General features: G+C 40.5%; 1 protein-coding gene across 1 annotated transcript; it reads right to left on the bottom strand.

Moving 5' to 3' along the window:
• Positions 1-29,993: 29,993 nt before the first annotated feature.
• Positions 29,994-61,469, bottom strand: LOC127621709 (peroxiredoxin-6-like). Its single transcript, XM_052095429.1, has 3 exons — positions 60,673-61,469; positions 60,538-60,569; positions 29,994-30,093 (listed from the first exon to the last, which is right to left on the bottom strand). Exons 1-3 carry the CDS (start codon positions 61,417-61,419, stop codon positions 29,994-29,996), a joined length of 879 nt encoding a protein of 292 aa, XP_051951389.1. The 5' UTR covers positions 61,420-61,469.
• Positions 61,470-72,089: the final 10,620 nt, after the last annotated feature.

The raw sequence follows: 72,089 nt of genomic DNA, 5'->3' as shown, positions 1-72,089 counted from the left end.
ATACTAACGCCCGGATCACCCGTTGGTATCTGGCCCTCCAGCCTTTTAAGTTCAAGGTGGTCCACAGACCGGGGGTGCAGATGGCTGCCGCTGACTTCCTCTCCAGAAATGGGGGGAGTGGTAGGCAGGCTGGATGATGCCCCGGCCTGAGTCGGGCGGTGGGGGTATGTGGCTGCAGGGGCGTGGTCAAGCGCTCGTCCGGGAGAGAAAAGCGGTAAGGGCACTCATACCTGAGCTAAATTATGTCTAACACCTGTCTCTAATTGCAGTAGCGTGAGGAGAGCAGATAAAAGCCAGCAGCCACAGAGCATCGAGAGGCTGACAACACGGCAGAGAATATGTGTGTGTGTGAAGAAAATTAAATTAATTGACAGAAAAATAAAGCTTACCCCTTAAGCTGACGTCCGTTTCCGTCCCTTCCTTGGTCCGCTTTACAAATACATTCTAAATTGCCCCAAAAAGGGGTTATATAGACCCAAAAGTCTGCTTCAGATATATATAGATAATTAAACACAACAAATTATAATTAATTAGGAATATACATCATATGCAGACAGGCTGTATTAATTTTCAGAACACCTTAATGGAATTAACCCGTACTGCAACCAATCAGTTCGTCCACCGAACCACTTTGCTCGATACTCTTGATCAATTCTCCAGAAGGTTTATTCTTAGTATAAGCTTACTGATCAAAAGCACGTTAACTTACTTTGATAATATCAGCTCGTAGCTTAAAATCGCACATTAAAGAGGCTTTGTTTTATGACCAACAAACACAGACAATCAAGCGTATAATTGGGTTTAATACAAGGAACTAGGATATATCACTACACTTAACAAACATAGAACACATTTAACAACAAACATTTAACATAGAACAAACAAAGTAAAACAGGAAGGAAAATAAAGAGATTACAGGGATAGCAAACTTGTTACAACAGTTAAACCTTAAGCGCCAGCAAGGGAATTACACACTTTAACGTATTTGAATTTAGATGGAATAATACTTGCAAAATGGACCTTTGTGTCGCTGAACAAGACTGCGTGTGTGCGTGAATGTCCTCGTTGCGTCCGTGAGCTGGAGGATTTCTGTTGGTGCTCCCCGAGCGTGGATTGCTCACGGGAAGTTCAAAGCATCTTAGGAGTAACGGTTGAAACTGAGAGAGAGTCCTTTCACCCGGAGGATATCGGACTGCTCCAAAAACGTAGAGTGTTGAGCTTTGTCCGAAGACAAGAAAAAGACTGAGATAAACGCCAAATAAAACAAAAGACATGTCTGATGAGAGTAACACAAAAAGGGAAGAAAAAAGCAAGAGAGCTTGAAGAGAAGTTGAAAGGACAAGAGGACACGAGGCAAGAGAGAGCGATTCAACACCAGATCCTGACTTTTAAGGTAGGGAGGTCACGCCTCCTTTGGGAGGAATGACCCAATGAGGCTCCTCTGTTTTGGCGCGAGATGGTTCCCTTTGTCTTGTCAAGGCTCGTCATTTGCCTAATTTACAACAGGGTCCGGATGTGGTTTGAATCACTCAAAAGATGGTAAAACATAGCAGAATACATTTTAATGTAACCATATATATATATTCAGCAAGGGCGAGTCGAACGGTTTAATTTGATACCAAGAAACTTGTATTTGGTACACTTAAAAGTGAATATATACTCTTAGACTCTTTATATAAGCCCTCAGAGTTTAACTACACAACTAAAAAATCTTAACTAGTTTGATATAACAGCAGAAATACCCAAGCATACGGGGATAAAACATATTTCCTTAGAAATAAGCCATTTCTGGGTTTTAAATGGTAGGAAAGTGTCTATGTATAGATTTCATCATCTGGCATCCCTTTCTCATCTAAGGAGGGGGGGGGGGGGGTGGCGATATCATGAGGATCTCTGGAGAGGCTCTTTGGGTTGTAAAAACGTCAAGAAAGCATTCTAACTCCCAGACTCTCTGGCACTACCCGGTGATTTAGATGGGGAGGATCAGAGTGTGGGTTTTAGGACCCTTAGTAAAAATGTGTGCATTGCATTCAGAATTAATGAGTTCATGATTTTCCGTTCATACTCTACACCTGTCTGTCACTCACTCGACATTGTGTTGATGTAGTGACACTAGGGGTTCCTGTATGAAACGTATACGCAGGCGCTGAACTGTGTCATGAGGTACAGAGGAGTGGACATGGGCAAGCTGCTTCGTGACTCACAGCGAGTGCTCGACCACGTCGTGACCATCCAGCGAGTTAGGTAAGGCATCTCCCTGGTCCTGTTAAGGGTGGAAGGAGGCACTTACCCGAGGAGGCTACAGGTGGTGGGCTTTCGTGATTTTGTACTAAGCAATTTCCTGCCGAGCACCTGACAGAATAGTGCTGGGAAAGGGCTCTTCCCTCTCCAGGAGGGAGAGTACTATGGAGACCACATCCTACCAGAGGGAGGTTAACACTTGAAGAACACCTCACATGGACTTACTGACCGGGAAGTTCACATATGGAACAAAACCCCTGGGGAGGACCCTATCTATGGAGAGGATACATAGCCACAGTGGCTGAGGCAGAGCGGAGCTCGCCAAGGGGAAGATACAGGGTTCACCGAGGGGGAAACCGAACAGACAGAGTTCGCCTTCTGGTGACAGAACCCTCTTGACAGAGGTGAGCACTACCAGGAGGGCCATCTTCAGTGACAGAGTGCTGAGCTCGGCCTGCTCCAGGGGCTCAAACGGGGCTCTCTGTAAAGACGATAGGACCACAGAAAGATCCCATAAGGAAATTAGGTGCGATTTAGGAAGATTCAACCTCCTCACGCCCTTGAGGAACCTGATGATTAGTCATGCTACCACGAGGGTCTCCCATCCAGTGTATTGTGATATGCTGCTATAACAGCCATGTACACCTTCACGGTGGAGGGAGACAGTTGTCTCTCCAGTCCCTCATGTAGGAATGGCAACACAGACCTGATCATGCACATCTTCCCCAAGGGAAGAACACAAGTTCGTGAAAAGACGCCACTTCAGAGCATACAGCTGCCTTGTGGAGGGGGCCCTGGCTTGAGTGATTATGTCTATCACCGCTGACGAAAGGCCTACTAGGTCTCCCGCATCCCATCTGGGATCCAGATGTGGAGGTTCCAGAAATCTGGCTGTGGGTGGCAGAGGGTGCCCTGCCCCTGAGTGAGAAGGTCCCGCCTCAGGATAATACGCCAGGGAGGAGATACTACCAGGAGCATCAGGTCTGAGAACCACGCCTGGTTGGGCCAGTATGGGTCAGTTCCTCCAAGTGGCTGAACCCTGCAGGCATAAGTGCACTGCCACAGCGCGCTCTACCTGGGGAAGCTTCACATATCCCTAGGCCACTCCGCCGTTGAGGGTAGCCAGGGTGGACGAGCCCACGAAGCATGTACGGGCGGAGAAAGGAGCCTTCCAAGAATCGTGACCTCCTCGTGCACTTCTGGGAAGAAGGCATGAGGATGACAGTGTGTCACGCTCTGTCCCCAGAAACAAATTGTCCATCCGCGAACGCTCAGGGCAGGGCGGAAGGTTCCACTCAAGCCTGATGTTCGCAGCTGCATGGGCAAGCACGTCTGCTAACTCAACGTCTGCTTCAATCCACCCTGATGTGGAACGCCTGCCCGCTCATGAACTCAACCAGGCAGAACGAGTGTGCTGGGGGATGGTAGGACCACGGCGACTTACCTGGAGGAAAAACTCCCACATCCAAATCACCCATGGCGCTCACCCTTTCTGCAGCTGTGGTGACTCACTGCTTCATGAAGAAAGAAGAGAGCAGCGACCGCAACGTTCTTTTGGGCATGTTCCATCCAACATGATCCATCTCCTTTTATACCAGTATGTCCGGGGCGGAGAGCGGCATGCAAATTCCACTCGCCAATTTACCTTGGCCTTTTCTGAATAAATCAAAGGTGATAGGGTTTGCCTAAACTTATAAAAATAACAATACAGGAAACAGATGTACATTGTAGGAAAGAGGGAACTTTCTTCTTTATGCATTTGATGCAGCTGGCAGAAAAAAACTTCCTATCTGGTTTTGTTTCGGTTTGTGTAGGGATCCAGACACTCGTGCTCCATGTTCTGTCTGTTACTGATGTGGGTGCATCACGCTTATGTCATCTTGGCGGTATGCACTCGTGTCAGTAGTTTATGTCTGTCTCTTGCGAACACGGGTGCACCTCACATTGCACTGCTCGCCCGGGTCACGTTGTGCTGAGGTTCGGTCACTTCAGTCTGAGATTTGGGTTTGTGTGTGGCCAAACTCTTGCACAGGTGTCCTGTCTTTTTTATGTCACCTATCGGTTGGCATGAGCATATACTGTCTTATTGTCTTGGCGTTGTGCGCTCATGCCATTTGAGTGTTTTGTTGTCTTGTGAGAGCTATTGGTTTTGTTTTGTTTCTGTTTTGCCGCATGTCTCTCTGTCGTGCGTCATACACCACCTCCTTGTTTGCCCATTATTAGTTTATTAGTCACTCCTGCCCTGTCTTGTTAACTTGTTGATTTCTCTCCCTATTTTAGTCTCATCGTGTGTTAGTCTTCTGTGCCTGTGTATTCAGTCGGTCTTGTCTATTGGTCGGTCCCTGTTGATTGGTTGGTGTATATGTTTATTCCCTATCCTTACCTGGTCCAGTCAGTCCTGCAACCAGTTTCCCCTGCCCAGCCTGGATGGGAACACCCAACTTTTTGTTGGAAGCCTCTGCCTCCCGAAACACCAGAGGCGGTGGGAAAGGAGAGGATTCATGGGGGTACCGGGAGGGGCGAAGTGAATGATACACGCGCCCCGTCCCGAGGGGAGCTACACCCACAGGTCTAGGCACAAGACCGTCAGGGCTTTCTCTTTCTAGAAATTACTTCCCTGAGGTCTTGCTTTGGGAGCTGTCGAGGGCAACGAACCTGTCCCCAGTCTCCGCGAGGGGGAGCACGACTCGCCACGCTCTGCTTCAGAGCCACCCTTCTAGAAGGACCGGGGCGGGACTGGGTGGCTGACAGCCCCGCCCCCTGAGTGCGGTTAGGAAAAAACTGCGCAAATGCTTCCTCGTGGCTCTTTGCCTCCCGATGCTTGGAGATAACTATATTCATCGCGTCTCCGAATAGGCCAGAAGGCGAAACCGGGGCATCAAGGAGGAAAGCTTTATCTTTGTCCTTGATGCCCGATAGGTTGAGCCATAGTTGCCTCTCCGTGCTGACCAAAGCAGACATAGACCAGCCAATGGCACGGGCTGTCTGTTTGGACACACGGAGAGAAAGGTCCATGGCTCGACAAAGTTCAGCGAGCACTTCTTCGCTGAGCATGGAACTTGCACTCAGGTCCTTCAGCAGATCAGCCTGGTATGCCTGCAACACCGCCATAGTGTACAGAGCAGCACCAGCCTGACCCGCTGCCTGATAAGCTGTCCCCACTAGCATGGAGGTGTTCCTGCACGGCTTCTTGGGGAGAGAGGGTTTTTTCAGTGATGATGCCGAACCCGGCAAGAGATATCCCGCAAGTGTCTCCTCAATCGAATACCCCTGTGTCTCAGTATCCATGATAGTCGAGTATATCTACATCGAGGGCACGTGGATACGGGAAGTATAAGGCTTCCTCCATGAGCGAGAGAGCACGTCATGGAGGTCATAAAAGAAGGGAAGAGACTCATGAGGCATTCCCTTTCCCTGGCCACTAGACTGAAATCTATCCTCCAATTTGGAGCATTTGGGGGTCTCTTGTTGGCGTGGCCAGTCTAACTGAAGCCTGGCCACCGCACGAGTAACCACGTTGAGTAATTCCTCCGCTGATTTACTATCACGGCCGGAATGCTTGGAGGTGGGTAACTGGAAATCTGCCGACTCAAGAGATTCAAGGTCCCCCATGAACCGAAGAAGTTCCGGAGCGCACTTTAAGGGGGCTTTCACACTTGGTTCGAATGCCTGTTCCGAACCCGAAGACAATTTTTGCGAAGGCAAGCAGAAATCATCTCTCTGCTTGCAGTGCGTGTGCGTCAATCCCGCTTTTCGTCAAGGTAAGTGTATACACACACACGCACACACGCACGCACGCACAAAAGTAAACCCTTTCCGCACTATTCATCAATAGTGGTTCACTTCCGCGGTTTGGTTCGATTGCGTTCATATCAGCAGCGAACCGTACTGGAGTTCACATGAACCGTACCCCAGACCACCTTTTTAAGCGGACTCGAGTACGGTTTGCGGGTGCACACCCGAGTTCGGAAGACAGCGTTCACATCATCCAAACGAACCAAACTCTGACGTCATTCGAACCGGGGTGCGCACCAAAAGTGCTAGTGTGAAAGCCCCCTAAGATCGCGGGAAGGACCAGCTGGGTCTGGGGAGAGAGCGCGCGAAAGGGACGAACCCGTCTCTCGCTCCTCAGCCAGATCCATGCGAGAGCCCCACAAACGAAGTGTGGGCACTGACTCCCAGAAGTAAGCGAGGCGAGCGCAAAGCATTTTGCCCGAAAGCAGATCGCAATGCTCGCACCGGCCCCGGCCCCAACGCGAGAGCAGCATGCTCTTCCCCCAGACAAACAAAACAAAGCTGATGCATGTCCCTCTCGGATACAGAGCAGAGGAAGGGAATCGTTTGTCTTGACTTTCTGTCATATATATATACATACATATTTTTTTTTCTTTTTTTGCATCTATTTATAGCCTGGCCACAGGTGCATCTAATGATCTCACCAGCCGAGGCTATAAATTCCAGTCAATGTTCACTGACGTGTTACACACATATTCACAGCTGGTCACAATGTAGGATGGTTCCCAAAGCACTATTCTCAGCGCAGCATCCTAGTGAAGCTTTTTTTAAAGGGAACATGAGATTAGATCCATATCATGACAACATGAATACATCACATGTGACCGCTTGACCGGAACGATGGTTTAAAATTAAAACATACTTAAAACAAAACCAATCGTTTCACTTTAGAAGTCATTCATTTAAACAGTGGAGTCGTATAGATGACATTTATGCAGACTGTCCATTATTTTTGGAGCTTCAAAGGTTGTATTCCCACCCACTTGCATTTTAAGGACCTACTGAGCTAAGATATTTTTATGTTTTTCTTCAAATGTGTTCTGATGAAGAAAGAAAGTCATACAGCCCTGGGATGGCAGGAGTATGAGTAAATGATGAGAGAATTTGAATTAATGGGAGAAGTATCCCTTTAAAAACAACACATATTCTTGCATGAACATACTTGTCATTATGAATGAGCTTTTCGCACCTTATTTTAGAATTAACATGGCACCAAAATATCGGTAATTTGGACATCACCAGCCACTACATTTTCCAATGTACTATAAATGTGTGACTATGGCATCATGGTCTACCTGCGCTGTGCTGAATCTACTCTTGACTGAAAACCTGTTGAGATCTGTAAACACTATTAGTCTCATTAAAGCAGTTTACCAATGCTTTCTGTGGGCACATGTGACTGCTTCTGATTGCATACTCATTTACTTTAAGTCAGTCATGCAATCTAATTATTCTAATGCTTTCTGGAAATCATTAGTCAGTTATGAATGCAGTTCAGTAGAGCATTACAGCTTTGATAAATGAATATAACTGTCCTGCTTGGCTGTGCTCTCAGCTTAGCAGCATACTCATCTGCTCCATTTGACTGTGTACAAGCCAGTCATGTTGAGTTGACTTAACTTTACACATTTAGACTGGAGTATCACTCCCATTTATTTTAATTGACTTGCTCCACTCGCACCACAAAGGCAAAAAAACTGACAGTGTTAGATCTTTTCTAAATGACTTTTCATTCTATAACTCTCAGTACACTTGAAATTGCGTTACTAAGCTAACACTATGGGGGAGTGTCCTTTTATACAACCTAGTTGAAAGCTTTCTTCAATAACTGCAATTCTAAAATCGGCTATGGTGTTTAAGCCCCGCCCTTTTAGGCATGAAGCTATCCGGGATAAAAGTGGGCGCACAAACACCATTCCTCAGGATTTTCTTCCTTCAAGACTAAAGTGATTCATCTCTCATCAATAAGCCTTCTACTACTTTGCCAGCGACATACACGAGTCAGCAGGTGGTATCTTCACGGCAAAGTGAATACTCTCTGTCCCCTCATGTTCTCGAAATGATAAAATTTTTCATTGTCCTTTTCTCAATTTCAGAGGCAAATGAGGCTCTCAAGAGAGACCCCTAGTGTCACTACATCGACACAACATCGAGTGAGTGACAGAAGGGGAACTTCGGTTCCCTAAGATAAGGGGAACAAGACATTGCGTAAGCTAGCCACTCTACAGACTCTGAGTTCTTGAATGGTGGATGGAGGAATGGTGTTTGCGCACCCACTTTTATACCGGACAGCTTTGCGCCTAAAAGGGCGGGGCTTAAACACCATAGCCAATTTTAGTATCAGTGATATTGTCTAGAGGTACACTCCCTCATAGTGTCAGCTTAGTGATGCAATGTCTCGTTCACCTCATCTAAGGGAACTGATGTTACATATGTAATCGAGATGTTTTATATAAAAAAATAAGGAACAAACTATTGTATTTTTCTTATTTTCCATAACAGCTAAGAGATACGAGTAATGGAATGTTTTGTAAAAACAATCTTTCATTGGGTAAGGAGAGTGTAACACAAAATTGAACTCCAATCTTAATATCCCAGAGGGCTTAATATCTTCAAAGACTCAACCTGTTCGCATTTGGAGTGATCATAGTATCTGTCCACTTAACAGATCTGTCCACTTGTCAAATTATAAATGTTATTTAACACTACATATTTGTTTGCTGCTTTGTAAGGGGCAACTTTTTCTAATTCTGTCAATCACAACACAAGTGTATGTAAATGCTGATTTACTCACTCCTGTGACAATTCTACCAATATCTCTTCACCACTCTGACCATCCTTATTTCAGTTAATTTTGGTATGTTTTTAGCTAATCAAAAGCTCATTTGCATTTGAAAATAATGAGAGGCAATTTTCCTGGAAATTTGCAGCAAGTTTGCACATAGTGTAAATTTTTTGTAAGGGTCAGCATAAAATGGATACCCACAAATTTCAAACATTCACAAGTCAGATATTTGTCAGCAGAGACAAATAGTTGAACTGACTTTAAAACAGTGGAGTTCTTCAGTTTCTAAGCCTGGAATAACCACATTTGCTATTAATGTTAGAGGTGGGCTTCCAGATCTGTCACTTTGCCAGAGACAATTCATGACACGAAAACTCCTATCGCCTATGGGCACTTGAATTTGCTCCAAGTATCTGTAATTAAGCATAATTTATTTCATAAGTCGCTTAGAAATAAAAATATTTGCTACTTGACATGTTACAACACATAAGCTGTATAAAACCCAGGGCAACTTAACTCTTGAAAGAATGAATTTAAGGACATGAGTATATGTGTTCTTCAAGCATGGCTCTATTGTCTGAAGGCTTCTCTGATAGAAATATTTTTTGAGTCCAGACTCAAATTATGCTAGTGTTGACCCCTAGACGTGAGTCATGTGGAAGCTACTTCAGTGTTTCAAGGTGCCTCATTTATTCTCCAATCATCAGCCCATTATATATGACTTGCAGCCTGGCCCACCTGCCTTGTTTACTCTGGCATGCCAATAAAATAGATAACACCCATTTCACTCAGGACCACATTTGTCAAATGAATTCATTTATTGACATATAGAAAATTTGAAACAATGTTGGTGTTGGGGGTATGGTTCAGTTCTGACACATTCAAGCCGATTCATGCAACCCTGCATGGACAGTGCAGGGAGAGCATCAGATTAAATAATTGAAATAATAGTACCATGCTTTGGCACATAATATCGCCATAGCATGGTAGCATGTTAAGTTACAGGGACAGTTCCTCTAGAGCAACGTGATGCTCCAGGGCACAATGGTGGTAGCTCAAGGATAAGTCTTACAAGCTTTGAGCCTGCAACTTTTGACAACTACCCCAGATTTGTAAAAACTTGGGCACATCCTTACCAACAGCTTCAAAAACATCTTCAATGTGCACTGTTTATTTATGAATGCTGTACTGTTTCCTGTTTAATCCACTCTTCACTCTATTTCACAGGCTTTTTGGAGACATAAACACTTACATCTTGAAGATCTGTTTAGCTGGGTAAACTATGTAGGCGGTGGGCCGGACCTCGAAATTATGAATTTAATACTTACCTCACAGCTGTGTAAGTCTTTTTTTGCTGAGGTCATGTAATAAAATCGTATAAGTACTACAGACATTGTTTCCAACTTTGTTGTTTGCACATTTGACGCAAAATGTCCTTACAAACTCTTACTTTTTTAAACCGGCAAATAAGCAGGAGTACTAATCATAACGTTAGAAAACCTCCCGTTTCCTTGACAACCAATGTAAATAATGAACACAGATGACCAGGAAGCTGCGTTCTTGAAATTACAATTTTGCTGTAAATCATTAAAAATGTAAATTTAGTTCTGTAGTTCAGTAATACTGAGGTAAAAATGAGGTGTTTTATCCATTTAGCCTCAAATGTAAAAAGCCCTGTAACCTCCCTTTCCCAGACAAGTTGGGCAAAGATTGTTCAGTGTACAAATTTATGGGTGAACCTGCAAACCACAGAGAGTACAGTAGCTGAAAAAGCCGTATTGGCATTTAACTTAAATTCCGAAGACGTCCAAGATGTGCCGGCTAATGTTGGATTTCACAGAGAATGCTACATGCTCTTCACCAACAAAGAACACATATGAAGAGCACGTAAGAAGATAGAAAATGCAGCTAACAACAGTGAAGGTTTGTATCAAATGTATAATTTTTATATAAAACGTTTCATTTACATACGTTTAACCCCTTACTAGTCAGCCCCAATTTTGGCAAGTGATGCATTCATGACATCCCCAAAATAAAAAGGTTGCTGCTCAGAAGTCATTCTGAATATACACATAACCAACATATATTTAGAAAGCCAACCCTTGAGAGTTTACATTTCAAGACTCAAAATTAACCAGACTGTTATTAATATTGAGATATATAAGCTCAAACATAGAAACAAAAACAACAAATATTAAGAATATATTTATAAAATGTATAAAAATATTATGTGAATTTAGGATTGCAACTTATAACCACAACTAAAACATGGGGATTTTTTAAAGACAATCATCCCGCACATCCTATTCAATATTCTATAATAAAATCAACTAATCGAATATTCGAAAATCGTGACTCATCCCTAATTAATATAGTATTTCAGTGCAAGTGGATGACATGACAAGTAGCAAAAGGCAGTGCAATATGTGTGTAAGTGGGGTCAAATGTTCATAGCAAATTTAAAAATCAAAAAAATAAACCAATGTAGCAGCATCCTAGTGTAAACTACCAGTGTATTTGTGCAAGAGTCAATCAGCTGCCCTTAGGTTATTGGAGGGTGGGGGTGGAAGGAAGAGGCTCTCTGTGATTCCCCTATAGAAAGTTAAGAGGATGGATTTGTGGGAGATGAGCCTTCCTCAACTGTGGGAGGAAGTGCAGAGGTTTTTGGACTTTCTTGGCCAGGTTCTGTTGGTGGTGTCGATAGATCAAGATGGGTCATCTGTGATGTGGATACTAAGCAACTCCGTGATCTTGACCTGCTCCATTCATGGTGCTGTTGATGTGATGATTGTCAACGATCACCTCTGTAGTCATTTGGGTGTGGAGAGATATGATGTTTCCTGTCCGTGTCTGTGTGTTAGATAAACAACTGAATTATATTCAGATAAATAAACACAGAAAGCACACATTACTAGATAATTTTAAATCACATAAGCTACCATGCACAGAATTGTGTCATTGTATAAACTGTGACAATCAACCATAAATGGCTTATATACTCCATGACTACCACTATAAAGTTGATTTGAAATCATTTCTTTGTTTTGCTTTGCACTCTTTTTAGCTGATAATTAGTCTAGCTTACTTGTAGCCTAGGTAGCTTGCTATAAACCAATCCAACCTTGCAAATTATTTCCTACTGTCTTCCCGTTTAAATATTTACCCGTAATTATCCCGTATTTGAATACTCTTTGCTTAGTTCATTGTGTATGTACCGAATGATTTGGATTAGCCTAAGCAACATACCGTTAGACCTAGCTTTACTGCTCCACTACCAACATTCTTTCGTGGCTACTGTTCTTATCAACGACAACGCATATATTCACGACGAAGTATAGATTGCAGTCTTAAATACAACTTATATGAAAAGCATTAAGATATAGGGGTGTATAATCATTGTAAAACAAATCTTACCTTGACGTTGTCTTGCCGAGACACACCGGTCTCTCCAGGTTGGGTTGTAGACTCATTTGGCTTCAGACTGACGCGAGTCACGCGACGCCGGTTCAACGAATAACGTGATTGGCCAAATCAATTCAACATGGTAACAACACAAGCGTTGATTGGATCTCACTCCGGCCAACGTTTGTGATCAGCTAGCGAAATTAAATCTATTTTTATACTTTAATGTGCAACAATTGGCGTTGGAAACGATCAGTAATCTTTTTGTGAATTATTCATACAGACAAAAAAAAAAAAATGAGCCAGACAGCTGCTGGGTAACTATCAAATCAAAAACTAAACGAGATAGACGGACTCGGCCCACCGCCTAATGTCCCTCAACTGTCAGTCATATTTGTGTAGCCTCAAAGACAGCTGTTTACCATATTATATATATATATTTTTTACTCTTTTGTACCACAATATTACGACAACTGTAAAATTCAGGGCTCAAAACCAGAAAATATTATTTGATCTTTGAATGTTAAATGTGACGTAAGGACTACTCTGTTACTGCATAACAAGGAAAAGCCTGTGCGATAAAAGATCAATGTTCTATAAATCTGTAGTTGTGTTTGTAGATATGTGTGTAACATGTGCAACAAGCTGTCCCAGTAGCACTGTGCTACACTTCAGCTTGGGGTCTTACATCTAATACTCATTTTGGCATCAGCAGTTGCATAATCCTTTTCTTTACACTGTCTCTATTGTGTGGATAGGTAAAGTCATTTGTAACGATTATGTTCTTATAGGCAGTAATATACTTTTTGATGTCCTATGCTGCCAACTGAAGTAACTGTTACTTTAATACACAATATCCACTTTCTTGACTAGTCACTTTGGTAGGAAAATATAAGAAAATGTATATAAAATTATGAGATGGGCATGTAGCACAAAACACAGGTACAGTAGCAAATAAAATACACTAGTGTTCTGAGTGGTTGATGGTGTCTTTCTTTCCAACTCTATCTAACCCATAACCACCAAAACCTCTTCTGAACATTTCTGTGATGTTATGAACATCGTGGAAATTATAATGGTGTTATCTAAGCCATAAATGCATACTTTCACATTATTAAACAATAATTATAAATAACCTCACAGCAGGGAAGTGGCACATGTGATGAGTAGGTGTTTAATTCTTATATTTGAAAAATGTGTTGTTACCAATTACTGTTAAATAATGTAATCTGACCAATACTACCTGTAATGGCAAATATTAATTTTGTTCTTCTGGTATTCTTATCAGATTTTGTTTTACTGTAGGGTCATGGTTTGGTTGGCTAGCTTTGGCAGTTATCCCCTGCTCTGGTAGTTGTAATTACAACATTATACTTGGTTTTACATTGACAGCCATGCAAAAGTAGCAGTGTAGTGTATAACATTTAAAAATATTTTAATAAATGTTTCTTAAAAGCATGAAATGGACTACTATTTTTCCATGTCTGCTGCTTTTAGGCCAGGAAATTAGCATGTGAGGGTTTTGGGACTGTGCACGTTCTTGTGGTACCAAGAACATTTCAGCTCTGTAGGTCCTTTATAAAGCAAGTAAATGGTGGCCAGAACTTTGAAGGTCCAAAAAGCATATAAAGGCAGAATGATAGTAATGGATTTAACCACTGGAGTCTTATGGACTGTCTTTATATGCTTTTTTGCCACTATTCTCTTGCATTGTACAGACCTACAGAGCTGATATATATATATATTTATATATATATATTAGTATATAGAGTAAAAGGACAAGCTTTAGTAGCTATTTTAAGCTGCATTATGAGCTCAGCTGAGAAAACTTAAGATCAGTTCAAATATGTCTCTTTCATTATACAATTTTATATCATTCTGTGGTTCAAAGTTTCAAGTAGCTGCAAAACTTCAGAGGTGAAGACAATTATTTACTCTAATTTCACAATTTTATCTGACACATTCACACACTGTGTCAGTGGCTGGGTTTAAACATTAATTCCTTTAAAAAAGAGAAGGACAGTGAAGGCTAATCCACTTCTGGGAATAAATGATAATGCTGTATACATTGCCAAGGTCCTCTCTGTGCTTGTCTCACCAGGAATGATGAATGGAGGAACACAGCTAAAGCCTCATCAATGATAAACTAACCTGAGCATGTAGAGATGTAGCCAGATATCCAGAACACAAGGACAAGGCCTCTGCGTCACATGATCTCAGGCTGAAATATGTTTACAATGCATAGCAGGTACTGTACTGTAGATGGTTACTCACTGAGAACTGAGAATGGCCACATGTAGGTATTGCATTCTCTGTAAAGCGCCCAAGAGACAAAGAGTCAAAATAGCATCAGGAATAGCCAGGTGATATTTTCAAGATAATGTATGTATGTATGTACACCTACATTATACTGTATGTATACATTACCTTAAAGGTGCAGAGAGTAATTTCTGCACCACTAGCATCACCATGCGGCATAAAAATAGTAATAAAATTTTTTAAAAAACAGGTCTCACAGACACTCTCCCTGTCTTCCATAGGTCACAACAATTGGTAAAGAATGTGGCTAACATTTCAGTGGTCATGGGTTTGATTCCCAAACTGATTTAATGTTTATCTTGTATGCACTGTAAGTCACTTTGAATATGAGTGTCTGTCAAATGTATTAATGTAAATCTATTCAAAATTGTAATCTCAAAAGTTAGAGACATTCAGTTCAACAAGCTTTTTGAAACATTATAAAAGAAGAAAAAAACACTGATCTGAAGTTTTGATGTTTCTTTATTTTTTTCTATTTGTGCCATAATTTAATATGCTTGATTGTATCTGTTGTTATGGAACAAACAGATTCACCTTAAAAATGAAAATGTGGAAATTACGTTATTTTAAAGTATTACACATTGAGTTAAATGTGTTTCGTCAGTGATTGTTTTGCATTTGTTCAGATCACCTTTATAAGAGTAGTTCACCCAAAAATGACAAATATTTTCTCATTTACTCATCCCAGACCTGTATGACTTTCTTTATTCTGCACAAACAAGGATTTTTGGAAGAATATCTCAGATATGTAGGTCCATACAAAGCGAATGAATGGTGGATAGGTCCAAAAAGCACATAAAGGCAGTGTAAACTTAATCCATATGACTCCGGTGATTAAATCCATGTCTTCAGAAGCTATTTGAAAGGTGTGGCTGAGAAAGAGATTATTGTTTAAGTCCTTTTTTTTCTATAAATCTCCACTATCATTTTCAAATTCTTCTTCTTTTGTTTTTGGTGATTTGCATTGTTTGTGCATAATGCCACTTATTGGGTAGGGAGGACAATTTATAATAAAAATGTTCTTAAATATTTATCTGTTTCTCATCCACACCCAGAGCCGTAACTGCAATATACTTTGAGGGGGACAGGTCCCCTCAAATCATCAGATATGACCAGACCATTGCCCTGGGATATTTAATGACCACAGAGAGTCAGGATCTCAGTTTAACATCTCATCCGAAGGACAGTACCTTTTTTACAGTATAGTGTCTCTGTCACTATAATGGGGCAGGCAATAGGACCCACACAGACCACAGGGTGAGCACCCCCTGCTGGCCTCCCTAACATCTCTTCCAGCAGCAAACTTAGTTTTCCCCAAGAGGTCTCCCGTACAGGTACTGACCAGGCTCAACCCTGCTTAGCTTCAGTGGGCAACTGGCCTTGAGCTACAGTGTGATATGGCTGCTGCAGTATTCTAACAGAACTCGTTAATGTAATTAGAGTTAGCCAAACGAATCGATGAAGGTGGGACTCAAGTTTAAGACGCTAAGATGGAACCTTGTGGATTATCCCAGTGCCATGCATCAGCAAACAGTTCAGGTAAAGAGTGTTTGTGTCATATAAGATGTGAGTATCTAACTAAACATGCAATATTTGACCACTATTTTATGATTTAAATGTTGTACAGACCGACATTAATTTCCAAGGGTCCAAACTAGTCACCATCTGGCAAAATTGACATGTAGAGTAAGTGATTTGTATGTCATTCATAACTGTGAATGTGAAAACATTAACAGAGCAGTTTTCAGCATGCGGCTCAAGATAAAGCATGAATGTGTGTATATTGTAAAGGAACTAAATGAATGTGGTAATCTGGCAGGTATTTGAAGGAGCTTTCTAAAAAAATACTCTTGAACTTCTTGAAAAAAATAAATAGTAGAGATTGTTTCACCCTCAGATTAGAACTAGAACATTAGACCTGTAACTTATGGCTTCCATTGAGTTTTTAGGTTGTGGCAGAGACAGTGTCATATATTTATAATGCAAATATTATTAGGTAATTATTAACAATCAATTTAAGATTTTCTAAATAATGTCTTTGTCTTTAATTAATTCTGAATCTCCTAAGAGTCTACTTTTAAAAGAGAGCATATTGCTAGCAATGCAGACACAGTGTTTTAAAAAAAAAAATAAATAATAAAAAAAAAAACATCTCTGGTTACATGTGTAACCCTTGTTCCCTGAAAAAAGCGGAACGAGATGCTGCGCTGCTAAGTGCTACGGGGAACAACCCGTAGCGCTTAGCAGCGCAGCATCATAGTGAAGCTTTTTGTAAAGGGAACATATTTTAAAACCAACATTTGTCACATTTTGGTCACATTTAAAAAAACGTAAATGCATTTAAAGCCTTTATTCAGAACATTTTAATTGTATTGCCTTACCTATTTGAAAGGACCATTATATTTCTGACATCAACACCCACAAACTTTGGTCAACATTTATGTGCTTTTTGGACCTTCAACGTTCTGGCCACCATTCACTTGCATTGTATGGACCTATAGAGCTGAGAAATTCTTCTAAAATTTTAATTTGTGTTCAGCAGAAGAAAGAAAGTCATACACATCTGGGATAGCTTTAATTTTTGGGTGAAATATCCCTTTAAGCTCTGCTGCTGAAATTGTTCTGTGTTTACTGAAATGTGAACCACTGCACACAATGTCTAAAGCTTTATGTGACCAGTACCTGAAGAGAAGTTTAATGTATGACATTTTGTGACTCAAAATGTTGCCCATGCCAGTGCAGTCCATCTAAAGGCATACAAAAAAGACTACATGTCAAAATTGCCTAGTACTCTTTGGCCTTACAAAGCTTTTTAGCCCCCTTTTTAAAATGGAAGATGACATTTTACCATTTTTGATTGCCAAAATAACATCCAAGAAAATGCCATTAAGTCTTTCTTATCTCCAAGGTCAGTCTTGTGCTGCTTAGTTAACGGTATGATTCTCTAAAATATCTTTCTAAAACAGCAATAATTACAGTACCAGAGCCCTAATGGCTTACGTTACTGCTGCTCTAAAATAAAATGCTCAGGTTGATTAAGAGGCATCTGAATTTGTTCCAAGCTAATGAATTGAGTCAGATGTGATCCATTTAGCTCCCCTCAGTAACATCCTTAGCCTTGATTACTGCATTGATTAGCATCTTGGAGACAGATCCTGTCTTTGAGAACTCACTGAACTGTAACTCAATGATTGGGCAGTTTTTGAACCATAGGCCATAGATGCTTTGGTCACTGAAACAATGCTTTAAAACAACCAAATAACTAACCAACCAATGCCAAAATAAATACACAATACCCTATTTATAGAAAGTGAGTTGTATTGATTAAATTATGATGTAACACATTAGGTGAAAATTATCTCATCATTTACTCACCCTAATGTCATCCCATATGACTTTCTTTCTTCACCTCAACTCTGAGATTTTTTACCTCAGCTCTGAAGGCCCATACAATGCAAGTGAATTGTGACCAGGCCTGTGTGGCACTAAAAGCGAGGGACATTTTCTCCCGAACAATTTTCAAGGTTAATGCTCAATCAAGTTTTAAATAAAGAAAACCAACCTCCTAAACCTTAAACCTGAACCTAACGAGTGGTGTCATAAAAGCAAATTAGACATGAAAAACGCAATTGCTGAAGCAACCACGTAATTTTGTGGTGCTTATGACACTTTTAGATCACATGTCAACTTACATGCTCTTCACGACTCCTTCACCTTTGAATCGCAAGTGCAACGCAGTAACGCAACTGTGCAATTTGATTTGACTTGAACAAGCATGTAAGTGAAGTTGGTTATGTTATGCAAATGTTAGAAAGTATCCTCTTATGAAATCATGCGCTGTAGTAAACGTTTTTAGATGTTTTATATAGTATTGCGTGAGGGTGTTCATGAACTGCTAATCTGCCATTACCAATGTGTGTGAAAGTCAATAAAATTCATTGTTGTAGCACCTCTAACTCCTGTGATATGTAATAGAAGCCATGTAAAAATTATTTGGCCAAAAATTTAGGTATAGTAACATGGTTTTTGAAACAATTAAACAATTATTACCCTAACTTTGTTTTTGATTTTAATAAATGAGGCCCATTTTATGCAAGAATTTTTATTTAATTAGATTTTTTTAGGTTGATTAAATAATACTGTATGAAAAGACAACAGTAAAGGCAAGAAAGCCATTCGTAGATTGACTCCCCGAAAAGTGTACCACTATTAAAACATTGTCTTGTTTGTTTCAACATCCCAACAAGCCAATGCAGCAACAATGGCTATACCAACAGCATGACTTTTTGGTTAGGGTTTGTTTGGTAACCCTGTTTATATTTGTGATCTCTCCTTTCCAGACAATGGCAAACACTGAGAAGTGGGTATGTTGCATCTTAGCAAATCAGAGGCGTAATGAATGGGACGTAAAGACATCTCGCATTATAAATGGATGCGATAATGAGTGTGTAAATTTGCGCTTAATGGCCTGCACAATAAGAAAACCAATTTCATCTTCAGTCATGCTTAAATGAATTGCAGATACTCTTGGCATTAATCCATAAACATATGTTTAGTCTATTTTTTATAATAACAACTCAAACAGTGTAATCACCCCTCTGAAAGGGTTTAAGGGAAGTTTGTGTACAGGCGTTTTCTTATTTGATGTTTAGATCCAATTAAAGTTTCTCACTGAGCCAGTGGAAGAGGAAGCAACTCTGATTAGAAAGGTGCTCCACTGTAAAATCTCTATTAAGGTTTAAATGTTCTCATCCTATTTCCAGACATGAATCTGAGTCATGCTAGTACTGTACCATCTGCACCTAGCACTGTAATCAAGAGCCTATGAATTTAGATGAGCCTTAAAAAGTTTTTAAATTAGGCTCAGGTGTTTGATAAAGAGATATTTATTGAACTTGTTTAAGAAAAGCCAGATGATGATTAAATGGAATAAAGATGCTTCAATTCTTTGTTATATAATATTTATTTATTTTATAAGAAGATAATTACTGCAGAGAAGATTTGTAAAGATTTGATCTCTAAATGTGTACATACTTCAATTGTTTTACATTTACATCCTGCCAATAATATTGTATGTTTCTGTCTATCCAAACATACAAAATTGAATGTGTACACGACATACAAATATCTATGAATACTAATGAGATCACTCTGACTAAGTACATCATGTATTGCAGACTGTAAGGCATACACAACCACAACAATATCATGTGAAACACCTGTGACAGATAATATGACCACAATCCCACAGCAAGTAGCTCTACATTTCTATCATTATAAGATTAATTATGCCTGTGGCATTTAAGCGTGTCTGACTCTTCACACAGTGGGGATGACTGAAGATTGCTATTTCATCAGTATGCAATTACACAGGCACAGACAGGAGAGAGAGCAACAGAAAAGACATTGACTGATGCCACAATTCTCTTAATTTGCTTTCTTTTTCAGTAAAAAAAAAAAAAACTTGAATATAATCCCTTTTTTGTTTCAGAAAAGGACTGTTGCAGATGAAATGACAAAACTATGTGGTTCCTGTAGCACTTGGCACAACTAACTTCAGCTCTGCTCAGTGTGATAATCAAATCTGAAAGTATGAAAATACTGTCCTACTGTATAGTATGCCATAAATAAATGTAGTAAATTTAGTAAGGTATCCGAATCCACATTATTCATAATTATTTATTCAGAATCATTGTGATGTGATGTTGTTCTTATATAATGAACGTACTGCTGGCCCCCTAATTAAAACTGTTGCCTGTATCAGCCACCATTGGCAGACAGTTGATAGGCAGTGCTGCTCCATCAATGAGCAAACATTTAAATCACATCTACATTTATTAATCATGACTAATTTCCTTGCAAACTTAATGCCCATTAGCACATTTAATTCCACCAGTTATAATTTTGATTGAAATTTGAAGGGTTTAAAAAGAGTTGTTGGTGTATTTTACACAGAGTTGTCATAAAAAATCAAAGCGCAGACTGTTTTGATTTCATGTGAACATTTTTACCCAGTTTTTGGAAATAGTCACATGACCAGAGCCAATTACACTGTGTACATCTTAAAGCTAATTTATCAAAGCTATATAAAAGGAAGCATGTGAATCCTGTCATAATACAAATATAACTACCATATTTTGTACATATAATGTTTAAGGTGTCTATTATTAATTATTAAAATTGCTCTGGCTCATATATTGTAAATCATGCTCACAGGACGTGTAAAATGTAAGTGGTCACATTATTGTGACCAGTGAAAAAGTACAGAGCCTAATTTTTAAATAGGTAACTCATTGAGACCAATTACAAATGGCAGATTTTGAAGTATTGTTGCAATAAATGAAAAATAATTAAATCTAAAAAGATTTATGTATCTATTCTTGGTTTATAATATCTTGGTATATAATATGTAACTTTACTGCTTGCAATTTTCTATTGGGTCCTATTGAGCAACTGATCAAAATTTGAATGTGTAATCATGACCAACAATAAATCTCATACTTTATTTATATGTATATACAGTACATACAGAACTGTGCAAAAGTCACACAAGATGTTTCACAAAAACCTTTGTCTTAAGATGTTTATTTATATCTTCATATTTAGTATGTATGTAGGAAATATACATTTTAGACTCCCAAACATTCCTTTTGCAAACAGAATAGAACAGAATAGAAGAATAGGGAGCCTTGCAACTGATGACATGATCCCCACAGAAGGGCAACACATTGAACTCTTCATCGTGTTCCTCAAACATGCATTATCCTGTTGAAAGAGGCCACTGCCATCAGGGAATACCACTGTGTACCTGGTCTGCAACAATGTTTATGTAGGTGGCATGTGTCAATTTGACGTTCAAATGAATGGCTAGACCCAGGATTTCCCAGCTGAACAATGCCCAGAGCATCACCCTTCTTCTAAAAGAAAATGGGACTTATCGGACCAGGCCACTTTTTTTAACTGCTCCAAGGTCCTGTTCTGATACTCGCGTGCACATTGTAGGAGCTTTCAACGGTGGACAGGGGTGATCATGGACACTCTAGTCTGCAGCTACACAGCCCAAAATGCAGTGTGTTGTGACACATTCCTCCTGTAACTATAATTACAGTTTAATGTGACTTGTGCCACAGTAGACCTTATGTCGGTTTGGAGAGTTAGGATAGCCTTTGTTGCCCTTGTGCATCCATGAGCCTTGCACACCCAACACCCTGTCACCGGTTTGTGGTTTGTCTCTCCTTGGACCACTGTCAGTAGGAACTCACCACTGCTGACCGGGAGCACTCCACAAGCCTTGCCATTTCAGAGATGCTCTGAACCAGTCGTTTGGCCATAAAAATGTTACCCTTGTCGAAGTCGATCAGGTATTTACTTCTGCCCATTTCTCCTGCATGCAACAAGTCAATGTGGCCTTGTTAGGAGATGATCAATGTAATTCACCTCACCTGTGTATGTGTTTATAATATTTTGGCTCATCAGTGTATCAGAAAAGGCATTCAGTTTGTTTCTTTGGCCTATCGAATGAGTAAAAAATATGTGCCTACTTTAAATCCAGAATTTGGAATTAAATGGGTTAATAGGGTTCACATTTTGCTATTAGAGCAGTTAAAATTTAATTTACATCAGAGCAGTTAGTAATTGGGTCATTCCTGGGATTCGGTAATATTTCAGTCCCCTAGATTTTTGAAAGTGGTGGTTCACCAAAATTAAATGTTAAAAGCTTTTCACAATACTTTGGTATCTCCTTTATAATGAATACAAATAATTATTGCATTTAAATAATTTTTATCATTAAAAAAAATATTATTTCTGTCTTACAGCAAGCATTTTGTCATGTCCCTGAGGTTCATCGCTGAATTTGTACTTTGAAAATAATTAATAAAATGTGCACAGTGTCTATAATTTTTGGCAATAATGCAAGTATTTATGTGTGTTCTTTGCTTTTGAAAAGAAAAATAATAAAAAAATGCAAAATATTTGATAAAAAACAACTTATAAAGTTACGTCCCTCAGTCTGAACTCAACCCTGTCACGCCAACCATTCTCCGCCCATAATAATTTAGACTCCACCCATATGTGACATCATTCACAGGAAGTTGTATCATTCAGCTCTCTTCAACAGCATGGTGCAGAAGAAGGTGCGTGATATCACACTTTTTATTCATTTTTTGAGGTGTATTATAGTCAGGGAAGGTACTGTCAGGCTTAACAACTCAACGCCATCCATCCATCCATCCATCGTCAACCACTTATCCTGTGTACAGGGTCGCAGCCAACTCAACGCCATCACATACAATTAAGATGGAAAACGATGACTTTTCAAAATTTTATTTTAATCCATAAAAATCTAAAATATACTTATTTCATTGGCTGCCATGTGGCCCACTCTTCTACACCACATTAAGAGCAGTGGCCATTTTGAGCAAAAAAACTCAACCCCATCACACTCAACCCCGTCACATATGTCATTGTTTTTCGGGGTTGTAAACTTTGTGACAGGGTTGAGTTATTCACTTAATTTAATCAATGATTTCAATTTAAAAGTTTAATTTCAGTAAATATATTATTACCAACTCATATTTTAACTCATATTTTTGTTATAGATAAAATATTTGATGTAAAATTTCCACTTAAACTTCAACAGGCATCCTAGTCAGAAATGGCACCCACATCAACAGCAGAGAGGCAAAGACAGTTTCGTGCACGCAGAGATGCTGACCCTGAAAAAAGGGCACAGTACCTTGAGAGAGAGAAGCAGAGATGGAGAAGGAATGTTGAGGCAGGAAAGAAAAAAACAATTAGTGACCTAAGTGAGAGAGCACAGCGTCAGAGGCATAAAAAATGTAGAGCAGCATACAAAAGAAGCAAGGAAAGAAGAGAAGCATTAAGAAACATAAGCACTCCACCACAAAGTCCTGAACATATGCCAGAGCTGCCACGACAGCCACTGTCAAGGTGAAGTGCAACAGGCAGAAGAATCATAAGTTGAGAGTAGAAAATTAGTTTAGAGCATGTGTAATTGTCTAATGCACAGTTCCCCAAACTGTGGTTTTTAAACCCATGGGGTATCAAGTCAAGTGGTTTTTATTGTCGTTTCAACCATATACAGTTAGTACAGTACACAGCAAAACGAGACAACGTTCCTCCAGGACCATGGTGCTACATAAAAACAACAAAGGACCAACATAGGACCACATGAGACTACACAACGAAATAAAATACCTATATAAACTACCTATATATACCTATATAAAGTGCACGTGCAAACATGTGCAAAAAGTACAGGACAGTACAACAAATTACTGAAAATGAACAGGACAATAGACACAGTGCAGCGCCGACCAGTACTCAGTAGTGCAAAAAGATGACAGTTTCTAAAATGTAAACATAACATACTATGAGATAATGTTCTATGCACATAGCAGTTATTGAGGTAGCAGACAGTTATAAAGTGACAGTTATTAAAGTGCAACTCAGGACACGTGTGTGTGTCAAACCAGTCTCTGAGTATTGAGAAGTCTGATGGCTTGGGGAAGAAGCTGTTACACAGTCTCGCCGTGAGGGCCCGAATGCTTCGGTACCTCTTGCCAGACGGGAGGAGGGTAAAGAGTTTGTGTGAGGGGTGTGTGGGGTCGTCCACAATGCTGGTTGCTTTATGGATACAGTGTTTTTTGAAAATGTCTTTGATGGAGGGAAGAGAGACCCCAATGATCTTCTCAGCTGTCCTCACTATCCTCTGCAGGGCTTTGCGGTCCGAAACGGTGCAAGTCCCAAACCAGGCAGTGATGCAGCTGCTCAGGATGCTCTCAATAGTCCCTCTATAGAATGTAGTGAGGATAGGGGTTGGGAGATGTGCTTTTCTCAGCCTTCGAAGAAAGTAGAGACGCTGCTGGGCTTTCTTGGTGATAGAGCTGGTGTTGAGGGACCAGGTGAGGTTCTCCGCCAGGTGAACACCAAGAAATTTGGTGCTCTTGACGATCTCCACAGAGGAGCCGCCGATGTTCAGCGGAGTGTGTTCACCTTGTGCTCTCCTAAAGTCAACAACCATCTCTTTTGTTTTGTCGACATTCAGGGACAGGTTGTTGGCTCTACACCAGTTCGTCAGCCGCTGCACCTCCTCTCTGTATGCTGACTCATTGTTCTTGCTGATGAGACCCACCACGGTCGTGTCATCGGCGAACTTGATGATGTGATTCGAGCTGTGCATTGCTGCACAGTCGTGAGTCAGCAGAGTGAACAGCAGTGGACTGAGCACACAGCCCTGGGGGGCCCCAGTGCTCAGTGTGGTGGTGGTGGAGATGCTGTTCCCGATCCGGACTGACTGAGGTCTCCCAGTCAGGAAGTCCAGGATCCAGTTGCAGAGGGAGGTGTCCAGGCCCAGCAGGTTCAGCTTTCCAATCAGGTGCTGGGGAATGATTGTGTTGAATGCTGAGCTGAAATCTATGAACAGCATTCGAACGTATGGGTCCTTATTGTCTAGGTGGGTGAGGGTCAGATGGAGGGTTGTGGTGATGGCATCGTCCGTTGAACGGTTTGAACGATATGCAAACTGCAGTGGGTCTAGTGAAGGAACTGCAGTTGATGAATAGCTAATAATTTATAAAATCGTAAAATTTAAATAAATCACTTTGTTTATCTGTATGCCATGTGACTATTAACCAACATCAGAGAATTGGGGGGTTCTTCATATCAATATTTGAGTTCAAGGGGGTTCGGCTAACAAAAAAAGTTTGTGAATCCCTGGTTTAATGTGACATACTCAGCATTTTCATGCAATGTTGGACTGACTAATTTGTTTGATTACTTGTTTTGTAGGCAAAGGGAGGAAGGCAAAAGACAATCACGAAAACAAAGAAAGAAGCTACATAATGAAATTAAACAGCTCAAGAAAGCCCTGGAGGGGCAAAAGCGGTTAACAGAGAAGTATAAAAAGAGAGTCCAGCGACAGAAGAAGACCTTAGAATCTCCTCGGTCAAAAGTGAAAACAACATTATTGAATTGCCCTGTAAACGCAAGAATTAGGAAGACCTTGTTGTATCACGAAGCTCTTATTGCAGACGTCAAACACAAATATTGTAATGCCAGAAAGGAAAAAGACAAACAAATAATTTCAAAAGTGACAATAGGGAAAATTGTTAGAAAATATAAATTGCAGAAATTTGCTGAACATACACTAGGATTTTCAAACAAATGCTGGAAACATCTGGAGAGTAAAAATATAACAGCCTTTGAAAGAAAAGCTGTTAACCGACATTCCGATGAATTTAAAAGCAAAGTGAAGTCATTCTTTGTGAGAGATGATGTGAGCAGGATTACAACAGGGAAGAAACAAACAATCACAGTGTATAAAGTCAAGATGCAGAAAAGGTTCCTGCAGGACACTATGAAAAACCTGCACAGAAAATTTTTGTCAGAGAACATTGGGAACATTGGGAATATCTCTTATACTCTGTTTTGCCTTCTTAGACCTTTTTGGGTTGTTCACCCTTCTATGTCTGACCGAGACACATGCCAGTGTAAGCTTCATGAGAATCTGAGCTTTGTGGCTGACAAGCTGAATCAGCTGAAGGTGGTTGAGACTTCAAATGTAGAGTGACTGGCTGAGATGGTATATGGTGATTCTTCTAGCAAGGCATGTATGTATGGGGAATGTGATTTATGCAAACAAAAGTGTGTCTCCCTCTCCAGTCAATATGATGGGACGGCAAAAGCATATTTTCTACAGTGGGTCACTGAAGACAAGGCTTTAGAAAAAAAAGACCACATGAAGAAGAGTTCAACAGTAAAGATAACTGTCAAGAAAACTATTGAGGGTACACAGGAGACCCTTACAGATTTGCTTCACAACAACATTCACAAGTTTAAGAAGCACCTGTTCAATATCAAACAGCAATATGCCTACAATCGTGAGCTCAAAAAAAACCTGGCAATAGATGAGGCATTGATCCACATAGATTTTTCAGAGAACTATGTCTGTAAATATGCATCAGAGATCCAAGCTGTTCACTTTGGGGCCTCACATAAGCAAGCCACTCTACACACTGGGGTAATGCATGTAGGGCAACAAGAGCCCATTTGCTTCACCACAATCTCCCCTTCTAGATACAAAGGTCCTCCGGCTATCTGGAAATATCTTGATCCTGTGCTAGACCACCTTCAGGCTACTCATCCACAAGTTTCTGTCCTACATTTTTTTAGTGATGGACCTTGTACACAGTACAAACAGAAAGTAAATTTCATGCTTTTTAAAACAGAAATCCACAAACGTGGATTTAAAGCTGGCACATGGAACTATTTTGAATCAAGTCATGGGAAAGGGGCCCCCGATGGTGTAGGAGGAGCATTAAAGAGAGCTGCAGACAGGTTGGTGGCTAAGGGCCATGACATCCAAGATGCACAGCAACTGTATGAAGTCCTCAGACAAACGAATACATCAGTGGAACTGTTTTTTGTGGAAAGCACTGATGTTGACCGTGCTGTAGAAATGATGCAGAGTCCTATAAAAGCAGTGCCCTCTTCAATGAGAATACACCAGGTCGTCACCCTTGCTCCAGGTGAGCTGATATGTCGTGATGTCAGCTGCTTTTGTTCAACAAAGAAAGACCTAAACTGTACATGCTTTAACACACAGCACTTCAGTTTTGGTCAGAACATACCAATGCCTGCACAGTCAGCAGACAATCAGGAAAATCCACAACCCATGGAAGTGGAGAAATTGGTACATCCAGATGTTGGACAGTGGTGCATACTGAAATATGATGATGACCTGTACCCAGGCATTGTCCTTGACACAGACGAAACAAGTGTTCAAGTCAAGTGTATGCATCGTGTTGGACCAAACAGATTTTTTTGGCCTTCTCGTGATGACATCCACTGGTACCAATTTGATGAAGTCATTGAGATGATTCCAGCTCCACAACATGTAACATCTCGCCATGTAGAGGTTCTGAAGGAGGTTTGGGCCAGACTCTCAAGATAAAAGCCTGAATAAAGTGCCTCAGCCACACACACACACACACACACACACACACACACACACACAAACAAACATACACACACACACACTTGGTAGCTCAGCACTGTGGTGCCTCTATGAATAAATATGGATTAGACCTTTTATTTCTTTACATTTGTTCAGGTATTTTATGCAAATGTTCATAAAATAACTATTTTAAAATCCTGTTTATGTTGAGTTTTTGTGTTAACATGGCATTTTCTTTTGTAATGACCCACTGACTGTTACTTATGTTATTATGAACTTTTATCTGCTGCAGTTTGTTTTATGTTATGTTATTATGAACTTTTATCTGCTGCAGTTTGTTTTATGTTATGTTATTATGAACTTTTATCTGCTGCAGTTTGTTTTATGTTATGTTATTATGAACTTTTATCTGCTGCAGTTTTGTTTTATGTTCCAGCACTGAGGAATGTTTTAGACACTATAGTGAATTTACCTATTGTGCTCTTTTGATAAAAGGTTCTGTTTGGTAATCTATTTTTGTTTTTTCTTACCAAAAATATTGAAAAGTTACTAACGACCGTACTGTCTGCAGTAGTTTTCTTTGTTTAAATTCTCACTGCAGTTCAGATAATAAAGTAAAAACGAAAAAATTTAATATGACTATGTCTTTATTACATGGTTGCCTAAAATAAAATAGTGTTTTGTTTGAGTCTCAAAGAGGAATTGTCGTATTAAACAAATACAAATTAAAAGTAGGCCAATGTGTCCTTTCAACCCTGTTACAGTATTCAACCCCATCACAGTATTCTCAACCCTGTCACATTAATATTTTTGGAAAATAAAATAAGGAAGACAATTAAAAATTAAAGCATTTCTTGCTGATTACCACCCGACATGTTAAGGGCTAACAAAGTAAAATTGTGGTTTTAGTGAAACATCTAAATTATTTTTTTTCTTACTAAAATAAAGAGACCACGGACAAACAATTTGGATATTTGTAACTTCCATCATATACAAATGTGAAAATTATCATAAATGTTAAATTTGAAGTCATTGAATTGGTATGAGGGACACATGAGCAGTAGGTAGATGTTTGTTTTATAACAAGTTTTGTGTAAAATCCTGTTTAAACTAATTCAATTTTGTCCGTTACGGGGTTGAGAATAAAAGGTGTACAAATCTGAAAAAAACAGAAAATAATAAAAAGTATTTAATGCCTGAGATGGGAAAATATGATTTTTTGAAGGTTTGATATGTACCTAATAATGTGGGGTATTTAGAAATGTAATCATATGTAGTTCAAAAATTAAAAAAGTCCAAGTTGAAATATTACCGAATCCCAGGAATGACCCAATTTGCACTGAAAATATTTGATATTTGAAACTCACTAAATAGATATTAGATACTTTTGGATACACAGAAATTAAATATTAGCCAAATAAGAATCATTGGATGGATTGTAAAGACAGGGCCTGTGATTTTCATGTATGCTTTTGTTCAGTGAGATGTCAGTATTGATGTTATTTATAGTTACAATATTATGCTGCTAAAGGGTTGATTCTTTTTCAGAGGGAACCTGAGCATAAATAGGGGCTTTTTTGCTCTGCTAGTAGTGATCCATGTCCGAAAGAAAAGCTTGTTGGATTTTATGCATGTTGTGGCAACGATTCTGTGCAGATGGCAAAAGAAAGCTGGCTCTGTGCTGTTGCTTGGAGACCTGTGTTTCTCTGATTCTTACGAGATGGGCTTCAATTGTCTTCACAGCAGAATTCTCCAGGTTGTGCTTAACAGTTTAAACCTCATGTTGTGACCCGGAGAGGATTTTCTTTTCCCTGAAAATGCTAGTTAATGTTAATATATTGGACTAAAACTTGCTGACTTTGCTCACACAGGGTATCACAACTTCCCCAAAAAATTGACGATTTTTAAAATATCTGTCTTTTTTTTCATCTTGTTACACTTTTGTTTTTCCCAGTCGAAAATGACCAGCTCATAAAAATTGCTAATAAATCTCTCAATATGCTATTTTATCACCACATAGTGGATTAGATCTTTTTGCCAACTTGTTTTCTTTCAATTAGCATAGGTTTTGCATTTCTTTTTGGAACTTATTGATTGAAGGCCTCATGGACCTGAGCTTATGCACCTCCGTTTTTGAGTTAAAATATTTGTGGAAATTTTGGAAATATAAAAAAAAATATGAAAACATTCTGTACTATTTATTACACTAGTGTGCTTTAACGTTTAACCAGGAAGTTCCTCCTGGCAGTTGGCAGCTGGCTCCTCAGTCTCCTGATGGACAACAGTGGGCTCCTAAGCCTCCTGGCAGTCAGCCACGAGCTTCATCCTCCTACAGCGATGTGAAGCCTGAGAAGTAGCTGCGGAAAAATAGGGCATGGGCTGAGGGGGGTTCATGGATCTGGCGTTCCATCTCTGCAGCAAGTTTTAAATGTCCGCAAGGCGTTAGACATGGTCCACCAGATCCCAAAAGTGTTAAACTAAAATCTGGCTTAGCACCTCCATAATAAGCGGATTGTCCAAGCCCAAATGAGCTGTTGTCCAGGTAATGGAGCTGGCGTTCTCCTCATGGCACCTGCAAGACACAAGAGGGAGTGAGAGACAAAACCAACATAAGGAAACACTCAGAATAGACAGACAGTCAGGAGAGGTACAGTCAGGCCAGACTGTGACAGACACTTTGGGAGCATTGGAGCCTTTCACTGGTTTAGCATCTCTAGAGTTTTTTTAAGCTTTGTCAAATGAAATGTAGTTAAAAAGCAGGGGCTAACTGCCTGAACCTTAACTACAATAATGCATTCAGCTTTGTGTAATAAAATGCTTGCTTGTTTTAGTTTTTTTATTGTGCTGAAGTCTGTAAAATCTTGAAGAGCACTAAACCTTAAAATGCATATGTTGTCATGTTATATGGGCTTAATATCAAACATGAAAGCTTCACCCCAGAGAGATCCTGATAGCCTTTTGAAAAAAATAAGAAATAATAATAATCCTGCTGCCTACTGTCGTCAAAGTCTGAGAGAGCACCTACTGTATTTAATCCACAAAGAGGAAGCAATCATAAGTGCAGTCAGAAACTGAAACAATTTAGTTGCTGCTTCTGCATCCTGTATGTGAATGGTGCTGTAATAGGTTTCTATGGTTTTTAAGCTTCTTTGTTGAGAAAGCCTCTGCTAAGAACACAAATGTAAATGTTATTGTTACTTAATGCAAAACATAATTAGGAATCAGAAGGAATGATTCATAAGGAATATATGTTTGCATGTTTATGTCACACTCACAGGTGAATAACTCATTTCTGGATGTGGGCTTGAATAGAGTCATCCCTCATGAAATGAGACACTTCTATATAAAAAGTTCATGAGGGCTTTATTGATGTGTTAGTGATTGATGACCTTTGCAAATGCATTTCTGTTACTCAAGCTTGTACATTTTCTAAAGCATCTCATTCAGCTCAATGTAAACATTCACAATCTTATTTAGTCTCTCTGTATGGCATCAGTCTACAGGTTGCATCAGTGTTTAGACTACAAATGTGATGTGGTCATATGGATTTCTGACTACCACCAAATGTTGTTTCAGTGATCGAATCACAAATCATTTTTGACCCCATTTACACCTGTATTTTGTGCTGTCCCCATGTGATCAGATCACCTGAGATAGGTATTACTAACAGCTGTAAACAGTGTGAATGATTAAAATAATAGTAGCACATTTTGTATTCTGACACAGCTATCATTATTGAAGCAATAAAAGAAGGCCTTTTTAGGGAAAGTACTTGACTGAGGGTGAGGTGAGTGTCTCTGTGTGAATGAAAGCAAGAAATGTAGAGGGAAGAAACAAACCAACAATCAAAACAGCCAGTGTGAGAAGGCTAGTGCTGTACCTGAAATTATAGTCTTCATTTACTGATCCATGTGGACTCAATATAAACAACTCAAATTCAGGACAGCAAACTGGAAAAAGACAGAAGAACTGTAGCTGAGAGAGAATGACTAACATAAACTCAAATGAAATTGAAAAACACCAAGGACAAGACTTCTTTAAAATAATCTAAAATAAGCACATTATTTGAGTTTCCTCTGACAGCAGACATTAGTTTTAAGCACTATCAAATGTTCCATAAATCTCTTAGCTTTTAGACAAATCACACTAACCAAACCAGTTTTATTCAGATTTTGTGTCTATTTAGAGTGAGGTTTTAAGAACGCTGCCAAATATCAGCACACAGTATCACTTCAGGCCATGTCCACACTAATATGTTTCTGTTTGAAAACATTGAGAAAGCAATGTTAATAGCGTGTTTTTGTGTAGACAGGGAATATCTGAAAACGATGACGTATTTGTTGTCATGTGACACAGTCATTTAAACAGGGCTGGACTGGTAATCTGGCATTTTCCCGGTGGGCCGAAGCACTTTGGTAGATTAGGGGTGGACTGGCCATCGGATGCACCGATCGTGCCAGTGGGTAAGCCGAATGGGCCTTGATAAGCTAAAATGAGCTGCTGCGTTATGCAGAACAGACCAAAAAATACCGCCGCGATATGCAGAAATGGACAACCCCCCAAACCTTCACATTGCATTCCTTCAAAGGCAATGGGATGTTTATTCGGAATTACTGTCCGGCGATTCGAGTATGATTGTATTTCAGACCGTACACGAAATATAGTTTTTTCCATGTGAAGTAGGGGGGATTAAGATTTTTCATATATTACAGTGTGCATGAGAAACTTTTAGAAAATGCTAGAAAACGTCAATGTGGAAGGAGAGAGTTTCAAAAACAAAACGCTGTTTTCAAATGTATCCAGATTAATGTGGCCATATAAATTAGCTTAAGATTTGTAACTTTTTTCACAAATAACTTTCTAAAGAATGAGTCACAAGAGAAAACATCCCCCCACAAGTTACAGTTATTTCCGACAGTTGTGTAAATCGCAGACTTTCTCAAATCAGACATTTCCTGATAATTAGCAAACTGTGCGTTTGGAGAAAAGAAAAAAAAAATCCCCAGCAGAAATAATGAGGTAGAGAGTACAAATGCTCTTTATCATAATGTTCATAAACTGTGCTGTCGTCTGAGAATCATTGCAGTTATTAACAGGGCTTCCTCCGTTCTGCATAATTGGGTGCAGAAACACTCCCCAGAGAGCAAGGAGATGTCGATTCAACTTCTATTTTTAGTTGTAATGGTTAGGATCAGTCATTGATCAATATTCAATGTTGAATCAACATTCACTATTTTGTCGGTACATCAGAACGTTGTTGGGTCGTAAATAGAACAAATATTCAACGTCGGAATGAGATTTGGTTGTAATTTTAACGTTTGTTCTATGTTGAAACTTGGTTAGAGAAGACAGAGTTGCTAGAAAAAGGTAAGCATAAATGTACTTTTATTCATAATTTTACATAACGTTATGCAGGTCTTACATTGAATAGTTCATTTTCATTAATTTCTCTGTCTACCAATCGCGAATGTCCTGCAGTGGTGCCGCGTGCACCATACTAAATCAATAATATACAAGGTGAATAGGTATTAAAACTGTCATTACTTTCTTAAAGACTGTGTTTTAATTTTAGGGACAAACCTTGTGGCATTTTCTGCACTAATGGTCCAAATGAGCATGGCAAAGGTAGAAGTCTCAATTTATCTTTATAATATTACAAATGTATGTCTCACAACAACAATATAATATACATTTTAATACATTGTCCTCTACTGTACCTGTAAATTGTGCTGGGAAACAGTCGGCCTTTTGTGTTTTACATAAAGTATTACATATGATGAGTTTATGATTATGATTAGTAGTAGGACTGTATACTGCTTAATAATGTCACTTGTATGTATTGATCTATTTCAGAGAGATGTCCAGTGCCTTACCCCTGTTTCATTTGCTTCATGCTTCAGAAGTAAATCGTATTTTGACAATATTGCATTGTTGAAACTATTCAGCTGCAGTAAATCCACCCCAAAGAGGCTCAAATACAGAAGACAGTGGTATTCTTTTTGAGTATTGTATTGTAATGCCAAAAATCTCAATATAATAATTGGTATACTGTAGGGTGGAGTTAAAATAGAATAACATGTTATTTCTTTATCATTCTAGAATTTCTATTCATAACACTTGAGTTTATTATGGAATGACCCACTGTTGAAATGCAGTTTCACTGTGATTGATGTCTTTTCTTTTACTTTTAGGGAGGAACTCCTCAACATAGCCGCATCACAGCACATCACTGAATGGTAAAGGCGTTCTCATCATTGATCACAATTTTCCACCTTTGCAAGCTTACATAGTGTAGACCAAGAAACAGATGTCAATGGAAATAAATGTTGCCTGTACACTTACTGATGCACATGAATTACTCCAGAAAAAAGTACTTAGAAAATATTTTGCTGCCCTTTAAATCAAGATTGTGAATTGATGCCAGAGTTTTATTACAAAGTCACATGACCTCAGTATTTGCAGGGACTTTCAATAATTCTGGCCAACTTACTCACTGCTCCACACTTCAGTCTCTCAAATGATGTATCACCCAGGATATAGGGTTTTAAAGGTATCATAATAGATGTTATAGTATTGGGAATACTCCTGTGACCAGATAAGATTTGATACTGAAGTACTCAGTACCCTTTTTTTTGTTGTTGCAGGTCTTCTGGTTTCCTGAGTGCCCCAGTTGAAGTACGAGAACTTACAGATGTTGGCCTGAACCTGTGTCAACCTGGTCTGACGTCTATTCCAGTCCTACCTACACCACACACGTATTTTTCTGCTTTTATATGGATGGCTGTCTACTCTTTAAAATTAGATGCATGCAAATATAACTTGAACTAAAAGAGAATCCCTTAAGTTAAAGGGATATTTCACTCAAACATGAAAATTATTAAGCAATTTTTTTAGAAGAATATCTCAGCTCTGTAGGTCCATACAATGCAAGTGAATGGTGACCAGACATTTGAAGTTCCAAAAAGCAGATAAACTGAGCATAAAATTAATCAATTTGACTCCAGCAGTTTAATCAATGTCTTCTGAAGTGATCCAGTTGGTTTTGGGTGAGAACAGACCAAAATGTAACTCCTTTTTCACTGTAGATCTTTCCATTGCAGTCTCTAGGCATGATAACAGATTACATTTTCTAGATTGATTACACTCCCTAGTGCTTGATGCATGCACATAGTGCTAGATGGCACTAGGAATCAAACTTGTATTTTGTATCCCACTGCCTGCTCTGATACTCCCTAATGGAGGCCCCTCTCGGCACAGACGCGCTGGCACACAGCTCGTGTTCGTGTTCAAATTGGCGTTCTTCCATATCTGAAGACCCACAGAGATGCGCAGTTCGTTCAGTTCTTCATTCCTGCAGGAGATGCTGGAGGCTGTCCCCCTCCACCTTGAAGGTGTGTGTCTCTTCTATCGCAGCCCACCACAATGCAGTAAACGGCAAGTCCCTTGGTAAGCACGATTTGATTATCAGGTTCCTTAAGAGGTGCCCAGAGGTTGAACCCTTCTCGGCCAAGCCTGTTCCACTCCTGGGATCTCTCAGTAGTCCTCTCGGGCCTTCAGAAACCCCCCTTCGAGCCACTTGATTCAGTCGAGCTCAAAGCCCTCTCCTTGAAGACGGCCCTCCTGATAGCCGTCTAGCCCGCAAGAGGGTTGGGGACCTGCAAGTGTTCTCTGTCAGCGACACTTGCCTGGAGTTCGGTCCAGCAGATGCTCACCTCATCCTAAGACCACGACCGGGCTACATGCCCAAGGTTCCTATGACCCCCTTCAGGGTTTAGGTCATGAACATGCAAGCGAAGCTGCCCCAGGAGGAGGCAGACCCAGCCTCTTCGTTGCTGTGTCCAGTATGTTCTTTAAGTACCCATGTGGACCGCACGCAGGGCTCTAGATGCTCTGAGCAGCTGTTTGTCTGCTTTGGCAGATGGCGGAAAAGGAACATCATATCCAAACAGAGGTCAGCTCATTGGGTTGTTGATGCTATTTCCTAGCCTATCAAACCCAGGCTGTGCCCCCCCTGCGGGTTCGAGCACACTCTACAAGAAGTGTGGCATCCTCGTGGGCATCGGCCCACAGCACCTCCTTAGCAGACATCTGCAGAGCGGCAACACCCAACAATTTGTTAGGTTCTACAACCTCAGGGTTGAGTTGGTCTCGTCCCATGTTTTGACAGGTCTGAGCTGGTTGAACTCGGTAATATGGAAAAACGACCGGGTGTTCCGCTTGCAGCTTGTGCCCTTCACCAAGCTGATCCAGTGCACCTTCTTTCCCAGGTGAGCCAGCAAGCTCTGGTTTCCTGGATCTCTTCCTCCCTAGCCCTCTGGCCGCAGATTCAGTGGAGGAATTCACCGCCAGACCCACAACGAGTCGAGTGCTCTGTGTTGGGCTTGGGCTCCACAGGCATAGTTCCTGCTTCAGGCAACTCCCTGTGATGTATTTTCTGTGGTACAGTCCCCCCACTGGCAGGACCGCGTCTCCCTGGGGCAGTCATCGCTGCCCCCCGGTCGCCGTGTCTGTAGCAACTCCTCCCTTGTCAGGCAGGATCTACCACCGCACCATGTCCACGGGTGGCTTGACATCCCCGTGTGTGGGCAGGTTGTGGTCTCTGTAGGGCCTTTTTCCCCTGAAAGAAAAGGAACGGGAAAGGATGCCTTCACCAATGCATCTATAGCATTAAGATAGCCCCAGCTGGCTCCCATGCAAGTCTTGTCGCCTGTTTCTCTACGGGTATGGGGAACCTAAGAGCGGTATATGACACAATTTATTGTGGGCGTTGGGGAGGGTTATGTCAAATCAAATCAAATCAAATCACTTTATTGTCACACTACCATGTACACAAGTGCAACAGTAGGTGAAATTCTTGTGTGCAGTTCCGAGCAACATAGCAGTCATGACAGTGACGAGACATATACCAATTACAATAAACAACATACTTACACAAAACAATTTACATATCAAATGTACACATACACAACAGGATAATTATATACAATACACACAATATAGAATACAATATAGAATACACAATATGCAATACAATAAGTAAGGAGTATATGAAATATATATATATATATATATATATATATATATATATATATATATATATATATATATATATGAAGTAGTATATTGAGGAGAATATGTTGACAGTCCAGCGTGAGATTATAGCTGAATAAAGTGCAGTGCTAATTATTGATCCTGATAGATCAAGTGTTCAACAGTCTGATTGCTTGGGGGAAAAAGCTATCATGTAGTCGGCTGGTGCGGGTCCTGATGCTGCGATACGCCTGCCTGATGGTAGCAGTGAGAACAGCCCATGACTCGGGTGACTGGAGTCTCTGATGATCCTCCGAGCTTTTTTCACACACCGCCTAGTGTATATGTCCTGGAGGGAGAGAAGCTCACCTCCGATGATGTTCCTGGCAGTTCGCACCACCCTTTGCAGGGCTTTGCAGTTGTGCGCGGTGCTATTGCCATACCAGGCGGTGATGCAGCCAGACAGGATGCTCTCTACAGTGCTGGTGTAGAACTGTGTAAGGATGTGGTGGTTCATTCCAAACTTCCTCAGCCGTCTCAGGAAGAAGAGGCGCTGGTGAGCCTTCTTCACAACGGCCTCAGTGTGGACGGACCATGTGAGTTCCTCAGTGATGTGGACACCGAGGAACTTGAAGCTGCTGACTCTCTCCACCGGTGCTCCATTGATGGTGATGGGGCTGTGTTCTCCGTCTTTCTTCCTGAAGTCCACAACAAGCTCCTTGGTTTTACTGACGTTGAGGGAGAGGTTATGCTCTTGACACCAGCGTGTCAGAGTGTGCACCTCCTCTCTGTAGGCTCTTTCATCATTGTCAGTGATCAGACCTACCACCGTCGTTTCGTCAGCAAACTTAATGATGACATTGGAGCTATGTGTTGCCACACAGTCATGTGTGTACAGGGAATACAGGAGTGGGCTGAGAACACAGCCCTGCGGGGCTCCAGTGTTGAGGGTCAGTGATGACGAGGTGTTGCTGCTCATTCTAACCACCTGACGTCTGCCTGACAGGAAATCCAGGATCCAGCTGCACAGCGAGCTGTTTAAGCCCAGAGCCCGGAGTTTCTCATCAAGCTTGGAGGGCACTGTGGTGTTGAATGCTGAGCTGTAGTCAACAAACAGCATTCTCACATATGTGTTCCTTTTTTCCAGATGGGAGAGAGCAGTGTGTATTGTAGATGCAATGGCATCATCGGTGGTACCGTTGTTGCGGTAGGCAAACTGCAATGGGTCCAAAGAGGGGGGCAGAACAGAGCAGATGTAATCTCTGATTAACCTTTCAAAGCATTTGCTGATGATTGGGGTCAGAGCAACAGGACGCCAGTCATTTAAGCAAGTGATTGTGGCTTGCTTTGGTACAGGAACAATGGTTGATGTTTTAAAGCATGTGGGGACTACAGACAGGGAGAGGGGCAGATTGAAAATGTCCGTAAAACACCAGCCAGTTGATTCGCGCACGCTCTGATGACACGGCCCGGAATGCCGTCTGGACCCGCGGCTTTACGGATGTTCACCCGTCGGAAGGATCGGGTTACATCCACAACAGAGACGGAGAGTGAACCAACCTCTGTAGCGTCAGCCGCGAGTGCTCTCTCCGCGAGGGCGGTGGTGTAGTCCTCGAAACGAGCATAAAATGTATTAAGTTCGTCCGGGAGAGATGCAGCGGTGTTCATGGCGGAGACTTTATTCCGTTTGTAGTCCGTGATTGTGTTAATTCCCTGCCACATACTTCTGGAGTCAGTGGTGTTGAACTGACCTTCAAGTTTGTGCCTGTACTGGCGTTTGGCTGTACTGATAGTGTTACGGAGGGCATAACTGGCTTGTTTACGCTCCTCCGTGTTAGAAGAATTAAAAGCGGAGGTTCGCGCAGTGAGTGCCATGGTTTCTGGCTGGGGTATATCCGTATAGTTTTGGTCGGAACAACGTCCTCTACGCACTTCCCGATGAAACACGTTACGCTGTCAGCGTAAACCGATGTCGTCCGATGTCGTCATCAGAGGCGGACCGGAACATCTCCCAGTCCGCGTGATCAAAACAGTCTTGTAGCGCAGAGTCTGATTGGTCCAACCAGCACTGGATCGTTCTGAGGGTGGGTGCTTCCCGTTTAAGTTTCTGCCTGTAAGCAGGTAGAAGTAGAACGGAAGAATGGTCCGATTTGCCAAATGGGGGGGGGGAGGGATTTGTAGCCATCCCGGAAAGGAGAATAACAATGGTCTAAAACCTGGTCCCCTCGTGTGTTGAACTTTATGTGTTGGTGGTATTTTTGAGCGATTGTTTTGAAGTTGGCTTTGTTAAAGTCCCCGGCAACAATGAACGCAGCCTCAGGGTGCGCGGTTTCCTGCTCACTTATACTCCCATACAGTTCCCTGAGTGCCCGGTCTGTGTCGGCTTGTGGGGGGATGTACACAGCTGTGATGATGACCGCTGTGAATTCCCTCGGCAGCCAGAATGGTCGACAAAGAAGCATGAGATATTCCAGATCAGGAGAGCAGAAAGACTTGATGAAATGTACATTCCTCTGATCACACCATGATTTGTTGATCATAAAACACACACCACCACCTCTGCTTTTACCTGAGAGGTCTTTCGCTCTGTCCGCTCAGTGCACGGAAAACCCTGTGATTTCGATGGCCGAGTCTGGAATCTCCGCAGCCAGCCAGGTTTCTGTAAGGCAGATAACACAGCAATCTCTCGTCTCTCGTTGGAAAGAGATCCGCGCTCTCAGCTCGCAGAGCTTGTTGTCCAGAGACTGAACATTTGCCAGTAGTATACTGGGTAGCGGGGGTCGATTTGCACGGCCTTTGTGTCACTACAATCAACACAACGTCTCGTTCCATCCATCAGGGAACAGAGGTTACAACAGTAACCATGACGTTATTGTTATAAACATGAGCCTCGCCTGAAAGATCGAGGAGGCGTTGCTACAATTACAGTGATGTTTTTATGCTACTCAGTGGTCAGGAAATAAGATCAATTATTTTTAACTGATAATGCTTATTGTGACATTGTCAAATATAAATAAAAAAAATCTGTCGTCATTTGTTCTTGCTATATTATATAGACCACCATGGTCGTATTCTGATTTCCATAGAGAATTTGTAGATTTTCTGTCCGATCTAGTAGTTACTGTGGTTGGAGCTTTAATCGTTGGTGACTTCAACATTAAAATAGATAAATAAATTTATACATTAAGATTCACATTTATCAATATTATCAACTCTGTTGGGGTCAGACAAAATGTGACAGAATCAACTCATCGCCATAATCATATGCTAGATTTAATTCTGTCATATATAATTGATGTTGATAATATAGCAATTCTGCTGGAGAGCGATGACATCTCAGATCATTACCTTGCCTCTTCTATGCTGCACTAAGCAAAGGTCACTCAATCTATTCCGCATTATCGATCATGTAGAACTATTCTTTTGACCATTAAAGATAGCTACATTAATAACCTTCCAGATTTGTCTCAAATACTCAGTAAACAAAAAAATGTAGAAGAACTTGATGTAATCACAGAAAATATAGATACAGTCTTCTCTAGCACTCTTGACAGTGTCGCCCCCCTTTGATAAAAGAAAATTAAAGAGAAAAGCCCTGCAACATGATACAATGATCACACTCATGTTCTCAAGAGAGCAGCTCTAAAAATGGAGCGCAAGTTGAAGATTACAAATTTAGAAGTCTTTTGTTGTTTATGGAATGATAGTGTCTCTAGCTACAGAAATGCTCTTAAGCTGCCAGGACTGTACATTTTAGCAAACTCATAGAAAATAACCACAATAATTATAAGTGTTTATTCTGTGGATAAATTAGTAAGGAATAAAGGTTGACTGAACCAGATCACAGCACAGTAGCAATGACATTATGAATTTCTTTACTGATCAAATTTAAATCATCAGTAACAAAATTTTAATTGTGCAATCATCTGCAATAGCACCTCTGAAGACAGTGTCTCATATTATTCCCCAAGAACAACTTTAATAATTTGCTGTCATAGGACAGGAAGAGCTAAACAAACTTTTCAAACCATAAAAATCAACAACATGTACTGTATGTTAGATTCAACATCTACCAATCTAATAAAATAAGTGTTTTCCTGTAATCTCAGAACCTCTTCTTAATATTATTAACTCCTCATTATCCTTAGGGCATGTCCCAAGAAAATTTAGGATAACAGTTATTAAGTGTGGCTCTTTTTTGCCGCTCTACCCATGCTCACTGTAATTAGAGACAGGTGTTAGTCATAATTTAGCTCAGATGTAAGTGCCCTTACCGCTTCTCTAACCGGACAGCACTTGACCACGCCCCCGCTGCCACAATGACTTACTCTTATCATTTGATTATGGCTGCATTTCTATTCTAGTGAATTTAGATCTTATTGTTGCCTTCGACACCATAGATCACAAAATAATTCACCATAGTTCATAGATTCTCTTGGATAGGCTTGAGAATTATGTTGGCATTTGTGGACAGACATTATCAGCCATATCACCCTGCAGCTCTTACCTGGTTGCCCACTAAAGCTTAGCAGGGATGAGCCTGGTCAGTACCTGGATGGGAGACCTCCTGGGGAAAACCAAGGTTGCTGCTGGAAGTGGTATTAGGGAGGCCAGCAGGGGGTGCTCACCCTATGGTCTGTGTGGGTCCTAATGCCCAAGTATAGTGATGGGTACTCTATACTGTAAAAAAGCACCGTCCTTTGGATGAGATTTTAAACTGAGGTCCTGACTCTCTGTGGTCATTAAAAATCCCAGGACACTTCTTGTAAAGAGTAGGGGTGTAACCCTGGTGACCTGACCAAATTCCCCCATTGGCCCCTATCTATCATGGCCTTGTATTAATCTCCATCCCTGAATTGGCTGGTGTGGTGGGCGTTCTGGTGCACTATGGCTGCTGTTGCATCATCCCTATGCTATGTAAAGCGCTTTGAGTGCCTAGAAAAGCGCTATATAAATGTAAGGTAATATTATTATTATTAACTTGGTTTAGGTCCTATTTATCCAACTGCTACCACTTTGTCTGTAAAGTAAAGTTTTGAGTGCCCCAGAGATCAGTTTTAGGGCCTCTCCTTTTCTCCTTACAAAGTTTGTCTCTCCCCTTGGGAGACATTATCTCCCCTTGGGAGACATTATCAGGAACCTTGGAATTAGTTTTCACTGTTATGCCGACGATACCCAACTTTATATTTCCTCAAAACCTGACGAAATTTAACAATTCTCCAAGTTAGCAGAGTGTATCAATGATATCAAAGATTGGATGGCTAGAAATTTTCTACTCAATTCAGACAGAGGTACTATTTATTGGACCTAAAACCTCTAAAAAATAAGATATTTTTTGACTTTCGATGGATGTACTGTCAAATCGTCTTCTACAGCGAAGAACAGGTGTTATAGCAATCTGTCATTTGAAAACCAAATTTTCAATGTTTGTAGAACAGCATTCTTCCATCTCAGAAATAATGTTAAGATATAACACATGCGTTCATGACCTCAAGACTATATTATTGTAATGCATTACTGGGAGGATGACCTGCAGGTTCCATAAATAAACTTCAGTTAGTTCAAAATGCAGCAGCTAGAATGCTGACTAGAACCTTGGCTACCTGATAAATGTCTTATTTATTTTTAAATACTTCTAAATACTTCCAAAGCCTTGATTGGTCTAGCTCCACAGTACTTATGTAACCTTCTATCATGCTAGATTTCAAATTTCTGGCCTGTTAATAATACCTTGAATATCAAAAATCTCAAAAGGAGGTTGATCCTTTTACTATTTGGCTCCTAAACTATGGAATAGTCTTCAGAAGATAGTTGGGGACTCAGACACTGTTTCAGTTTATGTCTATATTAAAGACTCATCTTTTCAGCCAGGCTTACACCTAATTTATCTATCTCATATTTTATAATCCTGTTTTAGGGTGAATGGCACTTTACTGACCTCTGCCTGCATCACATTGGTCAAAGGATGGACTACACACTTAAAATTGAATACAATACAAATAAAAAATTAATTGCAGCCTTCATCAGCCAAATAACAATAGACAATGCATCTGTCTGTACTTCCACAGTTAATTAAGAATGTAAATTCTAAGATTTAATCGTTAATCTTGCAGTTAATACAATATATTTTTGTTTAAACATTGGCTCCTAACATTACTTAATTTACTCATTTGAAATCTTGACTTCATATAAATAACTAATGTTGGCATTATATTCATGTTGTTTAGCCAGATGGGAACTGGCCCCCACAGTGAGCCTGATTTCCCCAAGGTTATTTTTCTCCTTTAACCAGCATCTTATGGAATTTTGTGTTCCTTGCCACAGTCGCCTTAAACTTGCTCACTGGGGTTTAAATATAAATATATTATTTTCTATTATTTATTTTAAGGCATAATTTACAATCATGTCTTTTTTTTTAAACCACACTATTATGGCTCGAAGACATTACTATATTACAGCTTTTTCTGTTGAAGCATAATTTTCTGTAAAGCTGCTTTGAAATTATGTGTGTTGTGAAAAGTGCTATACAAATAAAAACGACTACTTGACTGATTCATTTTAGTGAGTCTTTTCATTCAGACAGTTCATGCAATGAATTAGATGGCATAAATGATTAATTGATAATGTTATGAACGTTTTATGATAATTTTCAACTTTGTTTTTGGCCCTCTGTCTGAAGCGCTTAGTTCTGCCTACGCACCACCTTAAAACTTCAACGTAAATGCCCAATGTTATGTTTGGCTAAAATCATGCAGCTCCTCAAATTCAGAAAACTTAATCGGAACATTATAAAACAAAAGTGCAGGGTTTACACATAATGCACATCCAAAACATTGCATCTGAATATATTAAACTGTTCATCTTAAGCACAACTGTTAAAACTAAGCACAATAAACTATTAAACAGTCATGGCATTTGAAATATTCATGAATGAAATGGTTTACTTACATTTTTGAAGTGTTTTTAACTGCACCATCCTTCAACTAACAGTTTCTTTTCAAAACTTGAATCGTATGTTGTCTGTTCACAAGCAATCCATGCTGATATGAGCCGGAAAAATTCACACACACAGTACATAGTGGCAAAAATACACACATACTTACTGAAGGCACACTGAGGTGCACATCGGGTGAAACAGTCTAAGACGTTCATCATCAAAGGCATCCATTATCAAAGACGTCCTATGTTTACATACACCAACAATTAAAAATAGCACAGATGTACAAAAGAATGTGCCCATGATGTGTTTATGTTCAAAGCAAGACAGGCAGCAGCTCAATGAAAGCGAATTACTTCTCCTTTTAAAAAGTGGCACGAGATATGTATCAAGTGGTCAAAGATGTCTGTCTAGTGCATGATTATATAAAAAAATAATCAAAAATAGACCAGATGGGTCCCCTTAGGTGTTATGTTAGGAATAGTTAGCCACAGAAGGCCTGCTCTCTTGATTTGAATTGTGCACCAGTGGGCGGGGCCATGGGTTTGACGATGCATGTTGTGGGATGTGTAAATACAAATAAGCAATGTGTCATAATGTCACGAACAGACAGATTTCAAAATGAGACATTTCAACAGGGTGGCAACTATAAATGATCTTTTTAGACTGGGGAGAAAGTTTTGAGTTCTGAAATTTACAGTATGTTTTTATAGTACAGTTACCTCTTATATGTCGAAATATCAGGGAAAATTTGATTCTCCATTTCATGACTCCTTTAATCCATATTTTTCATTGCTGCACAGGCAACAGCCAAGAGTATTCATCTTCAACAGTCTCTCTCTCTCTCTCTCTCTCTCTCTCTCTCTCTCTGTTAGGCAGAGCATTGGTGACACAGCAAAGACATATGGCTAAATTGTGTCTTTGAGGAAAGAAATTAATCAAATTGAGAAACTATTTGTTGCTTGATCTGTTATGCGTGAGTGTCATATGGACTGTTCTGCCAGTGTTGTGATGGCTGTTTCATCCTGGCTTGTTGCTGACCAACCAGTACCATCCCTCATGCATTGACTATTCTCTTTTAAAAGGAATTGTGTTAAAGGTTACGTTTGTAATTTTGTGACATTAGCATTAAGCGGAATTGCAAAATGAAACAGATTTACCAAACACTCCAATGGCCCCGTTCGTCCTGCCCCACAGTCTTCCATGGTTTGCACAAACAGGTAGTTTTACAACAAACACATACCATAGGTTAAGCCAGATTCAATGTGTCGGCTTGTCAAAACTTACATAAAAATGCTGAAAGCGCCACGGAGCCACAATTTTTATGCTTTTTCAGAAGTCAATCAAAATGCCATACTTATAATAATTTCTGCACATTACAAGGGGATAAGAGAAAGAATTTTAGCTTTTAAAAATGAAAGTACTTATATGGATAGTGTTTGGACATGTTTTATGCAAATTAATAACATTAAATTAAAATGTCTCTGGGTTTAACAACATTATAACAAAGGTAAGAAGAAATGTATGTGCATACACACCTGTTGTGATTTCTGAGTTAATTTTTGCATGAAAACTGTTTCTGCACACATAAATATGCAACTTTAAAACCACTGACTTTGAATAATATTGCAGTTGTATCATGCAGTAAAGAACGTCAAAACTCTTCTCCAAGGAATGGTACAATCACATCATCATAATTTTGAATCTAACCAGAAATGCCTTGAAGTTAGCCTAAATATTTTTAACCGAAATACCATCTGAAGCACCACTAGTGTTAACATTTTAAAATTAGAGGTGGATCTAGAGGTGGGAAGAGTTTCTGGAGGCCTGGTTTACTGGTCATGATGGTGGTGTAGCCAGCAAGAGAGAACAGTTTGTGTTATTATGCTAGTAAATTGAGATCGTTCTGCTTGAAGCAATCATTCCCATTTATTCAAATCTTCCCCCTATGCTGATGGGCTCAGCTACACCACATGATGATGAAATCAATTAAAAACGTCATTAATCAATGTGATGCTGTCTTTGCACTTTCTGTATTTCTGCCATACACCTAATGGTATGGATCAGTTCTTAGCTTACCTCAACCATGACCAACAATCTATTTGTTCTTCTGTGTGGCTCTCATATGACTAAGCATTTATTTTCTAATTTTGATGTGCTTTAAATGTGCTGTAAAGAGAGTCTTCTTTTCATCATCATGCACAGTCAGTTGTCTCACAATAGATGTCATAAAAAAGGGGTTCACAGAATTCTCATAATTTGTATTTTGGCTGTAAGCGGATTACCATCCATCTCTAGGTTTTGGTGATATTTAGGATTAACAACGACGTGTTGTGTGGGAAGATGCAAAGACAACATTCTGTGGATTTGTGTATTGAGGAAAAGGCTTTGGATTGAGGTTCAGATGTTTAGAATGGAATACTAGCTTACTACTTACTGTGCAGTAAACACTTTTTTTTAAATTGTAAGTAAAGCTGTGGGCATTATTTAATGATAATCAAATAGCTAGATTTTTGTCAAGTGACTTCATCACAATGCATGCGAGTTATCATGTGTCCAGTTATCATATTGAGGGATAAAAATGCATAAATTTAAAGGTAGGGTATGATTCATTTTTCTGTTTGTCAAACATTTGTCAAACAGGAAATGAAAGATCAACCAGGAGCAGTTCTAGTGTCAGTGGATAAACAGGATTTGGCCACGACCTAAGTGGATAAGTATAATGCACATTATAATGAACAATTCGTCTGTACAAATAGCTTTTTTTTATATTGAAGCAGCAAGCATACCGGTAATGAAGAGGTGTATTTTCAGCTGTCTCCCTCCCAACCCTATTTCATACCCCAAACTTGGTTACAGGCATGCTATTTTTACATTTCAAAGTAGGCTTAACTGTGAATTTGCGGTTGTGTTCCAAGGCATTTCATGCCTTAATGTTTCCAGAGGTGATCACTCTGTTTATTTAGTTCTGAGAAATGTGATCATGAAGTACTTAGGATTTATGGTACTTCATGATACCATAGTTGGTGTTAGTGCAACAAAAAGCCCTGGAAAAAGCAATTACACTTCTAGAATTAACAGATGCAGTGCAACAGCTATCTACTGGATGTTCTCCAGGGATAGATGTGCTAACAGCGTTCTCAGAATCAGCTTTATTGCCAGGTATGCTTACACATACAAGGAATTTGTCTTGGTGACAACCGCTTCCAGTGCACAACAATACAATATAGCAACAAGACCGAGATAATAATAAAAAAATAAATACAAATAGAATAAAATTAAAATGTAATAGAAAATAAAGTATATATATAGTATACACAATTAGACATTATATATATATATATATATATATATATATATATATATATATATAGTAGTGCTATTGATAATGCAAATCTTTTTAACGACGTTAACGTGTAATGTGACCCGTTGAATAAACCGTAGATCATGAGAAGCATATCAATTTGCGCAAATGCTGCTAATGTCACATTGACCATAGGGAAAATGTTGGGAGACATTATGCTGATTCCTATGCCAAGCGTTTTATCAATGTAGCACAGCAGTAGAACATGCCCGCAAAGTACAGATAGAGCTCGGAACTTTGTAAAATGATTGTAGCTGCAAGACAGCAGAAGTTGTGAGGTTTGAACGCGAAGTGAAATTGTGATCGCGAGTCAAAATATGTGAGATGCGGTTCAAGCGTGAAGTAAAAGTATGAGTGCGAGGCGCCTGCAACTGCTACCGGGTCCTTGAACAACGTATAACGTGCCAGTAAAGGCAGCCAGTGGAGTTTCTGGGGAGTTGGTGCCTTACGCAGACTGCGTAATATGTGTATAGGGAGTGGCGGTACTGATTACCGGCCCTACGGAAACCCTGCTTCAGTCAGTGCAATAGTCACATGACCAGAGCTTTTTAATTCCACTGTGCTCCTGGAAAGATGTCTGTCAAAACTCCATAAAAAGAAATCCTGTCATAATACACATACAACTACCATATTTTGTACATAATTTGAATTGTGTTGTGTTCATGTTCTGTTGTTCAACTTTGTTGGTGTGGTAGGTTTTGTGTGGATGACTGAAAAATACATCTGGATCTGGAAGCATATTTTGTACACTCATATATATATATATATATATATGTATGTATATATATGTATGTATATGTATATGTATATATGTGTATATATATATATATACACATATATACATCTCCACCATTTTGAGCATGTTCAGCTCCAGGTTATTTTGACTGCATCAGACAGCCAGCTGTTCAACTTCCCTTCTGTATGCAGACTCATTGTAATCTTGGATGAGGCTGATGACAGTGGTGTCATCTGCAAACTTCAGGAGCTTTACAGATGGGTCCTTGGCGATGCAGTCATTTGTATACAGGGAGAAGAATAGTGGGGAGAGCACACATTCCTGGGGGCAACAGCACTGATTGTACAGGTGCTGGAAGTGAATTTCCCCTGTCACAAGCTGCTGCCTGTCTGTCAGATACCTGGTAATCCACTGACAGATAGACGTGGGAACAGAGAATTGGTGTAATTTAGTCTGGAGAATAGCTGGGATGATTGCATATATCCCCAGTTTGTCTAGATGTTGCAGGATATGATGCAATCCCATGTTGACTGCATCCTCCGCATACATGTTTGCTCGATAAGCAAATTGAAGGAGATCTAGAAAGAGTCCAGTGATGTCCTTCAGGTGGGCCAACACCAGTCTCTCAAATGATTTCATGACCACAGATGTCAGTGTGTCAGGTCTGTAGTCATTAATTCCTGTGATTTTTGGTTTCTTTGGGAGAGGAATGATGATTGAGCATTTGAAGCAGTATGGGGCTTCACACTGCTCCAGTAATAGATCATATCTATCAGCAGTGATAGATCATATTTATCAGCAGTTTTGCTGAATATTAGGGGAGGACTTCCACTAAGTTGTATCATATTGTTTCAACATGTACTTTCCTGTTATCAAAACAGAAGGATTTGAGACGCTTAAAAACTGGAGACCAGTTTCTTTCCTCTGCTTGGACTATAAAATACTTTCAAAATGCTTAGCAAACAGGCTTAAATGATGTTTAGGGTTGTTGATCCAGAAGAAACTTGATGCAAGCATTGAGCAGTACAAGAGAGCTTTCATAGCCAAAGTTAACTAGGTAAAAAGTATTGGGTTTATTACCAGCCAGTGAAAAGAAACTGGACCTCCACAACTTCCAGGAGGTCTGAGATGGGCTAGAGAGGGCATAAAGTGTTTGGTGTATTCTTAGGAACTGAACAGTTTCTAAACAAAAATTGGGATTGAATGCTGGAGAAGATGTCAGCCTGATTGTCCAAATTGAAATGGCTATTACCACAAATGTCCTAAAAAAGGAAGAGTTCTAGTTGCTAATAATCTAGCAGTTTCTATTTTGTGGCAAAATGTAATTGTTGTGGAACCACCAAGTGAACTGATTTTTAAAATTCAGAAGATGATCGTGGATTTCTTCTGGAGTGAGGACCATTGGACCCCGGCTGCAGTACTTTATCTACCAGTGCATGAAGGGGGTCATAGTCTGGTAGATGTAAAGAGTCACATCTTGGCTTTTTGACTGCAAGCGATACAGAAATGTATTTCTCAAAATGATTTGGCATGGATACATGTGCATTTTTTCAGAGGGCAGCCAGTCTTGGACTGGACAAACATCTATTCTTATTAAGACATGATCAGGTGAGTCTGTCTGTAATCAACTTTTTTTTATAAAGCAATGTTACAAGATGGGAGTAGTGTTTTGATAGCGGATATGGATGTGGATGAACTTGAGGACTGGGCTGCTGAAGAACCTCTGTTTCATAATCCACTTATACAGACCAAACCTTTGTCCTCAGTAAGCGTTCAAGCATGCCTCTTGAGAAATGGTGTCACTAAATTAGGAAACATCTTAGATAAAGGTGGATGGAGATCTGTGGAAAACCTAAAAGAAGTGTCTGGTTTGCGGTCAACAAGACTTGTTTCTAAATTAACGGATGAGAACTGCTGTTTGGGCAAGCAGTTACAGAACCTTTGTTGCTAGAGGGTATGTGCAAGACCAGAATGATGAGCAGGATTTCTCAAAGGATTACTCCTGCTGTAAACATAGAGCAGGAATAGTATTTTACTGGTTCCATACTTTCTTTCAAGACCGCACAATTGGAAGATCTGTTGTCTATGTCAAAGAAGTCATTGTACGATAAAACAGTAAAAGTGATACATATGAACTTGCTTGGCAGTCAAAGAGCCTCAGAGTTGCCATAAATATAATGGAATCTGATTTACTGGTGATGTACAGATGGAGGACCCTGTATAATCCTCCCATATTGAAGCGAACAGCTGATCTAAGGTGGAGGATTATATCCAGGCCATAGCTTAGGTGCATCTTTTGAAAAACACAAAAGTGTTTTTTTTTTTTTTGCTTGAGTAATATTTCTTGATAACACTTAGGTTCAGTTTGTTATGTTCCAGGATGTATATTTCTCTTAATTGCATATTAATACATCTCTATGTATTTTTTTATATGATTTATTTTGGCACTGTGGAATGTTTTGTGCTGCTGGGTTGTATTTTCTTGTTTCTTTTCTATCTCTCTCTTTTGTGTGCCTCACTCTTTTCTTCAGCCGATCTAATTAACAACAGTTGTGACAATCATCAATGAGGTGCTCATGTGTTAGGATTGGTTGCTGAAGGGAGATACAGCAGACATAAGCTGGGAGGAAAGCCAGCATGTGAGGACTCTCTTTTCTCCTTTAGACCATGTGTTGTTATTGTTGATTGATAATGTGTTAAGTTATAGCAAATGTTTAAGAATAGCTTGCTTTTGTTGCTACATCTTTAACTGGTTTGGAAAGTTATTTTTTGTATGTCATTAGCCTGCTAAAAAGCTGAGAACACATGAGTTTGTTAACTGGAAGCTGTAGGGATGAAGAAGCCATTTTTGTTAACATTTATGGTTTTCTCCTTTTTTGATGATAGTCAGGGAGTTGAGGTAAGAGGTCAGTTTATTTATTTTCCTTTGTAAGGTTAGTAACACTCTCTCTTAACGATAGTATTCCTTTTTTTGTTATTTTGGCGTGCATGCGTGCGTGCGTGCGTTCGTTCGTTCGTTCCACATACTATTGGCTATATAGGGCAAATTCAAAGTTGTGCTACTGTACTTTTGGCACAAAACCTCCCCAAAACACACCATATGGTATAATTTAGTCCTTCAGCAAATGTCCATTTGCAAATGCATTAAGTCTGCTATAAGCAAATACTTAAATTAGGAAACACAACATGAATGTTAATGCAAAAGCACATCAATTCAGCATTTGGAATTAGCTGACATGCTTCTAACCACACAAAGACTGCTTACAGCACACCTCACAACCAAAAAATGTGCAACACTACACTCTTTACTATTTACCTTTTCTTTTTTAGGTCTTGCGTAGTATCACTAACCAGACTGTTAAAGTCAGTAAATATTAGATTCCTACATGCCCATAGCTAAGATGCTAATAACTTGTCAACACCTCTTGGGTACAATTGGCATTTAGAACTTACCTGCGTTACATTCTAGGCAACTCTAAATAATAATAATTATAAAAATAATAAAACGTAGGTATTTGAATAAAAAAAGAACCGCACATGTATTCCCTCTATGCCAGGGCTCCTTCCTCTTAAAAGCCTGCATAATTCCACATTTAATTTTACATGCAGAGTCAAACACACCTTGGAGGTCACTCTCTCATTACAATACAGCATAGCTATTATTTTCCCCCTGCTGGGGTTTTGCTTTGAGTGCTGTAATTGAACAGTAACTTTGTGCAGTATAGGCCTACTTTATTACAGATGACCAGCATTCTGTGTGCAGTCAGAATTTGTTGAAGATAAACCAGTCTCAACCCAGTGTGGTGCTATATGTGATTTCAGCCATTTCACTTACTTCTGCTTACTTTAGTGTAGCCAGACCTTTGACTACGACAACAGTTCTGGGCTGTATAGAAGTTTAAACTGTTCAAGAATCAACCATTATGACAAAGAGCCATCTGACTGATGTGTAAATCGATCGATCACTGTTAGTTTCAATAGCCTATTACATTGCAGTTTTGGGGCTAGGTTGTAATATTAGTGATGAATGCCTATAACAAAACTCTAAATAACTTTAAAAGATGTAATGGCACTACCCTGGCAAATTTTGGCAAATACAGTAATGAATACATCCTCAGAAGTGCTTGTCGCATCAGCTGGTTGTACTGTACCAACACAGTCTCGACAATTTGTGGTGATTTGTATGACATGACTAAATCATGCAATATTGTACAACTTGCCTTGTACGAAAACACAAGACATTTATTCACATACACAACAACCAATCAACAAATATAAATAAAAAATGTTCCTATATCGTATCCATCACTTTATTTTTAATAAAGATGTGAACAAATGTTGTTACTCTGTGTAATAAAAAGACTGTATGTGAATAACCTGTAACAATCATCTTTTGTCTCCTTCCAAACTGCCACATTCTCTTTCTTCCACGGAACACAACAGTGATTTTCCATATAATATCATGGTTAGGTTTAGGCTTTGGGTATGGTATTACACTATATGGTACACAACATTAGAAGTCATACGTTTTGTATGAGACAACTAATACAATTTCTTTGTATTCTTATGACTTGTCATGAGATCCGGTTGGTAGTAGAATCTTGTTAATGCAACTTTGTTTCCAGGTGGACTGATAAAAAAAAGTTCAGTTAGGACAACTCTCGCAGATAGATTAAAATATTTGTATTGATTATAATGACAGTAAAGTAAACTGGATTTGCTGCTGCTGCTTGACCTGAGTCAATATGCTGCTGCTGTTGGCACAAAAACATGATGCTGCTGAGACAGGAGACATGCTGCTGCTGCTACTGTACCAACATCAAGATAAAACCCCCATAAAGCAGATCAAGTTATGTGGTTCTGGGGAGGTGGAGGGGTAACACTACACATACTGTGCTCCTGTAGCCATAGGTGAGAAGCAGATTATATATTTTGACAAAGGTGAAAAGCTTCTGATTGGGTGCGTTGGACGAGTTGCACCTATTCAACTTATCAGCTGCACCATGTAGAGTTTCATAACTGAACTTACTTGTCATTTCAATTAGGACAACTCTCTGAGATAGATTTTACTGATAATAATGACAGTAAAATAAGCTTAGTCTTGGTGTACTTAGATATGCTTTATGCATGCAGCTGCTGCTTGACCTGAGTTAATATGCTGCTGCTGTTGGCACAAAAATATGATTCTGCATGAAGAGACAGAAGAGAAATGCCCCCAACAGCTATATTTAAAGATAGACAATACAAGCAAACAGAAATGCTTCCCTGTCGCCCTTTCCCCCTAGCAGAGCAGACCGTCAGAGGTGGGCTGCAGTGAGGTGGATTTCAGTCAGGTGTAGATTGCCATGTGTCACTAAATGTGTTCTCAATGGATTTATCTAGTGACCCAAAAAACTATGTTTATGAGTGACTCTCGATTTAGCTTAAGGAATTAAGTTGATGCAAGACTATGGAGAAGGCTTGGTCTTGTTGGCTGATCTGCTTAATGCCTGCTGCTGCTTGACATAGTCAATATACTGCTGCTGTGAAGCCAATGCAAGCAAAAACAAACAAAACAAAAAACTGAGTAAGCCTGCTCTGCGTGTCATCAAACCTGTGTAAAACGCAGCGTCAAGGTGTAAACTTTTGTTCTGTGTAAAGAAATGCAGCATCAGGGCAGCCTCAAACAGTTTAACCATTACATGAGTTATTTTCATATTTCAGGGCTGACCTTCATAATAAACATTTTATATTCATAATTGAAATATCTCATAAAATGTTAGCATTGTACTGCTGTGTAAATGCATTTATGCCTGCTCTGATCAGATTTATATTCAATAAAACCAAACGCCACATGCCCAGAGAATCCACAGTCACTTCCAGGACAGCGGTGACACGCGGCGCATGTGGCAGGGCATCCAGGCCATCACCAACTACAGGACAACATCAGTTGCCTGTGACAAAGATGCCTCCCTTCCAGATGCGCTGAATGACTTCTACGCTCAGTTTGAAGTGCAGAACGACGTGGTGGTGATGAAGACTACCCCTCCTCCCAACGACCAGGTGCTCTGTCTTACCACGGCGGATGTGAGGAAAACTCTACGTAGAGTCAACCCAAGTAAGGCTGCTGGACCAGACAACATTCCTGGCAGAGTGCTCAGAGGATGTGCAGACCAGCTAGCAGATGTTCTTACCGACATCTTCAACATCTCTCTGAGCAGCGCCGTCGTTCCAATGAGCTTCAAGGCCACCACCATCATCCCCATGCCAAAGATGTCTTCAGTGTCCTGCCTCAACAACTACCGTCCCGTCGCACTCACACCAGTCATCATGAAGTGCTTCGAGAGGCTCATCATGAGGCACACTAAGACCCAGCTGCCCCCCTCACTAGACCCACTGCAGTTTGCGTATCGTCCAAACCGTTCAACGGACGATGCCATCACCACAACCCTCCATCTGGCCCTCATCCACCTAGACAAAAACGACTCATACGTTCGAATGTTGTTCATAGATTTCAGCTCCGCATTCAACACGATAATTCCTCAGCACCTGATTGGAAAGCTGAACCTGCTGGGCCTGGACACTTCCCTCTGCAACTGGATCCTGGACTTCCTGACTGGGAGACCTCAGTCAGTCCGGATCGGGAACCGCATCTCCACCACCACCACACTGAGCACTGGGGCCCCCCAGGGCTGTGTGCTCAGTCCACTGCTGTTCACTCTGCTGACTCACAACTGTGCAGCAATGCACAGCTCGAACCACATCTTGAAGTTCGCAGATGACATGACCATGGTGGGTCTTATCAGCATGAACGACGAGTCAGCATACAGAGAGGAGGTGCAGCGGACTGGTGTAGAGACAACAACCTGTCCCTGAATGTTGACTAAACAAAAGAGATGGTTATTGACTTTAGAAGAGCACGGCTCCTCTGTGGAGATCATCAAGAGCACCAAATTCCTTGGTGTTCACCTGGCCCCTCAACACCATCTCTATCACCAAGAAAGCCCAGCAGCATCTCTTCCCTCCATCAAAGACATTTACAAAAAACACTCTATCCGCAAAGCAACCAGCATTGTGGATGACCCCACACACCCCTCACACAAACTCTTTACCCTCCTGCCATCTGGCAAGAGGTACCAAAGCATTCGGGCACTCACGGTCAGACTGTGTAACAGCTTCTTCGCCCAAGCCATCAGCCTCAATACTCAGAGACTGGTTTGACACACACACACATGTGTCCTGAGTTGCACTTTAATTACTGTCAATTTATAACTGTCTGCTACCTCAATAACTGCTATGTGCAGAGAACACTATCTCATAGTATGCTATGTTTACGTTTTTAGAAACTGTCATCTTTTTGCACTACTGTGTACTGATCGGCGCTGCACTGTCTCTCACTGTGCCTATTGTCCTGTTCATTGTTAGAAATTTGTTGTACTGTCCAGTATTTTTGCACGTTTGCACGTGCACTTTATATAGGTATATAGGTATATATAGGTATTTTATTTAGTTGTGTAGTCTCATGTGGTCCGGTGTTTGACCTATGTTGTTTTTATGTAGCACCATGGTCCTGGAGGAACGTTGTTTCGTTTCACTGTGTACTGTACTAACTGTATATGGTTGAAACGACAATAAAAACCACTTGACTTGATATGCAGATTTGGTGCCACCTGGGTGTAAAGATGGTATAAAACTATTTATCCTTATGCACTCCGAATGCTGGGTGATACTTAAGAGCTTGATGTCACACTCCTTAAAAGACAGAATCAAACAATCCACTATGAGCCAGTCTATAATACAAACAGCACTGTAATATTTGACTAGGTGAGATTATGCTACTGGGCTCAGGCATACAATCAACCTGGTGCAATCTATATTCATGCTGCAGTTACCAGTCAGGGGACTAAAGTGGTTGTCATATGAATTACTGCTTAGTCTTTTAAATGTCACAATTATTAATTTATGTATAAACATTAAAATAATTATGATATCTACTTCCTCCATACATAATACACAGTGCAATACATAATAGTTAGTCCACTTGAGCCTTCCATTCTGTCCGTCACTCATTTACACCACTTTGGGGTCTGGGAAGTGGAAGGCTAGCCTTTAGGTTTAAACCTTCTAGTTATGAACTCAGAGTTCCATGCTGCATTGCAATGTAAACAAACATGGCTGTGCTCATGACCGGCCATGTGTTGCGATCACAGCCTACCTATCGAAATCAATGCATGTAAACATCTGAAATCACATTATATATTTAATTATATATTTTTAAAACTGTCCTCCAGAGTATCTGCTGTGACTGTAATTTAAATTTAAATATTATGGCATGCATTAAAGATCTCATGCTGGGGATTAATATTACAGGAAAACTCACAAGTGAAGGGTAGATTGATGACCTTACCTGCTTGTCTGACTGTGAGGTATTGCTGCTGAATAAACTGCTGTCAGCCAGGATGTTGAAGCCAGATAGTACTCTGAGTGAAGTCTTTGAAGTCACGGGGATCCGATGGGAAAGCCAGGCGACAACGTGGCCAGCCGAAGAAGCTTCGTGTGGCGATTTTCAAGAGCTACAATTTCATTGCAATTTTGCTGCAACTACTGAAAAGTTATTTGGAGATGTGTCAAGGTTTACGTTATAGCTTACATTATACCGATTCTTGTATCAACAATCGTGCCATGCTCCAAATCAGATTTATTTCCCCATTTTAATGGTTGATGTGAACATTAGCTGAAGCTCCTGACCCGTATCTGCACAATTGGCTGATTAGATAATCACATGGATGATTGTTGATGCCAGATGGGCATGTTTGAGTATTTCTGTTACTGCTGATCTCCTGGGATTTTTGTGTACAAAAGTCTCTGGAATTTACTCAAACAGTGAATGGCAGTTCTGTGGATGGAAATGCCATGTTGATGAGAGAGGTCAACAGGGAATGGCCAGACTGGTTCGAACTGACAAAGTCAGACAACCACTCTGTACAAATGTGGTGATTAGAATAGCATCTCAGAATTCTATTCTTAGATGCGGGTTGGTGCTGGTACAAGGGGGACCTACACAATATTAGGCAGTTGGTTTAAATGTTGTGGCTGATTGGTGTATTATTAGGCTTTTCTTGAACTATTTGTAAGTAAGGCCAGCATTTGAAAAAATATAGGAAAAATAAGACCTGCCATTTATAGTGAAAATTGATATTGTTAAAACTCAAAATTTGAAGTGTCTTCATACATTTGTTGACATGCAAATTCCATTTGTGTTGCTTTAAAAGACTGACATTAGCTTAAGCCAATATTATTTGAGTGCTGGCTATAAAGGGGCATATAATTGATTTGACCCACTTAAGAAATACACCCCTTTATTGAACCAGTAGGTAATTTCATTCTTAAATGAACTGCATGTCCTGATATACTCTTTCACAAACAACATGAATTAATCTGTCATCATGAACAATCTGCTAACTGGCTGATCGAGAGGAGGAGCTGCATGTTGTTCATTCAGTTCGTCAATCTCGTCCAACAAGAAAAGGGGCTGGATTAATTATAAATAAAAGTGAGTGATGACCACACATTACAATGGCACACAGACGTTATTGAAACTCATGATTATTTCATAGGATAGTATTGCTGTTTTTTGTTTTGTTTTTTGGATAGCTTGAGATATAGTCATGCTAAAAAGTTCACAGTATGATAGATATGCTTTGTTGTAACTTGAGGGGAAACACTTATGATGCAGTGCTGAAGTCTCAAGTAGAATTGTAGACATGCAAATTTTAATTAAGCGTAATTAGATTTGTTCTGGTGGTGAATGCTTTTGGTTTAATGCAATTTATTAAAAGAGTTGGTGACATTTATAGGCACAAAGGCTTAATTTGCAGAAATGGTCAATGAACAAATCTGAATTAATCTTTTTATCTTTATTAGAAAAAAATCTAATAAAAGCCTATATTATTTTATTACCAATAAAGGAGTCTGTATTTTTATGAATAAACATGATATTACTATTATAAACATAATTCAACAAGATATAAACATGATCTACTGTTTTATGCATGGTATCTGTGGTATACTACAATTTTCCAGTTTGCTTTCTAAAACTTCCAGGGGAAGACTCTAGAAAAAGTTTTGTGAAAATGACACATTACATGATGACTTGCAGACAATATATTTAATTAATAAGATTAAATATGGTGTCTATCCTGACTAAGGTCTATTCCAATTCAAAATATGCTTATAGAACATTTAAGTTTATGCACGGTGTCTTGTTAGTCTCACACCCGCTCTGATCTTCAATTCACACAGACAACAACACCTCCTGAAACCCGCCGTTACTCAACCTGCACTTAAGATCTGTGAAGAGGAGGTGTGCCGGGTCTTCGGGAAACAAAAGACAAGAAAAGCACAGGGCCCAGACAGTCTTTCACCCACTTGTCTAAAATCATGTGCTGACCAGCTGGCCCCCATCTTTACACATATCTTCAACAGATCACTGGTTACAGACTTAATAACTACAGACCCGACACTCTAAATTCTGTGGTCATGAAGTAATTAAAGAGACTGTTGTTGGCCCACCTGAAGTACATCACTGGACCCTTTCTAGATCCCCTTCAATTTGCTTATAGAGCAAACAGTTCTGTGGATTATGCAGTCAGTATGGGTATATATCCTGTAATATCTAAAAAGACCAGCAACATATGCAAGGATCCTTTTTTGTGGACTTAATTTTGGCTTTCAACACCATCCTCCCAGCTCTCCTATGGAATAAATTAAACCAGCTCATGTAAGATAAATTCACTTCCAGCACATGTACGATCAGCACTGGTGCCCCCCAGGGATGTGTGCTCTCCCCACTACTCTTCTCCCTGTATACATATGACTGCACTGCCAAGGACCCCTCTGTCAAGCTCCTGAAGTTTGTAGATGACACTACTGTCAATGGCCTCATCCAAGATGACAATAAATCTGCATACAGAAGGGAGGTTGAATGGCTGGCTCACTGGTGCAGTCATAACAACCTGAAGCTCAACACGCTCAAAACAGTGGAGATGATTGAGGACTTTAGGAAGAACACCCCTACATTGAACCTGCTCACTATTCTAAACAGCACTGTGGCAGCAGTGGAGTCAATCAGGTTCCTGGGCACTACAATCTCACAGGACTTGAAGTGGGAGATCCACGTTGACTACATTGTGAAAATGGCCCAGCAGAGGTTATACTTCCTTGTCCTCTGCACTTCAGTAACTGTCTGTTTTGATTCAGCTATGAAATTGGACATCAGACGACTACAAAGGACAGTTTGGACTGTTAATCGGATTATTGGTTGCCCCTTGCCCTCCCTTGAAGCATTGTACACTTCCAGAGTGAGGAAAAGGGTTGGTAAATCACTCTGGATCCCACTCACCCAGCCCACTACCATTTTAAACTGTTGCCTTCTGGCTGACACTACAGAGCACTGAGCACCAGAACCGTCAGGCACAAGAACAGTTTTTTCTACAACATAAATATGTCTATAACATAAATGAGACATAGTCATACCTGAAATGTGAATTTTGAAGCTGCTGTGTGTTTTAAAAAAAAAGTATGTAATTCAGTATGGCTTCAAAATTCAGGTTTGAGGTATGATTGTGTGTAATTTATGTTGTAGAACAAAACATCCATGCGTTATCAAGTAGTTTACCACAGACCTTATTTTACTTATTTTTTTATAAGATTATAAATATTATTATTTTTATTATTAAAATCCATAAGAAAATCCGGAGGGAACCCATGGTGAATTATCTTCCGGATATTTGGACTACAAGATAAACAGCTTTATAGACTTTTTTGGGGGGAATAATAGTCTTTCTAAATTAAAATAAAACACTTTAAATCAAATTTAATAAAGTGCGCTTTTATGAAGGTTTCTGGAAAGCAGCTCCTTTCAATTACATGGTTCTCTCATGTACGTCTACGAATTTAATGATCACACCAGTTCAGTAAATCAAGATTCAAATGGATGTTTCCACTTCCAAATCCTCCTGTCACATCCTAAACCTCAGAGACCCATTATTTGTTTCCAGCATAAATCTTGTTAATGCAGCATCTGAAAAAAAATGAAGATTTGCTAGCACAATCCATGTGGAATACTTTTGTTCTTGCCAAATTTCTCATCAAATTTCCCATATTTCATCACTAGCTGTGGAAAACATTGAACAATTACTGTAGCAGTAAAGATGTTTACAGATCTCTTTAGGATTTCTGCATGGGTAATAAATGTGCACAGCTTTAGCACATTTACATTTGCATTCATCCTCTATAAAGACAATTACACTTTGAAAATTTCACCTTTACAAGTGGTTGCATGTGCCCTGTGTTGCATCAGAGCTTTTGCCATTATACAACCTCAGACTGATGAGTTAAACATGATTGCACACAGCGAAATCCAAAGCTGTAAGTCATTAATAAAACATGTAAGCTGTATGGCATCTTTTAGTAGCTGATCTGCATAGGGCATAGTGAGAAGGTTACAGCACATGTCATATTTATGTGCTCTGGTTAATGAAGGGAAATAGAGAGCAGCTAAAATATCTGCCTCTGCCTGCATGTTTTCCTGGGTTTCCTGCCGCTCCACTCACTGAAGCATGATATCGCACAGAATATCAGAACTTGAGTGCAATCATGGTGTCGCTAGGAGGGAAAATCCATTCCTGTGGTTGATGATCTGTGTTAAATACCAAAGAGCAGGAAGAGGAAGATCTTAATTTCCTTGACCACACTTACAGAGCATTTGTCTTTTCTACTGAAACAAAACTTTAATATTGATAATAAAAATAAAAAAACAATCCGATTATCGCAACCTCCATTTGAATGGTCCCAATATTGATTCTTTCGATCCAAAGTAAATCAATCACATTTTTCAAACAAATTTGTGCTATGCAATATAAATGTCCTTGATTAGCCTCTGGCTGGAACATTTTCTGATTTTACTCACCAGTGATTGAGTAGTATAGTGGCGAAGAAGTTCTGCACCAAGATTGTTTCATGCATGTAAAGAGTAAAAGTTAGACTTCTAACTTTGGAAATAGCCTTCCGAGAGCATTCCAAAGATGGCCGACAGTGGACTGACTTGCTGTGACGAGGACTCGGGCTGGTTGGGATCCATGTGCGGTTTAAGGGGAGGTGTCAACTCGGGACGAGCAGACGGAGTCCGCAGACACACACAGTGAGAGGAGGACGGGCAGGCTCGTAACAAGAACAGGCAGTGGGTCAGGGCAGGCAGCGAACGATCGTGGGCGGAGAACAGGCAGAGTAAACTAGGCAGGCGGCAAACTATCGAGGTCGGGAGAAACAGGCTAGACTGGTACACGAGATAAACAAGAAAACGGGTAGAACGCTCAGAAATGTGGCCGGGGCTAACAAGACTTCGCGAGGAGGGAATAGACAGCTTCAGCCTCTTATCAGGACCAATAACAAACACACAGCGAGCAGTGAGGGGCATCCCTAATTTGTCCTTCTCATCAGGGTCCAGCATTCCCAATAAGACAGATAACTCCCTCTTGTCATCTGCTATGATAGGGTATGGCAATAGACCGCATGCTTTGTCTTGGTTGAATGCCATAATGTCCTGACTCCATTTGTGGTGGTCCTCCACACTGTCAATGGACAGTGCGATCATCTTCACATCACGTTTCTTAAACTCGTCACTCAGCTTTGCAGCACGGGCTAATTCAGTCGTACATACTGGAGTGAAGTCACGTGGATGTGAGAACAAGATACCCCATGAATTTCCCAAGAATTCATGAAATTTGATCTTCCCGATCGTAGTCTCTGCTTCAAAGTCAGGGAACACGTCTCCCAACAGAATTCCTGGCATGTCTGCAGTCAATCTTGTTGCCACATGTAACCATGGAAGATAAACTTATGTAGCAGCCCGTGGTATGTGCCGGCTTAGGTTCGCCGGGCGCTGAGGGCAGAGTCAAGGGGGGTTTAGGGCATGGGGCTGCGGCAGGCGGAGGCTGGAGCACAGAGACCACTCCCTTTCTCCTCTTCCTCCGGGCTGATGCGACTCTCGTGGCTGGGATGCTGTTCCTGGTCAGCGTGGGTTCGCAAACCGGGGCAGGCGTGGGCTCTGGCTTGCAGACCGGGGTAGGTGTGACGGGGGGGCCCCGGACAGCTGAAGGGTCTCCACAGTGGGTGGAGGGGTAGGGTCAACAGAACGATCGACCCACCCATGGATCCAGCAGTCCAACTTGCGAACTACCATCTGCTCTGCTTAAAGCAAGAGGACCGCCCCATTGAAGACCACATCCACGATTTCCTGAACCTGGCGAGTGTCTCAGACTTCCCGGACTCAGCCTTGGTGGCCTTCTTTCGGGGCAATCTGAACGCGGCGCTGAGGGAGCGGTTGCCACAGGCAACGCACGGCTGGACGCTCTGCGACTTCCTGGAGGCGACCCTACTAGTTTGTGGCTCACAGCTCACCGTGGGCGTCGTGGAGGAGGACCCTACCCCTCCACCCACTGTGGAGACCCTTCAGCTGTCCGGGGCCCCCCCTGTCACACCTACCCCGGTCTGCAAACCAGAGCCCACGCCTGCCCCGGTTTGCGAGCCTGAACCCACACTGACCAGGAACAGCATCCCAGCCACGCCAGTCGCATCAGCCCGGAGGAAGAGGAGAAAGGGTGTGGTCTCTGTGCTCCAGCCTCCGCCTGCCGCAGCCCCATGCCCTAAACCCCCCTTGACTCTGCCCTCAGCGCCCGGCGAACCTAAGCCGGCACATACCACGGTAACCGTTACACTTGCTGGAAAGACTTTGCTTTCTGTTCTTTACACTCAGTTCAAAACATTTAATTATTATTACATAGAAAGTTTGTGGTAAAGAAGCCATGCAGCTCCACTCTCGTTAATATGCGCTCAACAAAAACATTTCTGTGGGATTCTTGCTGAACTGCTTTTAAAGAGACACTTGTTCTACATATAAGTAACCATCCCTTTTATATTATTGCATGAATAAGGCCTGTTACTAAAGTAATTATAAAAGATGGAGATTTCCATGAAATAATGAATATTATTTCATAAATGATTCCAATCATGGTGCAGATTCAATTGTCTTATCATAATTAACCAACAGTTGCTTTTAAAACTTTTTAATTGTGAACTAATGTTGAGTGCAGCTTTTGGGTCGCATCCTGATGGGAACAGCTCTGATAGAAGACAACAACTGCACTTAAACCCTTCAGATGACAAACAGCTCACCATCTCTGAGTTACCAAAACCCCACATTAAAAGAGGGAGAAACAAGTACAGTATGTGTGCAATGCAGGGTGGCTATCACACTGTATGACACAACTGTTCACACATGACAGGGTAACCGAACTTACTCTCAAAACTCATCTGCAATCCCTGAAAATGTATGGGAATCACTTAAAGGGATAGTTCACCAAAAAATGAAAATTCCCTCATCATTTACTCACCCCATGCCATCTAAGATGTATATGACTTTCTTTTTTTTGCTGAACACAATTGAAGATTTTTGGAAGAATATCTCAGAGAGGTCCATAAAATGAAAGTGAATGGTGATCAGGCTTTTGAAGCTCCAAAAAGGAGATAAAGTCGGCATAAAAGTAATCAACACAACGCAAGTGGTTTTATCAAAGTCTGTTTCTCAAAATTCTTTATTTTATCAATCTTATGTTTTTGTGGACTAGTTTAACATCATCATTCACTTCCAAAAAATTACTTGCATATATGTGTTTTATGTCCTCAAGTCTTCCGAGTTCACTCTTTCAAGGTATTAGACAGGACTGATTTTCACAAGAACGAGAATGTGTTCTTAATATGTCTTCTGAATTTATCTAGTTGGTTTTGGGTAAAAACTGACCAAAATATAGCTCCTTTATCATTGTACATCTTGCCAGTGCTGGCTCATGGCACAATCATGATTTTAAGCTTGATTACACTTCGGTAACTAGTGCTTGATTATGATCACCAAGGAAACTGCTGTCAAGATGTATAGTGAAAAAGGAGTTACATTTTGGTCTGTTCTTACCCAAAACCACCTGGATCACTTCAGAGGACATTAACTAAACCACTGATGGATTAAATTTATGCACACTTTATCTGCTTTTTGGAGCTTGAAAGGCCTGCTCACCAATCACTTGCATTGTATGGACCTACTGAGCTCAGGTATTCTTCTAAAAATCATAATTTGTGTTCAGCAGAAGAATGAAAGTCATGCACCTCTAGGATGGCATGAGCGTGAGTAAATAATACAATTATTTTCATTTTTGTGTGAAATATCCCTTTAAGTTATATAATGTGGTTTTCACCCTTGTTCATTACCATTTGAACACTGAACCACAAAAACATATTTACCATTCCAAAACAGGAATGATAGCTGTCTGCTGTTGTGCAAACTAGTCATAGAGCTAAACACAGAGGCAGCAAATTCTTATATAAGACTAACATGTCAGCAGAGTGTAAAATCCAAAGGTATTTGCTGTTCACTACATGCAGATAGCATGCATTTCGACTCTTCCTGAGTTAGGCTATGCAGTGTGAAGTGCTGTGGCAGGATCTCGGGAAATCAGCATGATGTCTTCTCGGTTCACAGGGTTGTTTTACCTCCTCTAGAGTCATCTGCTGTTCATTCCATCTCTTCCTCCTGGAAAGAGAATCCTCCACACAGCTACCTGTCTCACTCGAGCATGCTCTTACACTTAGTCTTTCTTAAGAGTTAAATCCCAGCCTACAAAAGGAAACATTTTGCTGTTACTGGCTGTTGTAGTTTCGTGTAGTCTTTTTTGTAAGCCCAAATAGCCCTTGCAATTTCTGATGTTGAAAAGCATGATTAGGCTTGTGTTAATTTTTATTGATGAAAAATGTTTTGGTTACATTTCAGTTCATGTGTTTGATGTTGTAGATTTAAACCAGGGGTTTTCAAACTGGGGAGTGGTGACCCCCCGGGTGCCACAAGTGGACACAAAAAGGTTCCATAAAATGTTGAGAGAGAGAGAGAGTAATATCTTTACTTAGCTAGCGTGTTAACTGTTATACTTTTTTTTTTTATGCAGTAATTTTTTTTCATTCTGCTAACTAAAAACTAACGTCATCTAAAAACTGGTTGGGAATCATGAGTTTATTCTTAATTATTTTATTGTCAACCATTACTAGGCGCTACAAACAAGTTTACCAACATTACTTCTCTTTGGCTCTCAACGAAGGCGGTCGCATTTTCTCACCCTCTCCCTACCCTTATCTTCCCTGCTTTGCTCCTCTCGTCATATCTAGTCTACTGTCTTGTACTTGAGAGACTCTCTCAGCACTGCTCTTCGAACTAAGACATCATGGATTTGATCAACTGGTCTCTCAACGCAATTGACACCATCTTCTCGACGAGAAGCTTGTGTTCGGGGGGAACCTGTCTGCCCTGACAGAACATTCGCAGCTGGCTACACGATGGACGCGTGGGAGAGGTGGCGGGTTGTGTGTCTGGCGGCTCTTTCCGTGGAGGACGTTGAAGATATCTACCTATTCGGGACCATGATAACAGGTCTTCTGCTGATTGGATTAGGCATTTCCCTGGTTTATCGAGGAGTTAAGAAGACGGTGACAGCTGTCCAAAGCCCCACAAGGCTGCCCGTCATGATTGTAACAGTGGGCAGAGCTGTCTGCACTCAGACTGGGTCTATGAACCAAAATACGGATAACATCATGGAGAAGCTCACAGCTTTGCAAAGGCAAATGGATTGTTTCAGAGACCAAAATGGACCAGGAGAATAGCCGTGTAAATTAGAATGCGGCTACTCTCCTTAAGACCAAACAATCCCAATCTTATCTGTTTCGGGCGCCCTCAACCAGCACTGGCCTTGGCCAAGGCCGCTGTTGGAACAACAACTCCCCCGGAAGAGCACTGCAGTAAGCCACTCTCGCGTTCCTTCCCCGACTCCCCAGACACCTGGTGATTGTTGACTATGTCTGGGACCTGATCAAGGTTGTCTCCATGGCAACTTGCTGTGTATCGCTATGACAACCCCTGCGGACTGAGGCACCTAGATTAGATGCTGGCATAGCGACTCTCCAGGCCTACACACACATGAACTCTTACACATATATACAGATATGCAATCATCCGCCCAATACCCTATCCCTCGCCTTCGCCGCTTTGTACCCCCAGTCTGACAGGCGGGTCTGTGACCAGCGCCGAACATGGCTGCAGGTCCGGATGGCTGCTTGCCTGTGCTGGGCCACCTCCACCCCCAATCCCTCCCCTGTTGCAAGTCTTGTTCATGTTGTAGAGTGTACTGATTATGTGCTAATGTTGCTGAGGTGTTTTTTTCCTGTTCCCACACTGTACTTCTTAAGCAGCATATTCTGGGTGCTGCCTTTTTTTCTCCTCTCCTCTCCTCATGTCATGCTGTATTTCTTTCTAAATTCCCTGTCTTCCTGTCCTGTATACCCCCTTGTCATATGTATGTTTGTATGGACAGGTCGATGGCCAATTTCACTGGTTTACTATGTGACAGTAAAGGACTACTACTACTACTACTACTACTACTACTTTAATAGTGGGTAGAAAAAGAAATGATGTTAATTAAATTCAAAAATATTTGTCAGCTAATATTTTAATTGAATTTGTTGTGGCTTTAATACAATGACAATATAAAAGTAAATAATTTAATTTTGCAATAATTTGCAAGAAATATTGCAATAATTTGGTTAGTACTTGCAATATTTTAGGTGTTCTTTATACATGAATATAGCTGTTTTTGATTGGGTCTCCAGATAACGTTGCAACTTAAGGTTTTACAACTGTCTTAACTAATGTTGCTTTTTATAGTTTTCTACGTATAGTTTTTGTCAGTTTCTATGAAGAACATATGTCATAGAATTCAAAATCCTCAGGCTCTGGAGACATTAAAAGACACTTATGTGCTCAAGCTGAAGCCCCTGAGCAGCAGGCCTCGGACCAGGGACTCAATTTGGAAGGTGCGTTGAAAGAGATTCAGCATCAACTGTCGAATATGTTGGTAATGCTGACAAAGGTCATTCAAAATCCTCAGGCTCTGGAGACATTAAAAGACACTTACGTGCTCAAGCTGAAGCCCCTGAGCAGCAGGCCTCGGACCAGGGACTCAATTTGGAAGGTGCGTTGAAAGAGATTCAGCATCAACTGCTAACTAAAAACTAACGTCATCTAAAAACTGGTTGGGAATCATGAGTTTATTCTTAATTATTTTATTGTCAACCATTACTAGGCGCTACAAACAAGTTTACCAACATTACTTCTCTTTGGCTCTCAACGAAGGCGGTCGCATTTTCTCACCCTCTCCCTACCCTTATCTTCCCTGCTTTGCTCCTCTCGTCATATCTAGTCTACTGTCTTGTACTTGAGAGACTCTCTCAGCACTGCTCTTCGAACTAAGACATCATGGATTTGATCAACTGGTCTCTCAACGCAATTGACACCATCTTGGAAGCTTGGGTTCGGGGGGAACCTGTCTGCCCTGACAGAACGTTCGCAGCTGGCTACACGATGGACGCGTGGGAGAGGTGGCGGGTCGTGTGTCTGGCGGCTCTTTCCGTGGAGGACGTTGAAGATATCTACCTATTCGGGACCATGATAACAGGTCTTCTGCTGATTGGATTAGGCATTTCCCTGGTTTATCTAGGAGTTAAGAAGACGGTGACAGCTGTCCAAAGCCCCACAAGGCTGCCCGTCATGATTGTAACAGTGGGCAGAGCTGTCTGCACTCAGACTGGGTCTATGAACCAAAATCACGGATAACATCATGGAGAAGCTCACAGCTTTGCAAAGGCAAATGGATTGTTTCAGAGACCAAAATGGACCAGGAGAATAGCCGTGTAAATTAGAATGCGGCTACTCTCCTTAAGACCAAACAATCCCAATCTTATCTGTTTCGAGCCCTCAACCAGCACTGGCCTTGGCCAAGGCCGCTGTTGGAACAACAACTCCCCGGAAGAGCACTGCAGTAAGCCACTCTCGCGTTCCTTCCCGACTCCCCAGACACCTGGTGATTGTTGACTATGTCTGGGACCTGATCAAGGTTGTCTCCATGGCAACTTGCTGTGTATCGCTATGACAACCCTGCGGACTGAGGCACCTAGATTAGATGCTGGCATAGCGACTCTCCAGGCCTACACACACATGAACTCTTACACATATATACAGATATGCAATCATCCGCCCAATACCCTATCCCTCAGCCTGCGCTTTGTACCCCCAGTCTGACAGGCGGGTCTGTGACCAGCGCCGAACATGGCTGCAGGTCCGGATGGCTGCTTGCCTGTGCTGGGCCACCTCCACCCCCCAATCCCCTCCCCTGTTGCAAGTCTTGTTCATGTTGTAGAGTGTACTGATTATGTGCTAATGTTGCTGAGGTGTTTTTTTCCTGTTCCCACACTGTACTTCTTAAGCAGCATATTCTGGGTGCTGCCTTTTTTTCTCCTCTCCTCTCCTCATGTCATGCTGTATTTCTTTCTAAATTCCCTGTCTTCCTGTCCTGTATACCCCCTTGTCATATGTATGTTTGTATGGACAGGTCGATGGCCAATTTCACTGGTTTACTATGTGACAGTAAAGGACTACTACTACTACTACTACTACTACTACTACTTTAATAGTGGGTAGAAAAAAGAAATGATGTTAATTAAATTCAAAAATATTTGTCAGCTAATATTTTAATTGAATTTGTTGTGGCTTTAATACAATGACAATATAAAAGTAAATAATTTAATTTTGCAATAATTTGCAAGAAATATTGCAATAATTTGGTTAGTACTTGCAATATTTTAGGTGTTCTTTATACATGAATATAGCTGTTTTTGATTGGGTCTCCAGATAACGTTGCAACTTAAGGTTTTACAACTGTCTTAACTAATGTTGCTTTTTATAGTTTTCTACGTTATAGTTTTTGTCAGTTTCTATGAAGAACATATGTCATAGAATTCAAAATCCTCAGGCTCTGGAGACATTAAAAGACACTTATGTGCTCAAGCTGAAGCCCCTGAGCAGCAGGCCTCGGACCAGGGACTCAATTTGGAAGGTGCGTTGAAAGAGATTCAGCATCAACTGTCGAATATGTTGGTAATGCTGACAAAGGTCATTCAAAATCCTCAGGCTCTGGAGACATTAAAAGACACTTACGTGCTCAAGCTGAAGCCCCTGAGCAGCAGGCCTCGGACCAGGGACTCAATTTGGAAGGTGCGTTGAAAGAGATTCAGCATCAACTGTCGAATATGTTGGTAATGCTGACAAAGGTCATTGCTGACTTGGAGGATCTTGCTGTAATATGTCGATCGATCACTGCCATGGAGACGAAATTCACTGAGTTGGTTACAAGAGTGGCGGATGTTGAGAAACTGATTGATTATTATCTGGAGTCATCGGAGGAGGAATTAGATGCTAACCCGCTAGCAACCAAGGTGGACTTGGAATGTGTTTGGGAAATGTTGGAAGACCTTGAGAATCGAGACAGCAAAACATCGTCTGAACTGTTGGAAGCGAGCAGAGGGTCAGAATATGGTAGAATTTCTGGATGGGCTCTTTCCGAGTCTGCTCGACAGGCCATAAGCTGGAAATTCTAATGAGCTCACAGGGTTCTGGCTCGGCGATCCGCTGAGGGAGACAGGTCCAGATCAATTCTGGCCAAATTTCTGAGATCGTCCAATAAAGATCTTGTATTACGTGAGGCGAGGAGTAAAGGTAGGCTTTCTTGGAAGAACCACAACATTTTCTTGTTCCCAGACAAATTTGCCAAGAGAGAAACGTGATCGATTCAAGGAATTCAAGAAACTCTGAATTCAACTGACGATCGCTTTTGCACTGATGTTCCCTGCCAAATTGATAATAGATCCTAAGAATGGCCGCAAAGTAATTACTTGTCCGCAACAAGCATTGTCCTTCATAAAGTCAATGGAATGAGCAAGTCATTGTGTGATTCTCACATAGCAGCCGAGAGAGTCTGACTCACTGAACATTTGCTTGACTGTCCAAGGAAACTGGGCACCTTTTTGTTTCTTTTTGTGCTGGTTCTGCCTAGTGGCTGGAGTATGATTTGTGTAGTAACACTCCTTCAAGAAACTCTTGCATCGATGGAGGATAGCTTTTGCAATGATGTTCTCGGCCAGGTTGAGAATAGATGCCATGAATGGCCGCAAAGTATTTACATTTACTCAACAAGCATTGTCCTTCATAAAGTCAATGGAATATGAAAGTCTTTGTGTGGTGCTTATGTTGCAGCCGAGTCGGCCTGATTCACTGAACATCATTTGACTGTCCGGGGAAACTGGGCATCTTTTTTGTTTCTTTTTGTGCTGATTCTGCCTAGCGGCTGGAGTTTGTTTTGTGTAGTAATACTCCTTCAAGAAACTCTTCTAGAGTTCGTTTTGTGGAATATTTTTTGCAGGACATTGGAGGAATTATGTCATCTTCTGCACTCATGTAACATCTGGCTCACTGAAAATTCGTTTGAGTGCCTGAGGAATCTGAACAGCCTTTTGTGTGTGTGTGTGTGTGTGTGTGTGTGTGTGTGTATGTGTGAGCGTGTGTGTATGTGTGTGTGTGTGTGTGTGTGTGTGCGTACCGGATCCGCTAGTGGCTGAAGGTTGTTTTGTGGAGGTACACACCTTCGGGACAGTTTTGTGAATGTATCTACACGTTCTTTGTGTTTATTCTACCTGTTTTCTGGAGTTTGTTTTATAGATAATTTTTTTCTGTTATGTAATTCTGTCTCACAAAATTTGTATAGAAACTCCAGACTTGAGTAATCTGATGGCAAAGTTGTCGCTGGGGCACTTGTAGGCGTAAGTGGACTGTTTCAGTTTAGAGGGATGGATCCCAGTCGGCCCTGTGGGGTTACTGCACATGTTTTTCTGTTTGTTTTGTTCTGGGGGAAGTTTGGGGTTTTGAATGTTGCACTAATGTTGGAATGTGTTCTTTATAATTTTGTTTTTGACACACAATCTATTTTTTCTAATATGTCAAATGTTAATATGAGTGGATTGTCTCTCTCTATGTGGAATGTGAATGGGTTGGGGCACCCCATAAAAAGAAGAAAGTTAATTTATTTTCTTAAAAGAATATGATAAATATGATATAGTGTTTCTTCAATTAACGCATCTTTCCCCACAGGAAGCTGAAAAATTTGGGAAGATATGGGGTGGACATATTTTCTTTAGTGCTGGCTCAAGTAGGAGCAGGGGAGTCATTATTCAATGTCTCAAAGAGAGTAAAGATAAATTAGGAAGAGTCATTATTGTTTTAACAGAAATCAGCTGATGTTCAGGGCTTTTTTATAGATCTTGAAGGGATGTTGCAAGCCGTTAGCACCCCTCATGATATAATATTGGGAGGAGACTTTAATCTATTGATGGACTTAGTCCTTGATCATAGTGACGTGAAAGTGTGTAAGACCCTTAAAGCAACATTGATGCTTCACAGGATGTGTAAAAACCTTGGTCTTATAAATATTTGGAGACACCTGAAACCATCTGGTAGGGACAATAAATGATTTTAAAGTAAAGATAAATTAGGAAAGTAAAGATAAAATATTAGATAAAGTAAAGATAAATTATTTTAGAATAAATCCATAAGATTTATTCTAAAATCGATTTTTTTATATATCTAAGTCCCTCATTTAATCTGTTGTTGACTGCTTAATTGAAAACATCTTAAGACTCAGATCATGCCCTTGTGAGTTTAGAGGTGTTGTCACATACAGAGAAAAATAAATCATACAGTTAGCGCTTTAATCTCATTTAATCTCTTTTGAAAAATCCTGAACTCCAACAAATGTTAAAGGCTGAAATCAATGTTTATACGGAGACCGACTGGTCCTCAGTATCCTCCGTGGGCATGGCTTGGGAGTCACTTAAGTTGGTTCTTAGGGGTCGGACCATACAGAATGCTTCTTTCATCAAAAAATCCAAAGCACGAGAACTTGTGGATTTGGAAGGGAATATTTGTGGTCAGTGGCTGCCCGTACTGCCCAGTAACGACTTTCTTCTGGGCGCCTTCCAGTGGCCCCAACAAGGCATTAAGTATTTGGGCATTTTATTCCCAGCAAAATTGTCTGATTTATTTAGTTCATTTTGACCCCTTATTAAAAAGTTTTCGAATGATGTGTGTAGCGAATCAGCTCTATATTCTTCCACCATTAGGAAGCGAATCAGATCTATGAAATATTAAGAATCAATCATAACTTGTTATAATCAATTATGAATATTTGGATCAGTTAATCGGGTTAACTTGATGTAGCTACATTAACATTACAACCAAATACTCGGTTCATCCCGTGAACACTCAATTTTGGTTATTAATTAATTAATTAATTAATAGAAATGTACATTTCGGGGCAAGGGAAATGTCTTTCTTACTAAGTATTAAGAGCAAGTAGTCAAAATCTATGATTAGTGACTTTAGATATGAGCTTGAGACACAGACAACTTTACATGTGACATGAACAAGACTTTATTAACTAGACTAAACATTTAAACTACTCTAACATACATATACATACATTC

Source organism: Xyrauchen texanus, chromosome 28 (assembly GCF_025860055.1).
Source record: "Xyrauchen texanus isolate HMW12.3.18 chromosome 28, RBS_HiC_50CHRs, whole genome shotgun sequence".
NCBI classification, from domain to species: domain Eukaryota; kingdom Metazoa; phylum Chordata; class Actinopteri; order Cypriniformes; family Catostomidae; genus Xyrauchen; species Xyrauchen texanus.
This window is presented reverse-complemented; position numbering and strand designations above follow the sequence as displayed.

What these genes read in the sequence shown, in the direction of transcription:
- LOC127621709 (XM_052095429.1), bottom strand. Translation starts at nt 61,419, where the DNA reads ATGCCAGGAATTCTGTTGGGAGACGTGTTCCCTGACTTTGAAGCAGAG. An exon ending in CCGAGTCCTCGTCACAGCAA is followed by an intron (nt 60,570 to 60,672) that starts GTCAGTCCACTG and finishes ATCTTGGTGCAG; the next exon opens with AACTTCTTCGCCACTATACT. An exon ending in ACTATACTACTCAATCACTG is followed by an intron (nt 30,094 to 60,537) that starts GTGAGTAAAATC and finishes TGTGTCTTGCAG; the next exon opens with GTGCCATGAGGAGAACGCCA.